General features: G+C 38.1%; 1 protein-coding gene across 3 annotated transcripts; it reads left to right on the top strand.

The window, feature by feature from the left end:
• Positions 1-36725: 36725 nt before the first annotated feature.
• Positions 36726-55678, top strand: EXO1 (exonuclease 1). Of its 3 annotated transcripts, none has more exons than XM_050894106.1 (13): positions 36726-36894; positions 39137-39256; positions 40159-40282; positions 41068-41205; positions 41425-41637; positions 43402-43589; positions 44448-44544; positions 45175-45391; positions 46450-46705; positions 47995-48478; positions 49006-49107; positions 53267-53460; positions 55342-55678. In XM_050894106.1, the coding sequence occupies exons 1-13, from the start codon at positions 36734-36736 to the stop codon at positions 55481-55483; spliced, it is 2436 nt and encodes an 811-aa protein (XP_050750063.1). In that variant the 5' UTR covers positions 36726-36733; the 3' UTR covers positions 55484-55678. The 3 variants fall into 3 exon arrangements, with proteins under 3 accessions (XP_050750063.1, XP_050750062.1, XP_050750064.1); XM_050894105.1 differs by having other exon boundaries at positions 46414-46705; XM_050894107.1 differs by lacking the exon at positions 49006-49107 and having other exon boundaries at positions 46414-46705.
• Positions 55679-72089: the final 16411 nt, after the last annotated feature.

Raw genomic sequence — 72089 nt, 5'->3', positions numbered from 1 at the left:
TACCACTTCACTAAGCTATTCTTTCATCCTCTAAATGACCTCATAAGTCTCAATTCTTTGGAAGAATTCAACAGAAGTCAGCTTTTGTCAGGTATCAGTTTTCCCATGTACTGTACCTTCTTTGATTTTTATCTCTGTGAGATAACTCTGTCTGGCAGCAGTCTTTTTCTTTATTTTAAAGCTGATACAATCCTCATGCTGTTAGATACTCTCAGCAAACAAAGAGAAAAGCAAGCTTATTGAAGTGTGCAGCCTCAAGTTTTATCTTAAAACAGACTAGAAGCTGGCATAGGTTGGTAGTGTTGGATGGAGAACAGAACTTTAGCCAAATATGCTCATTTTGAGAGAAAGGCATTGCACCTGTACATGACTTCAGAAGTGCTTGTCTTCCAATGGATATGCAAAGGCAATGGTAGCCAAAAGGACTCAGTGTGGTTTAAGTACTTACACAGCTTTAAGGTCTTAAGCAATTAGGCAGCTTTTTTGCTCTCCTGAATCATAAGGATGGTTTATGGTCTTATGTTGCTTTAAAACCTTCAAGTAGCTTATGCATTTACTACACCCCTAGATGTACCAGTGCCACTTAATTGAACATAAATTTGCTTTTTGACATTATAGCTTAATGATTAGTTTAAGAAATCCCACCTAAATGAAAAATGTGGTGATTACAATTCACAAATAGAATTTTTTATAAATCAAGAAAAGTTCTGATTAGGCTTAAGCAGGAGGATCCTACAATGACTTTGACTCATATAGGCTTAGGATGTTTTGTATGTACTGGGAAGGTAGCTGGATGAATTTGACTGTGATCATATACACACACACAATGTTCAAGAATGCTAGCAAGTTTGTAAAATTAAACACTGAAAAATTACAAAGTCATGGCCACATGTCCAAATTTAAGTGGGCTACCCCAGCTGCATACTTTCTATATGGGTTTTACATTATCCCAGTTATTCAGATACTCTTGTCAAAAACAGAGCAGCTGTGACATTGATGTAAGTTATGTGGCAAGAACCTCTCATTAGCACAGTCAGAACTTTTCTTGACTCAGAAACACAAACATTGAAGACCACATCCAAATTTTTTTCCACAGTATCCCATTTCTGAGAATTTTCTTAACAGATTGAAAATAAGTTTCTATAATTAATTGAAAACTATTTGCAGAGCAAAGCACTGTGTAAAATGAAAGGGAACAAGCCATTGGCATGCACTGAATTTTTCCCCTTCACTTCCTGAGGATGAACACCAGTGTCAATTTTGATTTACTATGGATTTAATTTGCTCAAAACTCCTGACAGGAGAGGTTAGCTGTGTAATATGCAAATATTGCTTAGTTACTTGGATAAATTTCTAAAACACCAACAACCCTTAATCTAATCAGTCTAATCAATTCAGGCACTATTTTATTATGCTTTATTACACTGGATGTTGTTGATTTCCAGATAGCAAACAGTATCTTCAAGAATGTCAGTGATGTCCAATAGTTTCTTTCACACAGGAAAATTAATTCCCTGCCCTCTACTACTGCTACTGTGAGGAGTGATATCAGTGCTGTTCCAGAGCACAAGAGCAGTTCTTTGAACCTACATAAGGTAGGTATAGTGGCTTCATGGATTCGGTAGCATTCAAAACAAATTTCTGTTTTCATTTTGATTTTGGTTTTAAAATCCTGTAGCTTACTAAAATCCCTCCATAAAACCATGCACAAAAGTAAATATCAAGAATTACAGAGAAATGAACTTTGTTCACCTAAGCTGAATGAGGTGGGGAATTAAGAATACATTCTGTCAGGCAGCTGGCTCTGTGATACATGGAATAGCTGTCTGTCAAAGTGTTGGTCACATGCTTATCACTAGCAATTCTGACCTTCAAGTGGGGGTATCGAAGAACTCAAAGGGGAAAGTAAAATAGACAAATCATGAAGTACTTGAATAAAAGTGGAACCACATCTACTTTGCAGTCACACTCGCTTGGATACATTCTTTCAAATGACAGTGTGATTTTTTTTTTTTTTAATTTACCATCCAGATGCCAGTGTCTCAATCTGTGTATTTTTGCTAAGGATAGCATTATGATTTTTGTGACACTTTTTGTCCTGTTATGCCAGAAGAACATGCCATATCTGCAGAGCAACAAATAGCAAGTAGGCAAAAAGAGGAAAATCCTGCTACCTCTCAGATCCTTACCAGCATGTTGTTTCAGCAGAGCATGGCACTTTCATAGATTCCGAAGTAGACACAGGCCGAACTGTCATCTGCAAACTAAAGTATACAATATCTTGTGCTATGTAGTCATTAGAATAACAAAATGGACAGTCATTTGCAGGTCTTAAAAAGATCCCCAAAAGCCCAACACATCAAGCCTTACAGATCAATAGGTAGGATGAGATTGAATTGGCTTGTCCTCTTCTAAGATACCTCAAACGCTCGTGGCTGCATAGTTTTTCCTGCCTTATTTGACTTGGCAATTTTTGAGGCCAGTATACTGATTCCTGTCAGCCTTGGGGATCCTCAGAAGCCTATATGGTAAGGCACAAATGAAGGACTGTGACAATTCTCATACTGAAGATGTAGATGTGAGTAAATGTTATTGCTATTTATGCACTTTGTTCATCTTTGCTCAAGGTAGTAACAAGACTATATGCATGTTCTGAATTAAACTCTCTAAGTAAGAGATCTAGGTTACATTTACATGACTGTAAGTGATCAACTTTGCTTGTCCTAAGAAATTAATGCCATTCAGCCAAATTTACCTTTAGCCTGCTCCTAATTTCCAATTAATTTCATTTGTGATTTGTTCATCTGTGATTTTGATTCTCTTCAGATGAAATGTTTCTTGTTTTCACTCAGTGCTGTCCCAGATTGAATGGAAATTCGGGGAATATTTGAATCCTTCCATTAAAAAAAAATGAAGTTCTTAAAATAATTTCAACTAGAGAACTGTTCTGTAGTTACACCCAAAGAAAGGTTCCATTTTCTAATTCTGTTACATTTTATTCCTTGCTTTTAGGAAAATGTAAAAAGTAATGAAATTAATACTCAAATAACAACAGGTATGGAAAGATCTTTTTCATTCTCTTTGTTGTTGATCCATGAGTTCTGCCCAGAGTACCATAGAAACTGTGTTTGTCAGTTTGTCTGGCAAACTGTGTTTAGAATAATTGGGATACCATTGGTATGTGGATGACACAACTCAACGTCTTCTGCTCCCTCCTGATTTGCAGCTATTTCCCAAAAGCCAGGCCAGGATGCAGGATATACAAGGGCTTAATTGCTGGTTTTTCTAAATAGACATGATGCTGAAAACCTTGCAGAATTTGGGAATGTCAACTATACACACTTCTCTTCACATAAATATTCGAGCAATGAATTATTGAAATGGTATAGCAAGAGCCAGCTTGAGTCAAGTATGAGTGAATGGCCTCACAAACAAAATCTTCAAAAGCAGATGAAATTTTAGAAGGGAAAATCTTCCCTATAGTATATATCCTTAAAACAACAGAAACAAGACAGAACCAAGCGCTTAAGAGTTAAAGCGGTGCAAATGGAGTCAGTGAATTTGCAAGAAGCAAATCCTCTAGATTCTTCTGAATCCTTTAGATATCCTCTGCTGGAAAGCAGACTTTCCCAATAACAAGAAATTTGATCATCTGAAATGTGGATTTAAGCTGAATTTATTTTGCAAAGAAAACATGCCCTGAAACCAGAATATCCCTAAGCCTTGTAGCTGCCCAATGAAACAGACACTCATGTTAGGTCCTGCCTCCACTGAATGACCATTTCACTGAGTACCTTCATGGGACGCCCCAGCACCTCCAGCTCTGGGGAAGTCACAGCAGGAACTCAAAAAAGGTTCTCTGTGACCACCACCTTGCATTTAGCAAAAGTTTTGAACTGGAGAAGTAAGTATAGAAATCTATGATTCCAAAATTATTGTCATTTAAACTTCCCTTCATTGCTGAATTTATAGTAATCTCTAGAAGCCTCATGCAGTGGCTGCAGAACTGCCTCTCAGCTGTCCTGATGACCACTGTCTTGCACTCCTCCTCCACTCTCACTGGTACTTGCAGTTTCTGTGCTCTAAATAAGGTTCCCCCGCATCATAGAGCAATAGTTCTGGCTGGTTTAGATAAGATCATGAAGATTGTTCTAATTTCTTTTCAGTTGTCTTTTATCCACATCTGTAATGTTTTCAGAGTAATGCCATCTTGACGATGGAGTTTATTTTCAAATTTACTTTTTTCTAGTGTTATGTAATTTCTGTGCACTCAAAAGCAATACTAAAAATCATTGAGAAAATGTATGATCATTTCTGTTCCAAAGCAGAAGATACAACTAGGTATAAGAATATCCAATACTTGAAGATGAATGTACAGTTATCCAAAGCTGTAGCAGGACACTCACCAATACTGGCTTCTGCTCATGAAAATGGCTGTATCTGCCTATGGAGTATTCAGGTAGCTATCTGAATGTCTTTGGGATGGGACTGGACCATTGAGAAGATAATTCCACTAATCTTTGGAAACATGCTTTTTAACTAGCAATTGCAGCAGCAGATATTTTATTGCATTTTTTGGTTAACAGTTTCTTCCACGGACATAAATTAGTTCTGCTTTAATAACTGTAGCAGGGAGCAATGGCAAGTGGAAAATGAAGAAACATGATTTGAAAAAATTATAACAAAAACTGACTGTAAAGTTATGTGAAAGTCTAGAAGTTGATTTTTCACCCACAACATTTACCTTCTAAGAAAGGATGATAGGCAAGGCAGAGTGTCCTACTCTCAGAAGAGGAGAAATATGTCTGGAACGTTGCATAAGCCAGCTAGCACTAGTAGGGTTACAAATCAGGAGAGAACAGTATCCTAACTCATAGTGTCTACAGCTCTAATCAGCTTGTAATGCCAGTCATGCAACAGAATGCCAATAGCTTAGTTGTCATATCACCTCAAATCTATAAGACTCTATTCCAGAAAACATGTTACTCTAAACAAGAGATACAAAGTAAATACAGCAAGAAGGGGGAGTACCATGATATGATTGGGTAATATTGGTCATTGTGGCAGACAGTGATCACAATACGTCAGCCATGTAAGGCTTTAACAGGAATCCCAGCAAAGGCAAGTCATAGGGAGAATTTTTCAGAAAGATGGTGAGTTAGCTTTGCAGATGTTTTATGCAAAAATAGAATATGATGGTAAATGTCCCCAAGTACAGCAGGTGTGGGCTTTGCTGGATTTTGTTGTCTTCACAGCTGATATATAAGTGTGCTTAGATTCCTGTAGGAATCTCCAAGTTCAGGTGATGGTGATGTCATCACTGGCATGACTGTCATCATCACTACATGGATGACACAGTCAAGAATCTTCCTATCAGCAAGACATTCTCCCTCACCTCCTCCCAAACTTGAAGAGGCAGTAAGGGGGAAAGTCTACTCATGCTTACTTGAAAAATATAACAAGTTGGTGAAGGAGACATCATGGGCCCATTTGCAGCAAGAAACAACATTTCAGTAGCAAATGAGATGCATACTGATGATATTCCACAGCAAATGAGAGGTAAGTGGTGAAGTAGGGGTAGGTACAGCTAGACTGAATTGCCTGAAGAGTGAAATAGCTTGTTCTTTTGATGTAGAAGAGACAGCAATCCAGAAGAATACACCCCAGCTATCTTGGTCATTCAGTAGATTAGGAAACTACCTTTTTAGCAGCTTTCTGAATAGATATGAGCTGAGTAATGCTGAATAGATCAAATCAATAGCACTCGACTTCTGACGCATTGATTATTATTTTTTTCATGTACATATTATAAAGAGAAATATGTGTTTGTTTGTTTATTTATTTTAGGGAAACTTAGTGAAAGAACTTTTGCCATTTTCAAAATATCCTTCAGTTCCTCTGACAGCACTATGTACAGACATCTCCACTAAAATGCTCTTGGCAGGCAGTAAGGGTGAGTAAACATGTTAGTCATTCTGTTCAGGACAGTCTGTAGGACCACAAAGTATCATGCTGTAAATGTGCCAGAAATGTGGAAATGAAGGTCCAAATGCTGCCAGACTTTCTCCATCAAAGCTGTAACTAAATAATTGAAAAATGTATTTTCTAGTATGAAAGGATGGTAGATTAAAGCTTAGTGTTAATAGCATTATCAGTAGAATTTTTTTCATAAAAGACATTACAATTTTCTTCATTCACAAGCCCTGCATATAATTTCCACCTGAATTACTGTATTAATACCAAGGGCAAAGACTACTGCTAAGAACAAGAAAAAATTCACATCCATGGTAATAAAACAAAATAAAAAACTGCAGCTGTGGCTGTACCAAGAGCCATGATTCGGACACTGATATGGAGTGCATAGTAATGGCTTCAGCAGTACGCTGCTATATAAGGAAAGAAAGCACTTGTGGTCTGTGCTAGCAGCTCATTGTTAGACTTTTAATTTCACACAAATCTGGATTTCATTTGGCAGAAAGTTGAAGAGTTTATCTGCTGTCTGATTCTCCTCCAAACCTTTAGAATCATCCTGGCAATTTTCTTCTTCCACATCTGTCATATGAGATTTTTGTCCTTTAATGTGTCAATTTTCTTCTAAAATACCTATTAGAACTGTTTCCTGCCAGCTTCCTGCTCTTATGCTGTCAGAAGTTGGATGGAGCAAGGTTTTTTTTCTATTTGTTTCAAAACTGAGCAGTAGCTTGACGTTGATGCTGAAACTGAAGTGAAGTTTCCACTCCCCATTTATTCAAATCAGTAAATGAGTTCAGGAAGGCAGCATGCACTGAACAGGATTTTAATTAGTTGTGGAAAAGTATCCACCCTGTTACTTATTCATCTGATACTTTCCCTTTGTCCTTTTGTGTTTGTGCCACTGTGTATTTGCTTTTCATGCTTTCCTCACCATTCTCTTTTATCTGCAGTGCTACTACCAATTTCTTGTTCCCATTACAGATTTTTCCTTGTTAGGAAAAGGTCAACTTCTCTGTCAGCCTCCTTGCTTGCTTGCAAATGTACAGTCCTAGAAACCAGATGTGACCAGTATGAAAGTTGGAATTACACAAAAGATTCCTCTGTCTAGTAGTAGAAACAAGAGATAAGAGGCAACTTCATCAGGGAAGAGGGAGCCTAGGCAGGAAACTGAGCAGTTGTGGGTCATAAGGAAAATGGTTCTTTGATTCTAGCTTCACATGAGTGCACTAAAAGGTTGTAAAACATTAAGCTTTCATTATGTATGCAATTAATCAAACTTTGTCCATTTTACCTGGATTGAAAAACAGTTTAATACCCAGGAAGCTCTCATACCTAGTTTGTGCAATAGGTAACTGTCTTGACAAGATGACTCCTTTTTTTTACTCATGTCATTTAAAGAAAAAACTTTACTTTCTTTCCATTTCAAACCTATCCAGTTAATGACACATTGCTCACAAACAGTATATATATTTCTTTGCATATTAATGAAGAGTCCATTATTTTCTACTCTGTGCTTAACAATGAGATAGTGACATTCACCTTAAAATAACTTTCACTGACCTGTAATCTCTGCTTCATTCTGCCCAGTGTTTACCAAGAGCATATGGTAGCAATGGGTGAACGTGTAGCACTAATGAAATTTATTGATGTTTTGCTTTTTCCTTTCTTAAACAGAGGGACATGTTATGCGCTGGAGCATTGCCTCATTCTTAGAAGATCCACAAAATAGTAAAAATGTAAGGAAAAATCTGACAGATTTTCTTAACTTGAACAGTATACCAAGATAAGACAAAGAGAAAAATGGATTCAGAGCTCTACGGGGACTAAACATGTTTCCTGCACATAAAGGTCATGTCTTTTGCTTGAAATAATAACTTGATGCTGTGAAAAACAAGAAAAACATAGTAAAATGCTGCTAGCATTATTCCATTGTGTTCAAAGAGGCTACGTTAAGAATGAATTTATCCATGTCCCCTGAGTGGTGTTTCTACCATATGCCATTTGCAGGCTGTTTCATGGAGGGATTACTTTTTCACCTCTTTTACTTTTCAGAAAGCCATGCTGATAAATCCACTAAACTAGCAACCATGGTGGCATACAGAACTGCCTGAAATGTGGTTATGTTGCTTTTTTCCCTCAGCAAATAAAGGAGGAGCTCTGCTGGAGGGCACACTCTACTGAAGTGGTTGACTTATTTCATGAAGAGAAGAAAAATGTGGTAGTGACAGCATCTATTGATGGTTCAGTCAGGTACAAAAATGACTAATACTTCTTACTGCTATGGCAAATGAGTTGAACCGTCTCCAAAGTTCCTATTCTTGCTGGCCTTGTATATAGGCTAGAACTTAAATAAAATACATTAGGTGCATTTTCTGTTCTGCACCTGAAAGAACTACATTTTTAATGTAACACTTCCAGTTTTCTCAGGAATTCAGACCTTTTGCAGACTGTCATTTTCTTTCAGCAAGGTGACCCTGAATGCATAGGTAATGGCCCCGTCATTTTAGAAATGACCTCCTGTTCTAATCCTATTTTAGCTTTCAATACTTTTTATATTGACATGCGTCCTAAGCATTGCATCTAACCAATGCTTATGCACTTAAACTATTGCAGTCTGAAGGTGCTTTATATACAACTGTAATTCCTTCTTGGCTAACAAGTACATTTGAAGGGTTTCTTTTGTTTTTTTGGGAGAATCAATGAGGAAATTTTGTGTAGATCCTGCTCTGGTGGCAGCACCTTACTGTAGGAGCAATTCAGGATATTGGTGCCTTTACTCCTCAGTTTTGTAATTATAAAGATGAACTGTTTGTTTGTTTTCCAATTTTTACAACATCCTTCTGAGATTTTTTTACTCTCAAGTTACTTACATTATAAACAGTGAACTTCAACCATTTAATTGATTTTTTTTTTTTTATGACTAGCATACTGAACTCTAGAACAGTGCTGCAGAACTTGATAATGTAGACAGATAATTTCTCACTTTTGTTCCACTTCTAAAAGTACCCATTTTTCCTTTCTGTCCTTTGGCACTGCTTCTACTATGTGTGTAGGCTGTGGCATGCCATGTACGGATACTATCTTGGTTACTTCGGACAACCCAGGAAGTTTGAATTATCAGATATCAGTCGGTTGATTTTGCCTTGTGATGTTAATAACTTTCCTACTATAATTAAAGAGGAAAGCAAGCATATGGAAAAGAAGAAGAAGTTTGAATATCCTCTCATGCTGGACAGGGACAAGTAAGATCTCACACATTTACATACATGTATGATTGGGGGAACAGTTCTGAAAATACACTTAAAAAGCACCTTTCACCTGAAGGTCAGAAAAAATATTAGTATTTCCTATGAGTTATTTAGAAAAATCCTTTTTAAAAATGTTTTTACACAGCATGGATAAATCTCTTAATTGTTATGACTAGGTGACAGTCACGATTAGGTGATGTTCAGGATTTGAACTCAGTAATAGTGATGACTAGATAATTGTCTCAGATTTTAGCCTAATTAGAGTCTGTATGTTATGTACACTGTTCAGGTTAGCAGCCTGTTTCCTTTCCAGTTCCATAAGCTGATATACTTCTGGGATAACCAAAAATTTATTTAAAAAGCTTAATGTGAATAGTTTCAACCCAAACCCAAATCCTTCTGGAAGAGTAAACCCAATTGAATCTTTCAGTTTAAAAAATGGTCTTCTTAAATTTGCTGGGATGTTATGGATACATTCGCATACCTCTGATCATGACGTTCTGACACTGGCATAAATGTTGTGTGTTCAATAGCAGTGTTGGACCTCTCTCCTTCTAGGTAGAGTTCTCAAGGGATGTAGGTTATTTACAAGTCAAGCCAGAGAGTCTTGGCCCTCTAGCTTAAGTCATATGTCTAGTCCTGGAGCTCCCTGGTTCATTAATTAGTGGGTTGACCAAATGAACATAAATACTGAAGCAGCAATCTTCAGAAGCAACATGCATAGTGCCTTTAGTAACAAAGCAGTCCAAATCTGGGAAAAATTACTTCAGGGCTTAAAAAGTCATGCATGCTTTAGTGGTAAGGTTTCATATACCATGTGCATTCTTAGGCTGCCTTTTAACCAAAGCCCTTTGGGACAATGGGAAACCTCTAAAGTGCTTTACTGTTACCCCACTTAGGTCGGTATCCTGCAAACACTTATTATTCCATAGAGTTCTCACTAATGTGAGTAGTCCCACTGAAGTCAGAACAGTAACTCATCTGTGTTTGAAGGACTAACCCCTATAGTCCTTTTGAACAGTCAGCAGCTAGTTTGAAACCTCTGGAATCAAAGATACTATAATTAAGCCAGCTAACCTTAAAGAAACTTTCCATAAATGACATGCCTGTGTCAAACTGTGACTACTTTTTGAGGACTCTTCAAAAATTTCAGTAAAGGAGACTGGCTGTCATACATTTAAAACACATTAATTGAACAGACCGGAAGCAAATGAGAAGCCTGCTTAACTGTGCAGAGAACTGGAAAAAAAAAGGCGGCCACACGCTGCGCAATAGAAAGTTTCAGTTTTATCATTCTATATAGTCTGTGTGCTGTCACCTCAAGAGTAACTTGATTCCTCTGGATTAATTGCGCCGAATAGTGTAATGGATAGCTAGCCAACTGTCATCCAAAAGGCTGTGTTACTTATTGGATGCTAAGCTTTGTTCTTTACAGGATACAGAAGCTTCTCTTGGGTCAAGTCAGTTATCTTCATGACACTACTACCATTTGCTTATTGGATAGCTGTCACTAAGATAATATTTTAGAATTTCAGTTAACAAATCAAGTTATAAATGCTATTAACAGATATTCCCCAAATGTGCATATACCTGAAAAGGTACAAACCCAGCTGAATAGCATAGGTGCTTACAGTTTAAACGAGCGGCTCAGGTGATCTATTGAAAAATGTCAGCTGGTGGATAGACCCATATAGAAGAATGGTCCCAGTTTCTCTCTGTAGTTTATAATTCCTTAGCTTGTGTGATCTGACTTAATTTTTCTGATTATAAATGAAACTGTGTTAATCTACACTAACAGACACTGTAGATCGTTTCTTCTTGTGATTAATTTCGGAAACCAGATATATAAGCAGAGGAAGCCTTCTTTGTTATGAAAGCGGCATACAGGAATTGTAGTCAGAACTGACAGAAATGCTGAAAAGCCATTATCAGACAGCAAGTTAGCACCCAGCTGTGGTAACTAGCGTTTTTTATATTAACATTTCCAGCCTTCTAAAGATGACAAGCCAGATTTACAAAGTGTTAGTGAAGCACTTCATGATAACTATGAAGGTCCTAACATAAATTATATTTTGAAGATATATGGAATAATTTATACTTCAAAATAATTTTATTTTGGAGCCAGCTAAGAACGTTGCATTCACATTGCCATTTTGATAGGAGCATCAAATTTTTTCTGTCTTGTGTGTACAGGTGGAAGTCACTGAGCAGATCACCTTCAGTTTTAAAAAAGTCTAAACATGTGGACATAATTCAGGACTTGAAGTTTTTCAAAGCTCTGGCTTCTCCAAAGGTAGCTAATATATATGACAAATTTGTTTCTGTTCTGTGCAACATATAGGAAATGCAATTGTATTTCTCATTTAGAAATTAGCCATAAAAAACCCTACATATCCTTCTCATTCAATGGACAAGCTAGAACAAAAATGCATAAGCAGAGGGATCAAAGAAACCTCTCTGGTTTTCATTCTCATTGTTTCACACTTCCAAATTCCAATTTGGAAGGTAGCACACACTGATTCACTTGTTTGTTTTAACAGCATTAAAAAACCCTAGAGTTTTCACATGCTCCAACAGAAATCCTAAATATCTTAAGTTTACTTGAAGGAAGTATGAAAATACTAGAACAACAGTGAATCCCTGGTTATACACAATAGTTCGTTCAGGGTTCCCATGAAATCAGAAACCAGGAGAGTTCTGAGTTAGTTTAGATATCATTATGAATACTTTCTACAACTCTAATTGAATAATGGTGGAGCTCCTCCATCTTTACCTGGCTTAGCCCTTAAAAGTCATGGGAACAGATAAAACTTCTCCTCTTGCAGTTGTAGTATAAAAGGAAAAAGATACAAATCCTATGGCCACTTGCCAAAAAAGCTTCCATTAACAGCTTTCTGGCCATTCTTCCCCAAAGGTTAGTGGTCAACAGCTAGTGAGGGGTATGAACTCTTAACATCCTCTCCTAAAATTTGTGGTACTGTGAGTCTACCTAGGTACCACAATCTGATATCCTAATGCGGCCAGCTAAGATCCAAACAGTAGTCAGTAAAAGACATTACTCCATGTGACCAGCTACTTCTCTCTGTGTACCTTGGGTGAAAAGATGACAAGGTGAGTGGAACACACCTCTCCACTGTTTATTGCCCCGTCTTGGCAGCCAGCTCTTCCTTTCTCACTTGTCCTTGCTGACTGGGACACCAAGGATGCAAGATCAACTCTCATCTTGTCTGGGTGCTTGGCTATTTGAAGCTAGCGGATTACTTGCTGCTAAGCAAAGGTAGTCAAGCATGCAGTTTTGAGGCATTCTGTCATTTCACCCCAAGGCAGCAACAAGTTGGTGAGCTCCCTTAATACACAGTTATACCAGTCACAGGTGCTGCAGAGTCTCCAGAGCAGCCTGTGTTTAAATCACAGGGAAACTGATGTAGCTGCTTTTGTGCCGTTACTACAAAGTAACGGCAGTTGACCATTGGTCCCGTGCTGTTCAACAGCTGCAGATACAGCACTGTGTAATAAGAGAGAACAGTGTTAGTGGGAAAAATATGTTGATACTGGGTATAAAACATGAAATTTACTGTAGCAAAGTGAGTGGTTGAGCACATTGTGGGACAAGTCAGTAGAGGTGGGCTCTGCTTTGGGTTCTACCTAGTCATTTGAAAAGAGGACTCACTGCAGGTCTCATAGCAGAAGATACTTGATACACGTTAGCACTGGAGTCCCCTTCTGATTGAGCTTTTGATGAGAAAAAGGTTTGATTTCCTATCATTTGCCTTAGAGCAGAACAAACCAGTGGACTTCAGTTTGCACTTCAGACTAGAGATGTGCTATTCAGTGGCTGTGCAAATACCTAGAGTATATGATTAGCTGACTGTAGTTCAGTTGTCCTGTCTTTCTGAAATGGGTAATGCCTAGTAATTAACGCACATGAGTAATGCCTAGAATTGACAGACAGACACTGGAAGAGATTCCTTTAGGAATGTTTTACATTGTTGAAGATGTGGTATCTCTTAAACTGTTACTACTGCAGCACACGCAGTAAGATATTAGTAAGACCATGAAAAAATGTAAGTAGAAAATCTCTGTATAATGTACTGTTTCAAATTAAATTCATGTTTTCAAATTTGATGGAAACAAGAGTTCTTTGCAGTATTTCAAGCTGTAGGTGCATTTTTTTTCCTTTTTGGAGGACCATAAATTGGCTTCCTAGGGAGAAATCACAGCTATATCATGTAAAGACAGTTTCATTTCCTGCCCTGTCCATAATTATAATACCCAGGTAAGTCTCAGGATTCATGTGAGCGTGAAAGAACTGTCAAGGTACCTGAGGTATTTTTGCAAATTCAAAGCTTTCAACAGTTAACAGCACAAATGTCTTGTTCATCTGCATCTTTCCCAACTGGCTGCTGAAGTGATTTGTGTGATTTGCAAAGCCCAACAGAAGGATAGCCAGACTGACAGCCCTGTGATGAAGCTGTCATCTGGGAGGGAGTTGTTACTCCATTACCCCTTGGCTAGACTTCCACTGTCCTCAGATAGCACGCATCCAGCAAACCTGACAAGTTCCCTGAAAATGATTCCTTTATTGAGCTTATCCAAGGTGTTAATAGGTGAGAGAACTAAGTAAGTGTTTAAAACTAGCTTTAACTTAGGTGATAAAAAGCATTTTGCTGTTAACTGTCTTGATTTTGTGTCCCTTGGGAAGCTGGAATTTTGCTGGTTATCCATTTTCTATAGCAGAAGAATGATCCTCTCCTAATTTAAAAAAAAGTTCAAGGCAGGCTTAACATGGTACAAAGAAAACCTGTGCATAAACCATAATCTCTCTACATAGTAATTATATACATTTCTTCAGATAACATGAATGTTACCATGCAATTCAATAACAGAAGTAATGTCTTCATTACCTTTTGTCTTCAACTAGTAATGCACTGACTTTGGCTTCCCTTGGTCAGATCCATAGACAACCTTTGGAAAGTTTTGAGTCAGGAAACAGAGAAGCTGGTGCAGTATTTGGGTCTCTTCCTATATATGAGGTAAGCACCAGTGTTTTCTACCTTTTGCGGTGGCATTCATACAGCAGAAGCCATTGGCACTAGTAAATTATTACAATCACATACTCTGACATTCTATTGTTAACTGTCTGCTTCTCAATTTAATTTTCTAACATGGTTTGCATTACTACCTATCCAACTCCGTTCTCCATTTGGTGGAAGCTTGGGAAGCCAGTTGAAGAGAGCGTGCCACAACGTGAGTATTCCAGACATTTACTTCTCCTGTTCAACCTCATGTCATTAACTTTTTGCTCAGACTCGACTCTTTTAGCCAACCCAAAACCTATTGATTCTTTTCTACGCAAAGCTGTGGCTATTGTAAGTTAATACTGTTTTATGGGTACTATTGATTTGATTTATTGCAAGCTGTCTAGCAAGGCTTTCTAATTTGTTCTATGGAGAAAGACCAGAATGTCCACAGCCTTGTCTATATCCTACCTATCATAGGATGGAAAGAATCACCCCTAGCAGAGGTGCTGATCTCTTTCTATAGAGGGTACCTAGAGAACTAGCTTGGATGAGACTCCTAACATCTAGATGGCTAATTAGGTGGGATGAATAGGGTACTCCGCATTCAAATATATATGACTTAATGCTTGTGCATGCAGCATTACAGCGTATCTCAGAAAACAGAAAACTTAGGAGCACAATGTTCAAACAGTTGGCACATATGCTATTCTTCTGACCATTAATGTACCTTGGAAATCTATGTTTCATTTTCTTCCAGAAGAAGAAAATAAAATACAGGCGGTCTTGTGCCTTGGCAAGTTAGGAGCAACTACACTGAAGCCAATGGCACTGCAATGGATTTACAATAAAATGAGAACAGACTTTTTCTGTGAGCTACATGCACAACAAATAATTTTTTGTCTGTGGTGTTACAAAATGCTATCATCAAAGTGGTCTGTTCACCTGAATATATTAATTAGTTCTTGAAATTTTGCAATTTATTTTTTAAAGGTCTTCAGTGGAACAAAGCTGAGATGTCCAGTCCCACTCGATACACAATGGAGACAGGTTTCAGTGGAGAATAGGGTCAAGACAAATAAACATAGGGTCCATCTTCAGGAAAGTGGATTAGCAGGTTCCTTATTTCAATTTTTTTATCTTTTTTTTCTATTATATTTAAATCCATTTCATTATTAAGTAGAACATATAGAAATCAAATCTTTACTTCTATTCCAGTCCTTCATGAGAGAAAAAATTCTAATAAAGCCAGTGTATGATTATAACAAGATACTCACAGAAAAGCCCATCTCACTCTACTTTCTGATGGTTAAGAAGGAAAAGCACCTTACTATGCTTAACTACTTAAAGATTCAGAGCCATAAAACTGCAAAAATTCTTCTTTTGCTAGCCATACAGACTTCTCTGAAGAACAAGAAATGTTATTCCAGAGGTACTGCTCTAACCTTTCTCTCGTGTTTCAGGAGCTTTGGTGTCCTTGGATACGCAACGAGTTGATGGGATGTTCCATAGGTAGCACACATATGCCACAGTATCCTAGTCAAATGTCTTCTTCCAGAAACGTTTAGATTTCCTTGTTAATCATGTGGAGATAAGACAGAAGGAAGATTGAGAACTAGGTTCAAATAATGAGAAACAGATCTATTTAAAGATACCTGGATTTAGGTCACACCATCATAGAACATGCCATCTTTAATTCTGCACTATTTTCAGCTGAGCTAACTTTATGTTAATTAAACATAATTACAGAAATGGAAAAAGCAAAAACCAAGCAAAGCTCCGTGCAATTGTTTTGTTAATGCTATGCGGACAAGTCTTCAGAATTATCATTCTAATACCTTTTAGTGCCAATATTTTTGTTTGTTCAGAAGATGCCTTGACCAGAACTATTAACAGAATGAAACGGCCATATTACCCAAAAAATTCATTTTCAGCAGCTCAGATTTCTTCTAGTTCATGCTACTTTGTTTTAGAAATGCACTAACGTGTCACGGTAGGGAAAATCTGTTTAGATAAGATTTTTTAAAATTAGTTTTTCTGATCAATTTACTGCCTGTCAGTTCAGGTTTATGGGCAAAATCCTGATCCCTTGTTGCACCAATTTAAATCCTAGCTATGCAAATTTAAACAGTAAAAACACTATAGGTCAACTCAGTTGACCCCAATTATTTTCATCATTTTTATTATATAGTACAAACCAAGCCTAGGGCATGGTAGATATGTTTAAAGGAAGGTCAATGTATGATTCAGGGTGTAATGAAGGTGAAAGTATAATAGCATTATTTTATCATTATTGTGATTCAATATGAACTCCTTACATATGAACTATTGTTCATATGAACAGTCCTTATGAACTGTTGTAAACCAGACCAAAATTTGTAAAAGTTACGCAGCATATTTTAGGGTGATCAGAAATCATACTGCTTTTCAGCAGTTGCCAGTGGCTGTTTACTTAATGAGAGGCCAGTAACAATGTCGTTCTGGTGGATTTTGCATTAATTGAAACTCTTAAACTATTCCCCTCTGGGATGTGCTAAAACCTACTTAACATCTTCCCTATTTTTATGATTGGATCCTGAACCCTTAATCTAAAACTGAATCTTTGGATAGCACTGGAAGAGAACTGGCAAATGTTGGAAACTGATCTCCTCACCAACATTTAAGAAACCAATACATAGGTTTGTCCCTTCTTCCGTGGCACAGTAATGTCAGAAAGCTTTGCTCTTATGCTTATTCTCTATTTTCATCTAAATAGGAAATCCAAATCTTTAACTAGCACAGGTAATAATAGTATCACATTGAACAGCATCTTTCATCCTGTGCTGCATAATGAGCTGCCCTTCTGCTTGGGAAAGCACATGGCAAAAGGTGAAGAGATCTTGGGTTTATGTAAAAATCATTCCTGTTGAAATCAGTGGATAGCCCATTCAACATCTAAGAATTCATTATGGCCCTGAGACAAAGATCTTAACCAGGACCAGTGTAGTATACATTATGTAAAAGAAAACAGTCTTGCCTGAGATCTCAGATTAGACACAGAATCATAGAATCATAGAATGGTTTGAGTTGGAAGGGACCTTAAATATCACCTAGTTCCAAGCCCCTTGCCATGGGCAGGGACACCTTCCACTAGACGAGGTTGCTCAAAGCCCCATCCAACCTGGCCTTGAACACTTCCAGGGATGGGGCATCCACAACTTCTCTGGGCAACCTGTTCCAGTGTCTCACCACCCTCAGAGTGAAGAATTTCTTCCTAATATCTAATCTAAATCTACCCTCTTTCGGTTTAAAACTGTTACCCCTCATCCTATCACTACAGTCCTTGATAAAGAGTCACTCCCCATCTTTCCTGTAGGCCCCCTTTAAGTACTGGAAGGCTGCTATAAGGTCTCCCTGGAGCCTTCTCTTCTCCAGGCTGAACAACCTCAACTCTCTCAGCCTGTCTTCATAGGAGAGGTGCTCCAGCCCTCTGATCATCTTCGTGGCCCTCCTCTGGACCCGCTTTAGAAGGTCCATGTCTTTCTTATGCTGGGGGCCCCAGAGCTGAACACAGTACTCCAGGTGGGGTCTCATGAGAGTGGAGTAGAGGGGCAGAATCACCTCCCTCGATCTGCTCACCACACTTCTTTTGATGCAGCCCAGGATGCGACTGGCTTTCTGGGCTGCGAGCGCACATTGCTGGCTCATACTCAGTTTTTCATCCACTAATACCCCCAAGTCCTTCCCTGCAGGGCTGCTTCCTTAGGGAAGATGCTGCAGGAATGTCAGTCATCAGGAATGGAAAAAATTGGTTTTACACTCTGACAGAAAGATGTATGAATTTTAGTGCCAAAGGAGACTGGCTGTATCATCCAGTCTAACCTTCTGGGTGGCACAAGGCAGAGAAACCATCATGAATATCTTCTGGGGCCAAATGCCTGTTTGTGTTACTATTTTGGTTTCCAGTTGAAGGGAGCATCCTAGGGTTCTTAATGTACATTTGTTGCTAGTTATTCTCCATGTCGAAACCACACATTTCCTCTCTGCTCCCAATTTGTCCAGTTTGGACTTCCATATATTGGATATTATGCTGCCTTTTTTCTGCCAGATTAAGCTTCATCAGCCATCAAAAATCCTTTCCAGAGATTATTATTCTTAATCAAAGAAGTCAGTGTCTGCTCTCCGTGATCCAGTCAACTTGTCTGAGCTGAGAATAAGGAGCAGGCTGGTCATTTTAGCTGAGGGGCAGCACACTGCAGCTTCAGGAGCCAGCTCAGGTCTGGAAGTAGTGTGTTACACTAACGTGGCCCTCGATCTGAACTAACAAGCCCTGTCAGCTCCAATAGGTTCTGCACAGGTCTGGCTCCAGTATCGCTGCAGATGCTCCCCAGGGCCACTGGTTCTGTTCCCCTAAAAAGCCCCTATGAAACAGAAACTGAGGGGAGTGTGATACAGAGAAATTACACCTCGCACTCTGTGAGCTGTTTTGAAGGCAGAAGCAAAACACAAATGGTGTTCTCCTTTACCCAGGTTCTATAGGCCTCCCAATTACTCTTGATAATTACAGTTAACTGTAATTTGAGCTTTGTGAGTCTCCCACTACAAGGCAGATTTCTGTAGCTTTTTTCTCTCTTTCCATCACAGTGGTTATCTTCTTTTTAAGTGTCTGCCTCAGAACTCCATTTTATACTCACAATCTTATAAACATCAGATACACAAGGAGTTAATATGCCCTGCTGTTTCTGCCTGTTAGTTCCTTGCTTATGCTTTCAAAGAGCATGTCCATCCTCTGAGCCAGAAGAGTGCACGCTGAGCTCATATTCAATTAATTATCTGTCATGAGTCTCTGAATCCTTCCTGGCATTTCAGCATTCCAGGACAGTGTCACGACATGACACACGTTGCAGAATACATATTCTATCATCCTTTGTCTGGCTAAAGGTACAAATCCTTGCCAAGTGTGTGACCTTAGTGAGTATTTAGGATAATCCATGTAACTAGTGCCATTATTACCCACTATTTTGGGGAAAATAGCAGGTTTTCTATATTACTGGTAATGAATGGTATTTGACCTGCTGGCCTTCTTGGACAGACTGTCTTCTGATGAGCTGAATATACAATGACTTGCAATGATTTACCTGTCTTCAGCTTTTTATAGGGCTATGATGGATTTTGGGGTAATACTGTTTTTTTTTTTAGCAAAATATCTTGTAGGAGTGTATTTTAAAATATGATGATCAACTGTACTGGGTCTGGCTGGGATGAACTTAATTTTCTTCATAGCAGCCTGTATGGTGCTGTGTTCTGGATTTGTGACTAAAACAGTGTTGATAACACACCAGTGTTTTGGCTATTGCTGAGCAATGCCTGCACGTCATCGAGGTGTTTTTTTCCCACCCCCAGCAAGTAGCCTGGGGGTGCACAAGAAGCTGGGAGGGGACACAGCCAGGACAGCTGAGCTAAAATGACCAGAGATATTCCATACCATATAATGTCCTGCTCAGCAATAAGATCTCATGGAATGGAGGAGGAAAGCACGATGTTCACGGTTTTGGTGTTTGTCTTCCCAAGTAACCATTATGCATGCTGAGGCCCTGCTTCCCAGGAAGTGGCTAAACATCTGCCTGCTGATGGGAAGTAGTGGATGAATTCCTTATTTTGCTTTGCTTGCACATGCAGCTTTGCTTCACCTATTAAACTGTCTTTAACTCGACCCATGAGTTTTCTGGCTTTTGCTCTTCCAAATCTCTCCCCAATCCCACTGGGAGAAGTAAGCAAGCAACTGGGCAGGCACTTAGTGTCTGCCAGGGTCAACCCACCACGTTAACCAACCTTGTGATTAAAACTAAAATCAAGCTTGTCTGACAAACCAAGTGGCACCAGATAAAGTGTAATCTGCCATTTACTATTTGTGTTCCCTTCATCTGCCCCATGATTTAGTCGTTAGCATATGAAAGGTAACACACCTGCAGTTCCCCGAGTCCTATTTGCCTTTGAAAGACAGCTACATCAGCTCTCTTCCAGTTACCTGAGAATTGCCTAGTCTTCAAAGATTATTAAAAATGAACAGTTCAGGTTCAGAGAGCTCCTTACCCATTTCTTTTGATGCTCATATGTGTTATGTTTTATAATTGTGTAAGATTTTCTCTTTGGTATTGTCCCTATTTATAGTTAGAACTAAAGTATTTTACTGTGGTTGCAAGATGCAGATATCCCACTTCAGTTTATTAACTATTTACTTCCTCAGAACTGACTGTTTACTCAGAACTGACTCTTTACTCATTCTTTTCTTTTTACCAAACCTTTAGCACTGCTAGGATTTCATAGGTTCTTAATTTTTGAATTTTAGTCTTTTCAGTCTTGCTGCCTGCTCCCTTTGGTTTTCCTTAGTAATTGCCCATGTTTTCCAAGAGCTGATTTGTACTCACGTCTATTCATGCCACTATATTCTCCACTGTGTAGAAGAGCCCATCCATAATGTAATACTATTCCCAGTAACAATCAAGTGTTTAATCCTATGCTGAATGAAATCAATAGACCAGCTCTCAGGAGGGAACCATGCTGTAAGAAAAACCTATCAAAAATGCATGATAAGTATGTATTATCTTTAGCAGCCTTCCATCCAGTTACTACTTTACTGTTGTACTATTTAAACTGTGATAAAATTACAGTGCTATAATGCTCTCACACTTTTTCGTAATTCATTAAATTAACAAAACCTGAAGTAGTTCAGACTGCGTGCCACTGCTCAGCATTACTGTTTACTTGAAGAGTTCCAACTCCTAGGGCTTTATAAACACCAAATGGAAACTGGTCCCGGCCCCAAACATTTTACTCAATATTATCCAATTGTCTTTCTTAAGTGTCACAAGAAAAGCAGAGACACTTCATTTCTTTGAACAGATAATCTACTAAGGCACTGCACTGCACAGAATTCATTAGAAGAATAGTTGTTTATTGTGTGCTAGAGAACAGAGGATGCTACTGGAAAGAAACTAAGCACAGAAAAGCATACCAGGCAAGTGATACTTCCAAATATACCCACTCATCTTCAAGCAGTCTTTTCAATGCTGGATCTAATACAAAGCTGTGTGTTAATGGACTTGTTGGTATTAGCTGTGGATTTTCTCTATGTTGATGTCTCTGCATTCCTTTGCAGGTTAGTTTCTTTCCACCAGCATCCACAATTACATTGCAGGCTTAAATGTTCCAGATGTATCAGTTGTTCTGTTGTTCCAGATCATTACTGTATTATGGAAAGGTATCTTAACAAGACAGCCTCTTTCAGCATGGCAGAAATTCATGGTTGTACTGGCTGCAGTAGTTGGTTTGCCAGAATTTCATTACAGCCCTTGCTAGTGCTTTACAAAATCTGGGACGTTCTTCAGCTACCCTCACCCACTGGGGTAGCTCAAGCTGAATGGCATCAACGGTGCCAGAACTACGGGAACCAAAAGTCTTTGTTATGTATCCGCCACTATAATAGCTCCCATTATTTGGGCTAGGATTGGATGGAGAAGGCACACAAACATAACTGTTATTTTGTTCTTCAATATATTTACCCAAACTTCTGTTCCCTGCAACCAAAGTCTCAGAAGACACATTGACTAGCTGACTGGCCAGATGGCTAATTGAGGAACACGATGCAGAAAAGACACCTGAGTTAAGGGAAGTTTTTGAAATTGTGTAACCTAGTTCTATCCACCGTTCAGGATGTGCTTGTCCATGGATATCCAGAATCAGGCCCCCTGTCATCTGCGATTTTGCAGTGGTCAAAAATCCCATATACTCCTCCCAGGCCTGTTCTGCTTGGGGAATTCCAAAGGAGGCTTCCTCCTTTTCCCTGTTAGCATCCATCTTGAACCTCTGTAGGTGGTTTATAATAATATGTGGGAAGAAGCCGTCAGTAATTTTGTTGATTTCTTCAGCAAGAGCCTGAGCCACCTCTATAGTGTACCTGTCTTGGTTGGTAGACACTTTGCATTTCTTACAATTTTGAATACTTCCAGGAGGACACTCATGAGAGAAAATACAAGAGGATGTCTTTGCATCCCAACAGGCAGCCTCTCGATCAGGGATGTCTTCGGGTTCCATTGACCCACCATGTGGGACAGAGACAATCAGGTTCATGTTGCCCACTTGATATTCCGTGAAATGATTATGACCAAATATAACCTCTTTGGTGCCAGTGGCTTCCAAAAGCAAATATAAAATGGAAAGGAGGAACAGATACATATTCTTCATTTGCTGCTGGAAGACTCCACAATATGGAATATATCAGTACCTACATAAAAGCAAAAGACAGATTTTAGATTACTTACAGCTGGGAACACGAGAGACTCTTCAGCTGCTGCTGGAATAATTAGTTACTGATTAACCTATTTTAATTTTATTCCATGTAGCACAAACAAGAAGAGTACTTATATGAGAAACAAAAATGAACAGGGCACTTAGTGTAGCTAGATGTAACTGATGCGGTGTTTCCAAAAGGGAGGATTCTCCCAGAATAACAGGGCAAGAGAAATGGTAGGTTACTGGGCCTCCTTCATTCCCCCAGAAAGCACAAACACTATTTGATCATCCTGTCTGATCCCAGAGAATCATTAGATCCCAGCAAAATATTTGAAATAATTTTTTTCCCATCAAAGCCTCCCCTTTTTTCACCTCTGAAATGTAAGAAAATTCCAACAAAATTTGATAGAACATCTGTATCTCATTGACCTGTGTGAAATATCTTTCCATTATCCACATGGTTACAGAAACTAGAGGCTATGTCAGCTCAGACCAGCACTGGGCTTGTCTAAAATAAGCAGACTGATAAAAATTGAGTGCTACCAAGCTCTCTCTAGCTATGCTCCAGGCTGAGTTAATTTGATAGCATTACAGATAGGTACCAGTAAGTGCATTAAGGAGTGACTCTATTCTCTTTAGTTTTCAAGTCTCCATTCTCTTCAAGGGAGCTAAGATATTGTTAAGCCCTCACTAACTCTGCCATTTTTTGGAAAGCTGGAATTCAGCAAGATGCTGACAGTGCTTTCTGGTTTGAAGGCATTACATCTCTAGAAAGATCAGAGTCTTGAGTGTAACTGTGTTGGACAGATGTAAAATGAGTGAGTAAAGTCAGTGAAGAGCAGAATAAAAAAGGATACTTTTCACTTCCATGAATAAAGAAACCCCGCAATATAGGCCAGATGAGGAGTATGTAAACGGATGCATTTGCAGATGAGGTAGGCTGCCCTGTTGTCTGTCCTGCCCCTATCATTACATCATCTGCAGAAACACAGGTAAGAGGAGCAGACAAGGGAGCAAGTAAGAAAGAAGATCTGCAAGAATCTGCCCACAACATCTGGCCTGAGAGCGTGTATGAGAGCAGCCAGTACAACTGAGAGGGCAGGGTGCAGCATGGAAGCACCCTCCCATCAGCCACCTACTCTAAAAAAAGAGAGGGCAATTTCACCCAAAAAATGCAGCAAAATAATCTTTTCCCACTATGAGGGAATCCTGCTGGCTTTTTAGAGACAACCTCCACTACCCACTGAGCCGGTCCACGCTGAGGAGCCTGTACACGAAAAGCAAACATCTATCTTCCTCTCTTCTTTCCGGGCTGAAAGTCCCGTAAAAGTCTGTGAGCTGGAATCAGATCCCTCAGAATCTAATCTACAGTTTTCCTGAAGAGCCTGATTAACAGCTTTTTTAGTTTCTTTTTAACCTTTCAGTTAAAAGGTCCTTTTACTTGAGCTACTGGCTTAAAACAAGCTTTTATCCAAGTCCTTGTATAGTTCACGCTTCCCTAGATTTCCCTGAGACACAGACCTTCACCTGCTAGTTCACTGTTTGCATTACCAGAAATGTTGGGGAAAGGAATATTTTCAAGCATTATTCAAAACCCCTTTTCTCAGCAAAATGGACTGCACATGCAGAGTGTGTAAGCCTAGGAATAACTTACCTCAGGTGCAGTGGGGCCGAGCACCAAGTTAAATAAATCAACAGCAACAACTCCCAGGTGCTGCTCACCTGCCTCGGAAGGACTCGGGTTTCCTTTGCCTCAGGCTCTCACCTTAAATACAGTGACACAGCTGTTCCTTTCCCACCGCCTGCCAAACTGTTTGTTGTCATCTGTGGCAGTTTGCTTGTCTTTTTGCAATTTCTTGTTAATGATTGAATCAAGCTGTCAACACTACTAGATTGTGCCTTAAAGATATATGGAGAGAGCTCTGTATAATCCCCAAACTGGAAGAAAGTCGCCTTGGCACAGCTCAGGCTCTGGGCAGGCTTGGAGAGTCTGGAGGAACTCAATGACTCCAGACTGGTTTACAGAGTTTCTGGACAACTTACAGGGGATGCAGAGGAAAAATCTTAAGTCACAGTAACACAGGCTAGAACGGCTATTCTGGACTTCATCATAGCAAAACACACACCTTTTCAAAGGATTTTAACTCAAAGGGATGGTGTTCAGAGCAGCACAGAAGCACCTGCAGCTAGGAGGAATATGCTAGAAAATTTACCTGTCTTCTTCAGCACAAGGGTGAGGTCCACGTGCATAAGGAACAAAATAACTGTAACAGGCTCCAAGTTCTCTGTTGATCATAGGTAAACTTACATTATTGTGAGGTTAAAAAAAAAAATCCACAATATTTGAAACTGGTAGTTATCACTGCAGGACTAGTTTGAAGATTTACCTGTAAAGAAAGGGAGAGAGAGTTGTTCTGCCTTTGCACCTTCAAAAGCGAAAATGAACTGACCGTTGCACTTGGCTTACAGCTGGGGCTCCCTCTGTCCCAGAGGTCTCTAGAGGCCAGGCTGAGCCATGCAGCTAAGTGGCACAGAGGCTTCATCTGCACCCGGATGTATCATTTCGCAACGAAGGATCACAAAAAGGGAAAAAAATATGCACTGGTATACTAAAAGCTTAGCATGCTTTTGTTCTCTACACTGACATATGTTTCTAGAGATCAAAAAAACTTGCCACAAGCAGCACAGCCACGCCAAAGGTAAGCTCAGAATAGTTAATATAATCAGTACAGGCGGCAAAGCTGGTAATGCAGAGGGTTTTGAGGTTTAATGGCAAAAACGAGTGCCCTAATTCTGGTTTTAGTTTTTGGGGTCTTCTGGGGGAAGTGTAGGAATTTTTCTGAGACTTCACTGGAGGAAAGGTGATAGGACACATCTGTTTGTGTGCACATTCATCTACGCATTTGAAGCCATCCATTATCTCTTCCTGGCTGAGAAAATACATTCTCTCCACTCAGAATCACTCCAAGATATGCCTGGCAGAGAAAAGGACTGAAACAACTGGAAATGGCAAACTGAAAAGACCTCTGAGTTGAAAAATAAAGACAAAAGGACAGATTGGCAGGGTGGGGATGGGGGTGTCCTTTGGAATACAGGAAGGAGGTGAAGCATCTCAACATGAAGAATGGAGGAAATACGGCCATTGCTAATAAGGCGGCACAGAGGCAAGAAAGAAAGGTAGAGAAAGATGGGGCAGACTACTGGGTTTTTTTCACAGTGAATCAACCAAGTAGAGTTAAATGCAAGAGTCAAACACTATTCACGGTCTTCCACGATGCTTGTTCAGCTTTGCATCCATGACCCAGCATGGTATGATCTCTTTTCCTGGTGTTCTCACTTTGGTACTGATGTGCAGCAGCTCACAGCTAGATGTTGCTGACTGATAGGATCCCATTCTGCTTCTCATTATATATCACTTCACATTATTTTTAGTAAGGAGTGCAGAACAACAGGTACCCAACTCAGTGTCTGTTGGCTGTGATAACTGGATGTACTGTCTGTCCTTTTCAGTATTTTCTTAAAGATCAAATAGGCAATGCATGGGTATATTAATCACTGTAAACTGATTCAGCTGATTTGAAAAATGCACATCTTTTCTACGTCTTCTTTCAGGCTTCTCATTGTAGAGTAAATCATGAACCAGGCTCCTATTAAGCTTCTGCAGATAGTTATGCAAAATATTAAAAATAATCACTCCTATGTGTTTTTTTGTAAATGGAAATTCCTTCTAAAAATTAAAACATTTCCACATACACCCAACAAACAAATTGCTGGGACCTTACATGTAGACACAGGGGTTAGCATTCTACTACCTCTAGAAACATACTGAACCTGCAGGATTTTATGAGTGTTAGAGGTAATATTCCTGCATGCATGTATCCACTTGTTAACATGCAGTTGTAGCTGCAAACTGTTGCTGCAAATACACATACCTGGATCTTTGCATATGAACTGAGGAAAATGCTTTTTGATGATTCATATGTGGTGAATTTTGAAAAAAGAAGCAAAAATTGCCACTAGGTCTTGAGCTACTTGGTCTTGCTTTGACAAAAGTCTCACAGAATTCAGTGGGGTTTTGCTTGGATTTGGGATTGTACTACAAATAACACTCCTCCTTGGCTTAATTCTCCTATACATCCATACCTTAGCACTGACAAACCCCTGATGAGTAACAAGACTGTCAAGGGAAATTTCACAGCATTAGTGCATTATACAAATGTTGTGTCCATATACTCTTAACCACAAGAAGACATTGTTTCTTATGGGTACTCAAAATGAATGCAGTCAGCACTAGGCAATTAGAGAAACATTTAAAGTTTCAGAGAGACAGCCAGTGACTGTTATGTCTGTGGCTCATACATCCTCATATTGACAATGTGTACAAGAAAAGATTTCTATGAAGGTAAATAGCAATTTGCAATATAACTCTTTTATGCTTCTTCTGTATTGTAAAGACCAAGGAAGACTGCATTTTTCCTTGTTTTCAGTACATCCATAACAGAGCACAAGCTATCGAGACAAGGCACTGTAGTGGGCTTGTGTGAGGGTGAGGCTGCTGACAAAGATAGGAATAGATTAGCTTGAGATGGCTGAAGCAGTGACTGCCTCAGGCATTTGCTTTTCTGCCTTCCTGGAAATTGTTCTCTGAAGGAGCACAACGTGGCTGGTGAATCAGCTGCTAGTTAATAACAAGAACTAAAATAGATGTGTTACATACCCCTTAGCACTCTGGAAGGTAGACTGGTTACTGAATAATTGTGGTGATCCATACTATTGATTTGGAGCTTCCATGGCTTGTTTCATTCTGTTACAGCTGGTCATCTGCTTTAACTTCTTTGACATAATTTATGATCCCTGTCTAGGCTACCTGAGTTTTGGTAAGCTACAGATTAGTAAGAAAGGAGGAACACACTCAGTATACACTGTCAGATAAATACAGCTAATAAAGCTGAGCTTCACAGAGACTTTCAATAACTGAGAGCAATTAACTCTGTTAGCTAGTATCATTCTTATGCATCAAGAGTGAATGTTGCTCAGCATATTTCTCATAGAACCACTTATGAATCCAGATAATACAAATCTTTTACCAAACCTACATCCTGTCACTAGTATCTCTGTTTATACATGGGTACGACTAATCCCTAAGTGGAAAATTTATGAATTTTGTGGAGCCTGTGCAAAAGCAGCAAACTGCTAAACATGGCAAGTTAAATAGTAAGTGCAGGAGCAGACTCCCAGGTCTGTAGCTCAAAAGCCTCTTTGTAGCCCTAGAGGGAGAGATGAAATGTATTACCAGAAACATCTGAAAACAGTCTTTATGATTATTGAAAATAAACTCTTTAGGTGCAAGACAGAAGTATGTGATTATTCCACAACCTCTTTTCTTGTCACCATTTATATCTTATTTCCTCCAAAGAGAAAACCATTAGGTAAAGTGTAACTAGTCACAGTGCCATTATTCCACTTGGAATCTGCTCAGGCTAATGCTTCCACCTTAAAAAAAAAAACTGTTACCTGGATAGGAGAACAACATTCTCTTAATTCAGGCTATGTATCAGTTGATTAATAAGCAGGTGGAAGGATTGCCACTTACTGAGCCACCCGTGCTGCATCCAAGCACACCTGAGTTTCCATTAGAGGTCTCCAAGGCTGTTCTTTACTGGGCACAGTTTGATTTAATCACAGGTTGCAGCTGGTAGACAGAAAGTACCACTGGAGGGAAAAATGCACTTATGTAACAGGCAAGTAGGGACAGGAGAAAAGGAGTTCTGTTAGCAACAGAGTTAATGAAGCCTCATTTCCTGCCCCCCTCCCTCGATCTTCCTGATTTGCAGCTGAGGGAAAACTTTTCCTTTAGTAGGGGACAGACAACAATCTACTTCCAAAAAGCAGGTTTTCCAGGTCTAGGTATATTCCCTGCCCACAAGTCAACTTCACATCTAGAGGAGACCAAAGAGTGCCCCAGGCTCACCCCTTTCTGTAGCTTTCATGCAAAGGAAAGCCTGCACTGATCATGATTTGTAAGTCATGATCCATATGTCTGCATGATCAGGGCAGCAAGACCCTAGGGCACTCCATGGCATGGACCAAAGGTTAAGCTCTGTACGCTACCACAGAGTAACACTGGGCACAAGTATGAACTGGGAGAGGAGTGGCTGGACAGCAGCGCTGCAAAAGGGATGTGGGGGTGCTGGTCGATAGCAGGCTCAGTATGAGTCAGCAGTGTGCCCTGGCAGCCAAGAGGGCAAACTGCATCCTGGGGTGCATCAATCACAGTGTAACCAGCCGGTCAAAAGAGGTGATTATCCTGCTGTATTCAGCGTTGGTGTGGCCTCACCTGGAGTACTGTGTGCAGTTCTGGGCCCCACAATTTAAGAGGTATGTTAAGATCCTTGAGTGCGTCCAGAGGAAGGCAACAAAGCTGGTGAAAGGGCTGGAAGGAATGTACTATGAGGAACAGCTAAGGACTTTGAGACCGTCTAGTTTGGAGAAAAGGAGGCTGAGGGGCAACCTCATTGCTCTCTACAGCTTCCTGAGGAGGGCAAGTGGAGAGGGAGGTGCTGATCTCTTCTCCCTGGTATCCAGTGATCGGACACGTGGGAATGGTTCAAAGCTGCATCAGGGAGGTTTAGACTGGACATTAGGAAGCATTTCTTTACTGAGAGGGTGGTCAAACACAGGGACAGGCTTCCTAGAGAGGTGGTTGATGCCCCAAGCCTATCAGTGTTTAAGAGGCATTTGGACAATGCCCTTAATAACATGCTTTAACTTTTGGTTAGCCCTGAATTGGTCAGGCAGTTGGACTAGATGATTGTTGTAGGTCCCTTCCAACTGAAATAGTCTATTCTATTCTATTTCTCTCCACATTTTCATGAATTGGACAGAGTATCTTCAAGAATTCTAGCCCTTTGTCAAACTACATGAAAATAACTCTATGGCTTCAACATTTATTGCAAGTACACATTCAGGCAAGAGGCATGAGCATGTAAGCCTTCTTTGCTTAGAAGAACAGGCTGAAAAAAGGCAAGTCCCAAATACATTATATGTTAAGAAACAAGTGGAGACTAAAGTAGAAAAGGGTGTGCCCGGAGCCAGGAGAGCCAGCCGTGACCCCCCCACTGTCCCTGCCCCCTTGGGTGCAGTGACTCTGTGCATCCCACTGTGTTGGAGGCTCCTGTGGACTCACTGGGATGGGAGGAGACCCTGTATTTTAGGGTAGGGAGCACAGCTGGAGGAGTCAAGAGAGGAGCCTCCTACCTGCTCCCTCCCTTCAGCCATTACTAATTTGGAAGCAGGCGCTCTAATGAAATTCCAAAAGAGGCTGATTAGTGCTGGGGAAAAAAATCCAAACACACCATCCTCCTGCAAAATGGGTTGGAGAGCACTTTATTTTCAATACCTTTCAAATGTCCTTGTTCTGCTTTCTGTTTTCAATCTCACCTAATGTCCTGTAGTGAAAACTAATACTGAAGCAAGCAGAAGGGATGGGGACTGGAGCAGGACATGAGCTTTCTTCCCCTCTTCTGGCAAAATGGCCAAAAGCAGAGGAATGTTAGACACACAGATGAGAGAGCACTTTCTGGGACCGCATTACTGCTATGCTATTTCTCAGTGACTAGCAACTAAAAGGGTTGTCACTTCTTACTAAGGAGAAGTCTCCAGAATGAGTCTGTGCATGGCACTACAGCAATTTAAACATTTTGTTTAAATTTTCCACTTTTTCAGAATTTTTGGAATATGAACAAGTGGACAGCTTTCCTCCTAGACACAGATACATGCCTTTGTTTTCATGCTGAACATCAGTAGGAGACTGCCCGTGGGTGTTCCTTCTTATAGCTGAGAATTACTGCTTGAGCACTCAAAGCAAACTCGGAGAACTCACAGCAAAGGAGCAGAAGACCAAATCAAAATGTGGGCAACACATCGTGATGGCAGAGAGCAGGTTTCCACTGGCATTAGGATGGGAGGGGATCACGCAAATTATGCCTCCATCCATTTCCATGGGATTACTCATGAGCAGCTTGTTTTTGCTATTCACTGGCAACACGTGGATTAGTGGTCCTTTGCCTTCAATGGAAAAACCCAGGACACAAAGAGAAGGTCAGATGATCTTGGCACCTCCAGCCAAGCATGCTATTGACAGACATCCGTTTCAAATATTAGTTAGCTGGAATTGAGCTCAATGAGCTTCACAAGGTATTATCTGGCAAAGCTGTGTTCCCTCCACTACCACATTCTCATGAAGAAGCTGATGGGCACAGACCTTACCAAAGCCGTAAAGTTTGCACAGGAAGGGAATGCCAGAATCACCCTCACAGATCTCTTCCCTGGAAAATGAATCCAAGAGCTGTGTTCACCCAGCAGTGTACAGATAGGAACGGTGACCAGCCTAATGAGGTTACCTGGGATTCTGATGCAGTGAGATACCACTCATATAAATCATGCTCTTGGCCTGGCCTGACTGAAGCAGATAGCAGTTGCAGTATTAACTAGATAATCCAGGTTTTTAATGACTTTACTAACTTCATTGATACAATATTTTCCTGGTAAATGAGGAGCTTTTAAAAACATTTCCTCTACTACTAAATATAGTTTTAAGGATGTCTTCCTCTAGACTTGTCTCAAATGTGTACAAGTGTGTACATGACTTTGCTTGTGCTATTAAGGCCTGGCTTCTTAGCTAAGCTAAAAAAAAGTGTGAAAATATGCTGTCCATAAATGGAAATTTCAATAAAAGGCAGATAAAGGGTGCAGTAAATGTAATACTGCTACCTATTAGAAATCAAATTTCGAACAAATTGATAAAATGGTCCAACTAACTGCCAGCCAGACTTTCTGAAATAAAAGTGATGAAATTATTAAGCAGTGACGGCAATATACCAGCAATAACGAATTCACTGAAATTTTGGAAAAACTAGTACAAACCAGACACATGATCTACTAATGTCACCATAGCTGATGCTCTGATTGTGAGCTTCACCAAAGTGCCAGCTCTCATTCTGAGTATTTTAATCTACCCCATGAAGACAATTCCAACAGTGCCAGACAATGTAGAGAAGGAAGTTTACTAAAAATCTGTAAGATGTCCTTGTCCATTGTAGTGCATAGTGAGGACAAGATTAATTTTGCCTTACCTTGGCTGTGTAAAGGTTAGTTGTCTACATCAGACCTAGTGATCCCATTTCCTCTTTATAGTCAGTGTTCAGAAAGAAGCAGTTCTAGAGGTACTTCAGCGCACTTATCTTGAGCACCTGTCCTAAATTTCCACTAGGGGTCAACAGGGCTATACTCTGTATAGCTCTTCTTTTTTATTACATGATACAAAACAATTGTGCAGGAAACAAAATGTTTCTGCTACACTTTCTATTTGCAGGTCTATTTGAAATGTATTCTGCCAGTCACTATTACAAAACTGCCCAAGGAAATGAAAAACATACAACAGGGATTTGGCATAGTAATTTCTAGTCTTAGCAAATTCTCCAGATACACGAGCTACTTGTGAAAGGAAAGGATTGTATATATATAAGTCTTGTAACTAACCACAACGCAGTGCTACTTCCCAGTTTCATCTGGTATCTATGGGAAATAAAACTGCAATACTACAGTATTCTTTAAAGGAATAACTCACCAAAGTATTATCATCTGACTACTTCCTTCCAAGAGACGCTGTTGAGCTTAAAGACCAGTATCTTTAGCCAGTTTAAATCAAGATAGCTCTACTGAAACCAACAAAGCCTTTGACTCATTGTATAAAACTTCTATTATTTTACAGAAGTTATGAGAGGTAATGAAGGTGGGTCATAGATAATCAGGCTGAAGATATTTGTAACAAACTGAATGTTAATGCATATCACGCTAACTCTTTAGCTCCAAGGCATCCGCCCTTTCAGATTAAGGAATTGAAGAGGAAAATCTGAGCTGGGCAAGAATTCTGTAGCTCTGGCTTCCTTCAATGCAAGTTCCTTGTCTCCAGTGCTTCTGACTCTGAGGTTCACCTTATGACTATTTTTAATGTAATCTACAGAAAATAGTCAAAAGTAGATTAAATTGAATTGCACGTGACAGTTTGAATGATATATATATTATACTGTCTACCCTGATTATTATTCTTCCGATGAACACAGCAGTTTGAGGGAAAAAGAAATGTCAGAATTGATATAAGAACATATTCGTAAGAGAAGCGATCCTAATCCAACAGAATTCTAATTGCAATTGAATTTAAAACTTCTGGAGCATGTCAAACATAGACAGAATCATGGAGTGAAAAAAGAATCAGGAATTTAATCAATACTTTCAGCTTTAAAACATCTTACGCTGTCACCGTGGCCAAATTATTTCTATGCATTTCTCAGTGCACACACAATATCCTTAAGAAGTTATAATTCAGATGTGCTCTTTTCAAAATGCATTGAATTTAAGCCTTGCTGTCCACTGTCTGGAAACACTGCTTTTCTGCCCTGCTGACTGAGTCATCCGTGTAACAGAGTCAAAATATCGAAAGAACTATACAGACTTCAAAACGGCAAGCAGAAAAATAAACTGTTACCTGGTAGATATCAGCCTAGATATATTTCTCACTGCAAATTTTGTTTTAATTTAAGCAAGCATACCTTTATGTTAACTAACAAGAAAAAGAAGCTTTATTACGTATCTCAAACTCAAAACTCATCAATTGTTGATCATTTTACTCCAGACAATCTATTTTTCACTTCTAACTTGAAATCTTTGCAGTGGAACTGCAGTACTAACATCTCAGATGGCTTGTGTTGTGGCTAACGTGACTGGCGCTGGCCCCGATGTGGGAAATGTAACTGTGTGCTTTGACCAGCCCACTGCTAGAGGGCTGTTTTCTTCATTTCCGTATCTGGCTGGGCCTTCTGGAGTGAGAGCAGGATCTCATCAGGACACATCAGACACGTCACACAAGGATAAGCCCATCTGATAGTTCTTACCTGTGTAGGAAACAGAGAGGAAAAGAGAAAAAAGCTCTTCAAGGTACTCTAAAGTGAATTTATGCTATTGCATTTATACTAGTTATTGCATTTATGCAGTATTTATTTATTCATGCTAGTTATAGTATTTATGCTATTCCATGAGGCCTGGAGGGACATGTACAATCATGTTGCTCAGGAATGGAAAACTTCATACAAAGAAATAAGTCATTTCCTGTTTGTAATTACAAACATACCAGATATTCAAACTCTGAAATTTCAAGCAAAGTACTACATTTGATTCCTCTTCATCTCTATCACTTTTCCTCCATTCCAAGACAGTATCATGATTTCTCAAACTCTCTTCATAGAGACAGACATGTCCCCTAATCAGGATTCAATCACCAGCTTCACAGATCTCCACTAAGAGCAGCTTAATAAAGCAGTTAAACATCATGCTTTCTTTTTCGATTTCAGAAAATCAGTAAATGAAAACACCTACTCCAGGTAATTTTTATTCTAGTGTGTTGGCAAGACTTGTGGTCCAGTGATCTCTCTATTTGCAGCTGGAAATGTGCACACACCCTTGTATTTGTCCCAGTCTTATCTGAGCACTAGCTCAACAACTGAAGCAGACATGCAGGTTTTTGTAAGTGCAGAGAAAATTTGCATAATTCAGTATCGCATGCATAGTCTCTCTTCTGTTCTAATTCTCTTCCCATTCTTTAATAAGTTTCTAGACTGCATTTGTTCTCTTTAGCAATATATGAAGACATATTTCCTGAGGACAAGAAACATCAGGAGTAAGATCAGTCTGAGACTGTTCTAGGTTCCAGCATGTGTGTTGCCAGTAGGAAGAAATTAAGGTTGGCACTGTAGAGTCCCTTGTCATCCTAGTCTGTGGGATGTGCAGACTACATGTTGGCTAACAAACTATGCTTTACTGTGTTTAATGTGTCAAATAGGCAGAATGAGATAGTGCAACAGATGGTTAAATAGGAACTCAATCGCATGTATGAGATGTCCCAAAACATTAACTAGATCTGTGAAACAAAAATGTTATTTGTATGACTTTCTGTGTGTAGTTGTACTATTCTTGTAAAACTCCCTTGTGCACCACTTCAAATTTCAGTATGTGATATGGATGTTCAGGGTTTTTTCAAATGAAAGCTGTTACAGTAGTACGTAAATATAGATTTAAAACTCTAACTTTGACCATCAATTCCTACATTAAACCCAGGGTTTCACTGCTATAACATCTGTCCCTCACCTCTTCCTTTGCAGTCAGTGACCTGCTTCCACTCTCTCCCTCCCCACTCACTGGGTTAGCTACAGGACTCAGTCCTTTGTCCTGCCAAAATTCTGTAATGCCTTTTGATTCCAGTATACTTAATGTTTATAATTTTCATGTTCATTGTTGTTACCCATGTGTTGTCTTCAACTGCACGTCATGGATCCTTTGCTGTAGCTGAACTGATCTGGAGCAATCATTGTGAAGAATATTGTCAGAAATGGATTGTTCGGTATGACTGTCATCTCAAAATGACTCATTCCAAATACAGGTTACAGCAATCGTACAAACTGATGGTTACTGTATTCAAGTTCCTTCTTCATATCTCTACTTAGACTAGTAACTTTTACTTACTGGTGTTTAGCTTCTTTACATATAAATATTGTAAGAAAGCAACAGACACAAACACATTCTTACTCTTATGGTGGTTTCTCTGCTGGTTTTGTTGGTTTTTTTTTAGTTTATAACTACCTGAAAAACTTTTCTATATACCAAGGTACAGATGTGACAAGACAGCAAGGATAAAAAGAAAGAACTGAAAATAAACTCTAAATACTGTGATGACACAATCTTTCTGGGATGTTGACCATAATTTTCTCCACTGGAGACTTAGTGGTTATAGAAAATTTGCAGTAGGAAGTATTGCCAACACTAAGCTTTCAAACACACACGTGTTAGTCGCAACGTAAGGAAGCAATGTTTTCTCATTTTCTACACTTTACCGAGAGACAGCAGAACTGAATTTGGCACGGGACGTACTGACTCGATACTACAGCAGTGAATCGATTTCAGTGTATTAAATGTATTTTAATAGTTTTTGCAGATGCTTGAATTAACTGCACTTCCTTTGCTGGCAGAAAATGCCACGGTTTACCCTTTGATGTCCCGCCCCCTCAGAACCCCTTTCCCCAGCATTAGCGGCTGTCCTACACACACTCTGTCCTTACATCCTCACCTTTCAAGCTCGGTTACAAATGAAAGAGAAGGTTCCGGAAAACTCCCGGTACCCAACACGAGAGCTTTTCCGAAATGACCAGGATCTCAGAGCCAGTTTGGCCGGGAGCCGAACGCCCACCGCTCTCCTCTCCCGCAGCCACGCCGACCCCCAAGGCCGCGCCGGCCGGCCGCCTCGCGGGGGAGGAACTCGCGCACTACCGCCCTCCCCGCCCTCCCTCTCCCGCGCGGAGCATACTGGGACTTGTAGTCCCCCGCCGGGGCGGGGCCAGTGTGCTGAGCGCGCGCTGCTTGAAAGCCCTGAGCGGCTGCCGCGCGCCACGGCCGAGCAGAGCGGAGCGGAGCGGAGCAGAGCGGGCGGGGGCCGGCGCGCGGGGCCGGCGCGCGCGCCTCCCCTTCCTCCCCAGCCAGGTACTGGCGCGCGGCGCTCCGCGGCGGTTGGTGATCGTGTTCCCCCCGGCCCCTCTCTCTCAGCCCCCTCCCCGGGCAGTGGCGGCCCGGCCCGGCCAGAGGTAGAGGAGCCGGCGGCGCCATGGGGGAGGCGGCCCCGATCTGGGAGAGCTGCCTTAGACCCTCTCGCCCCCGGACAGGTACAGTTCCCGGTGTCGGTACGGCGTGCCGCTGGGTGGGAGGCTGTGAGTGACGGCGCGGGGGGCGTCGCTGAGGCCCCCCCGGCCCTGACCTGACCGAGGCGGGGGAAGGGGGCCGTGTCTGGCGCCCCTTGTCCGCTCTCCCGACCCCGCTGTCTGTCGGGGAGCGTGCGCGGGGCCTGCTGCCCCCCCAGCTGCCTTGGGGGCCCGCCGGCGGCGTGGAGCCCTGTCCCCGCGGGCTGCACGCACCGCTGGCTTAAAGATTTTGCATCTCTTCGGACGGCGGAAAGAAGCATCGGCTGCGCAGGGTGCATGGTGCCACTCGCAGGAGCTTCTTGTGTCTCTGGTCCAGCCCAGCACCCTGTCTGCAACCTGACCTGACGTTCCTTGTGCAAAGATCGAGGCTCAACCTTGTGCTCACGCTTTTCATTTTCCCGACTGCAGTTTAAGCAACATCATGGGGATTCAGGGCCTACTCCAATTTATCAAGGAGGCTGCTGAGTCTACCCACGTGAAGAAATACAAAGGGCAGACGGTAGCTGTGGACACCTACTGTTGGCTGCACAAAGGCGCTTATGCTTGTGCTGAAAAGCTGGCCCGAGGAGAGCCAACAGATCTGTGAGTCTTTGTTACATTTCGGTCTCGGCCCTCTTACAAGTTAAAGTTTTGTTAGCATGACATTTCTTGAGCTAAAAACTAAGTTAAAGCAGTTTCACTTCTTACTGTTGCTTCTGAATTCTCAGTCCCAGTTGTACTTTTTGGAATTAGAAATGTTGGCTATAAGTAAATAGCTTTCCAACTGTGCAAAATAAATATTGAAGTATATATTGGGTGAAAAAAACTCTAAAATATTTTCTGTTGAAACACCAATGGTTAGATGAGTTAGTTTTTTTCCAGCATGACTCGCTCTCAACTATAATCTAACCTCTCTGATGAGATTCTGTAGATGCAATTCATGTGTTTCAAATTTAGTATTATTTTCAGGAACCTTATTTGTACGAAGTGATAGTTTGTAAATACTGCTGTGACAAAAGTTGTAATGATACTGAGGAATTCTGATAAATGTGTTGTGCTCCGAATAAGGTGTAAGTTTTTTTGCTTAACATACTATATTTTTAGTAAGAGTAGCTTTTCTAATGTAACATGGATTTTTCACTTGCGCAGTTGTATTTCTAAGGAAGGAAACGAACAGAAATTGTGGTCGTATTTCAAGTTCAGCTTTGGAGCTTAGATCAGATTTGCATAAGTTCTTGCCCATCTCTGGAAAACTGGGTTAAACTCTTGTTTTAGATTGAATATAGTTTTAAATAAATATTAATCTTCATCTTTTCAAAAATAAAGCTACACTGATTAGTCTAGATCAAACTTCACTTATGAAACTTTGATTAAATGTTTGATTGGGGCAAGGAAGAGTTGGTGGTTTGCAAATGGCTTCAAATCTTTAACTCCTGCTTCTGTTGATATGAAGAACTGTAGAGTTTCGTCCAACCCTGCTGCCTGACTTAGTAGTAGAAGGTAGTGAAGATCCCTCAGAGTCCTGAGAACAGGATACACTTCAGTTGAGAAAGAAATTGACTGACAGGAGAAACATTAATAGTCATAGGAAACTTTGGAATGGTTGAATTTAACTACATGAATATTTTATGACCAAATTTTGTTTCTATGCACATATGATTACTGATCTTAGACTGGCACTTTAACTATAGTGTAGAGAATCCTTTCACACTTTAAAATTCATCTGAATTGAGGTATGATATAGCTGCAATCCTATTCGCTCCTGTCTTTCAAAAATCAGTTATTTTTTTTGTTTATGTTTTGTAGCTCTAAATCCAGTTTCTTTAGTGCTCATATCCTTAGATTCTAAGTGCTCCTAAGTCCCACTCTCCCTCCCCTCCCTGCCTCCTGCTGGAAAGGTTGCTCTTGCTGTTTTAAACAGTGTCCTTAAAAGAAAAAGAAAAAACAAACTTGAATTTTTTTTTTTTTCATTGAGTGTCATTGTAATGCACTTAGTGTTTACAGCAGCAGTTAGATTTTAGTTCTGTGCTGCTGGTGAAATGATCTCATACAGATCTGTAGAAATAACAGGTAAGGAGATGAGAGGTCCGAGGGAATACATAAAGTCTGGAATTCCCTACAAATATTCTACTAAGGGATGGGCTTGGAAGACAGTGGAGGATTGCCTCCTGGTCCATATACTGTCTTCACTGTTAGTACAGTTTGGGGAACTCTCCTGTCTTTTGGAATATTTTCAGTACTGTGCCTGTATTTTTAGTATGGGAAGATATTTTTGCATGTCTGTCCATGGCGTGTATCCACCATCTGGAGAGAAGAGTGGATAGTTCCACAAAGAGAGGTTTAATACCCCATCACTCTTCCAACTCTACAAAAGTGCATTTAGTCTGCCTTTCGCAAGGCTTCGGGGAAAGATAATGTACTGTGTTCCTCTGCCTCCTGTTTCCCTGGCCATTATGAATTGCGTTGCTGAAACTAAAAAGGTGGTCCATGTTTTAACTTGTAAAGTTTTTGGCAGTGTTGAAACCTAATGTAGCAAAATCAAACTGAATTGTACTCGAGTTCTTATTTCATTTTGTGTAGGAGTAGGAAGCAGTCAGTCCAGTTCTGAGTTGGGAGGTGGAGCATTTCTCTTGTAAAAAACAAAAAAACCCAAAAAAACCTACCAGCATTCAAGTGTTCTTACTCTTTGTGGTGCTGGGGAAATACATGGCCCATTAAGATCCTTGAACAATAGTTAGTCCTAAACTTACAGTTCTCCTTTCCTGCAAATAGAAAGTATGCAATAGACTTGTGCTTAACAATAAAGTTTCTCTTTCTTTTCTTACTTTTGTTATTGTTGATACAGTTATGTAGCTTTCTGTATGAAACTTGTTGATATGCTCCTCTCATTTGGAATTAAACCAATTTTGGTATTTGATGGATGCACCCTACCTTCTAAGAAGGAAGTGGAAAAGGCCCGACGAGAGTAAGTACTGAACTGTATTGATTTGCAAGCAAAGCAGTATGTTTAACACTGCAATTAATTTTCAAAGTTGAAAAACCTCACACTTCAGCTAGGTAGTAATCTTTGGTAAGCTTTCCTGCAATGTAGTGTTATTTCATTTAATTTACATTTTAAAATCATACAAACCTCTTCTTAGAGGTTTTATTCCAAAAATAGAAATGTACTTCATAAATGAAAGCACTTTTATAGAGGAAGGAAGTAAACCTCTGAGCATTAGTTCCTGTAATGTATTAAAGGCTTTTAGTTTACCCACCCTCGTGATATCTGGACAAAAATATTTCTTCCCAATATAATTTTATTTCAAAATAACACCAACTTCCTCATCTTTCTCTACAAATAATCAGATAAACTTGTTTCAGGTCCCTATGTAATGGGACTTCTCACTGAAGCGGTGAGAATTTTTCACTAGTGGTTTTTATTTATAAATTCCCATGGAACACATGCTTCCTTCAGCATGGAGGGAATAATTTCCGATATTTGAAATTAAGTAAATGATGCCTTCTGTCCTCTAAACCAATAATTATCTAATGTCAGATTACTCCCAAATTCTATTAAATCTATTTTATTGGAACCTGAGAGTGGGTGCATCTCTTCTTTTACACTACTGATTTCAGTTCCTGAGTTGTCACTGTTTTCTGAGAAAACATTATAAATTTCAACACGTCAATCTAATCGTCCTTGTCAATGCAATGACTTAGTTATTCTTATGTTTTAAGAAATTACGCAGTAGAACAGATTTGGAGGTGTTCATCTGCAAAACAATTTTTTTCCCCCTTTTCCTACCTATGTCTTAGTCCTTTCCGCTACTTGTTCTTTTAAGTGAAAAAATCTGAGATTGGTGGATATTTTTGTTTATCTTTCAGGAAGCGTCAAGCCAGTCTTCTGAAGGGGAAACAATTGTTGCAGGAAGGGAAACTGTCAGAAGCTAGGGAATGTTTTGGGCGCAGTGTAAATGTTACCCATCTTATGGCTCATGAAGTTATTAAAGTAAGTTTTCAATGCTGTTGATACTGACAGTTTTAAAAAAATTTACGCAGTAGGTAGCATGTCTTACTCTGCTTTTGTATGGCTACGTCACTACCTCTTCTCTTTAGACAAGAAGAATATTCCCCCTTCTTAGCCTCTAATTGTCCTGCATACACTGGGTTATGTTAGGCACGGTTAGCAAACTTTAACTTCACTTCAAGTTTATTATGCCCATTTGTATAAATAATGATGATGTGTCAATTGAAATACATCTCTTCTTACTGCTCTGAACTGACTTTGATAACACCAACAGTTTTACTTTTGCCGCACAAAAACTAAACACAATTCTTTTTTTTTATTTTTTTCCCCTCGGCTAGTTCCTGAGAATAGACTACAGAAAAAAATCTGTCTGCTTAAAAACCTTTCCAGTAGCTTTTTGCTATCCTTCCACTGCAGTCATAGGATCTTTATCAAAATAGTATTACATTTGTTCTAGTGCTTTTTTCCTTTGTCCAGAATATAACTTGCATGAGTTTGAAGCTGTCACCTGTGGTCAGATACAGTGAGCATAGTGTTACAGGCCAACACAGGAAAGGTTGTTTTTATAAACTAGTCTATATAGGTCTAAACTGCTTGAAACTTGAGTTTTGAATATGAAATATCAGGCTTTAATGGGGGGATGGGTGTGTGATTAAAAAGATGATGGTTTCAGTTTTTTAAGGTAGAGGTTCTTACACTTTCAGATGTCTTAAGGTAATTACTGAAAATTGATGCAAAGTACTTGTATGCTTCTTATTTATGTACAGGCTGCACGAGCCCGGGGAGTTGACTGTATTGTTGCTCCTTATGAAGCTGATGCTCAGTTGGCTTATCTTAATAAGACTGGCATGGTTCAAGCTATAATTACAGAAGACTCTGATCTTTTAGCTTTTGGATGTAAAAAGGTATGGAAGAAAATACTAATGGCCTTTACCTCTCGCTGGTATCTTAAAAGCAGAGTTTGAAGTTGCCAAATGTGTTTGATGTATGGATTTACTCTTCTACAGTAAATGGGGGAAACAGAAGAGATGAGAATAGCATTCAGCCTCTGTTGTTTCCACTAAGTGCAACAAACTAGCTTATATGGGTGAAAATTATTGTTTTCACTTCCTCTTAATTTCCAGGTGTTTCTGAAAATTGACAAGTTTGGAAATGGACTAGAGATAGATCAAGCTCGACTAGGAAACTGCAAGCAGCTTGGAAATGTATTTACAGAAGAGAAATTCCGCTACATGTGTATTCTTTCTGGTTGTGACTACCTCTCGTCAATTCATGGAATTGGGTTAGCTAAAGCGTGCAAGTTACTAAAATTAGCTAACAATCCAGATATTATAAAGGTAAACTTGGTTTCACTTTGTGTGTTGGCTTTTTGGGAGCCTATATCAGTACATATGAAATTAACACTGAGTTGAATATATGAAGGGTCCTTGACGTCCTCCATTTTGGTGAGAATGCTAAATGAAGTATTTTTTACCTGTGCTTTAGAAAGATGCTGAGCTAAACTTACTCAAGTGTTGAAGCTATTGTATATTTAATGAAATACACCGAAGTAAACTTAAATAAAGAATTGTTCTAATCCTTCAAGGGCATATTCTATTTGAGGAAGGACTTAATTTTTTGTAAGACTTTGGATTTTTTTCCCCTCATTACCTGTTCTTTCTTCTGGTTTTTGCAGATTAGTTATTAGAACTGCTAATTGAACTCTTTTGCATAAGTACACTTTTATCTGTGTGGGGGAGGGGCAGGGATTGGGAATCTTATTTGAGTCCCTTTTTGCATTTAATTACATACATATGGATACAGACATTAATATATTAAAAACATTACGAAAGAAAAGTTTGGTATGGTGCAAAACAAAAGATAGGGTAGGTTTGTTTTTTTTCTTATCCAATGTATGAAATGAAAACAAATCTAGTATTAGGAAATGCATAGGCTAAGAGTGGGGGTAACTTCTAGATAGATAGTAAGGGAGAAGAGAGGTTTTTAAGAGCTAATAAGAAAAATACCTTATGTGGCTGTCCTGAAGGCAGGTAAATCTAATCCAGAAAAGCGTTTAAATATGCAGTCTAGTTAACTTAATGTATTATCATCTTAAGTTACTTGTATGCTTTAGTGTTTTTTTTCCTCTCACATGCTGTATGTATGCAAAGAACTATGATTTTTAATTAAACATCATTAAAATGTTTTGTATTATGTAAAGCAGGCATCAAAGCAACTGGTTTGGTTGGCTTTTGTGGCAATAAAAAGGGAACTTTAAACTTTTCTCATATGAATCATGATTTCCTTTAAGGTATCTCTTGAGCAAAATATCAGGATTTAATAATTTGAAAAACTTTTCATTTAGGAATTTGTCATGTTATTCATCACTGCTATTTTCCAACAGTGTTGGAAAGTCATGAGTGAGGCAAGAGATACAAAGTAGTCCAACAGTGCCTGTTCAAACTCTTACTTCTTGATGAGATGGGTAAATTTGCCTGTATTTAGGATGCATGGCCAAAACACAGCTGAGGAGGAGAAACTCTTGCCTCTAGCACTGTGATAAACTTGATCTTCACAAGAACATAATGTGCCTTCTGTGAAACTGGAAAACGTGGAGGTCAATGAATTATTAAGAACTTCTTTGAGAGTGGTGCAGTAACAATATATACGAGGAGCTACCAGATCAGTATGTAGTCTTTTGTGATGAGTAATGGAGGGGCGGGAGAAATCTGATTAGTTTTGCTTTTTTCTATCCTAAAAACACCCACGTATTGCTTATGTGTTCTGATAATATGAATGAGAAAATTTGATGTGCATTAGTTTTAACATATGTACCTTAAGGAGATGCTCTGTATTTCTATTCAGATTCTGTATTTATTGATTGGACAAGAAGTATTTATAAAGAGTTGAATTGTATTATTTATGTGATTGTAAGCAACTTGAGTGGGAAAATAATGTACAAAACTTCTTTTTTTCCTTCTCCTGTTTAAGCTGAATGGGCTTGTTGTAACGGGACACGCATTCTACATTTAATTACAAGCAGATACTTAACTGAAATGTATTTAACCTTTTGTGTAACCTGTTTAAATGAAACAGTTAAGCAATTTTTTTTTTTTTGACAGGTTATTAAGAAAATGGGGCAGTACTTGAAGATGAATATAACAGTACCAGAAGAATACATACGGGGTTTTACACGAGCCAATAATACATTCCTTTATCAGTTAGTTTTTGATCCTGTCAACAGAAAATTAGTTCCTCTGAATGCATATGGGGATGATATTGATCCAGAAACACTAATTTATGCAGGACGGTATCCTTTGTGTTGAAACAGCAGAGTGGGGAAATAAGCGTGAGCAGATGTGGTGTCTTATACTTTTCATTGCATCTGTGGTGTACTTATATTTTTCATTGCATCTCTGCTGTTGACTAAAGCCTGGCTTTTCTGCAATCTTAGAAAGTTGGTTTTTATTCTTCTTTTCTCTTTTGCTCTGATTTTAATTAATAAAAAAAAGTGCAAGGGGTAACTGAGTGACCTATCATTGACATATCTTTTTAGACAGAAGTTAATGATCTTTTTTTTCTTTTTAGAAAACAACTCGTTAAATACAGGTTATGTTTAAACTGTTTGAGTCACTTTACGACTGTCTTTAATTTCTGCCTGTGTTAGGTGTGCTATAATCTCTGCCAGTTTAATTCTCTCAATCCGTGTTCAACTCATTCCCTAATCTAAGCATTTCCTGTTTTACCAGATATCTTTTCCGATAGAACAAGCAGCATTTTGCTGCAGTTCTGCAGCATAAATTTCAGCATGGATGATTAGGAAAATGAAGAGAGAGAGGGGACTGTTGAAGTAGTTACTAGCTTTGTATGTTCTTCAAGCCACCTAATCTCTGGCATTTCCAGAAATTAGTAAGGAGAAAGATGGTAACTTTCCTGCTGATGATCGAAGGTTTTCCCTTTGACTTTTGTGATTTGCCAGGCACTGCAGGTCTATTGCAATTGCTGTTGCATCAGATTGAGCCATGAGTAGTAGCAGTAATGCTTTTGGTTAACTTTCTGGCAATGCTTTTTAGCGCAAAAATGGGAAACAGCTAGTCTAACTTTCATGCTACGGTTCTTGAAATTTAATGTAATATTCAGATATTTTCCTTTCATATGATGGGAACAGACATTTTGGTGATGGTACTGCTTTTCAAATTGCCATTGGCAACATTGATATCGACACAATGGAACAAATTGATAATTATAACCCTGATGTTGCACAGGTAACATCTTTGTTCTGATGTTATATATTGAGATTTCTATGTGGGTCTGAACATTCATGGAAAAATATGATTGAATGCTATCTGCAACTGACTTGGCAGTGAAAGCTATTCTGCTGTTACAGAAACTGTATGCTCCCACACACCTATTTCTCATTCTTTGAACAGGTAAAATCTTACTTTTCATGGCATTTGACTTTAATATTTGTTTTACTTTCAGACTTTTTTTGATAACTCCTTAGTACTATTGACAGAAGTAACTGATTTAAAAAGAAAATTCTCAAAGAGATTTGGATTTCTTCCAAGTATATAACTCTGAGGAAAGTATTTTCCCAAATTAGTTTTTCTGAATAGAAATAAAATTTAAATTTTTAATTTTGTCTGAGATGAGCAGTTAGTCACTTGCGCCGTACTGGAATGAAGAAGTCATGGCAGAACAAAAGAAAAAGAATTTGTATGAAAAGTGTGAGAAATGTGGGAACAAAAAAGAAAATGTTTGTGTAGAGTATGTCACTAGATGTGCAAATGTCAAAATATCCTTGTATACTAAATTAGGAAATCATATGTAGAAGGTAAAATTATAAGCCTATGTCTTTTTTTGTTGTTGTTGTTGTTTTGTTATTTTTTTTGTAGCCTGTGCAGCAGAGAAGTTGTGGCTGGAATGACAAACATGCTAATCATGTAAATAGCATTTGGAGCAGAGACTACAAGCTTGGCCCTAATGCAGATACTGTTCCTCATAAAATGCATTTAGTAGAGAAACCAACAACAAAAGGCATGGAGAAGATAATTAGTATTAAAGGGCTAAAACTTCCGGGCAAAGACCTCTTGGCAAAAAGGCCAAGGAATGGTATGTTTTTATTAAAATAAGTATATAAATAACAGTAGAAGACTGTGGGGAAAGAAAGGATTTTATCTTGGACTTGATGGCATGAGATTTTAGAGGCCTAACTTTTATCGTCTGTACTCTGTTTTCAACAAGCTGCAAGACTAACAAGCCATAATATTAAAGCCTACGTAATGATTAAGGGTGGCAGCAAACTTTCAGCAGCACTTGATTTTAACTTTAATTTGCTATAAAACTTCGTTGTTTTCAAATTTAAGTTGTCATGTTTAATACCATCTGTTCTATTTTTAGATATTTTGGTTTTAATTTCCGTCTTATAATGGCTTGTGAAGAAATGAAAATAGGCTATTTTCCCTAGAGTTGATATTTGGCCAGACGGAAAATTTAAAGAATGTTTTCTGTGCTCTTCTAACACTGTGCTGCCTGTATCCCCTGTATAGGTATTCTTTACTCCAACTTTCTCACTTTCTTTAGTAAATCTGTGCTGTCTTGTGTTCTACACACCTAAGTTATATGTGCTGAAATAAACTGTGGGCTTGTAATAGAAGGGGCACTTCTTTGTTCCCATTGTGCTTTGTCTGATATGTTAAGTATTTTCTCTTTCTCTGCTTCCTTTGCTTTCTGATTATGCTATTAGGGCTCCTTTTTTGCCTTTTGTTACTCCTGATATATATTCCTACTCCCTGGTTTATCAAAATTTGTAGTTAGTTTAGCAACCTGCCTTTAAGTCAAATCTAGTTTTGCTTTCAAAGTTTAAAAAAAAAAAAAAAAAAAAAAAAAAGCAAAAAAAACCACACCACCACACCACCCCCCAAAACAAACATCATGTTTCATTTCAGCTATTCTGCCTTCACTCCATCTACCTTTTCATAGAAAGTTACTTTTAAGGCTATGTACTAGAAAACAACCGTGTTAGACTTCTAAACTGTAATGTCAAGAATGTTCCTACCAAACCTTACTAATATTTTTAAGCCTGTGAGAATAAATATGTAATGCTCAATTCTCTCATAACTGGTTAATTCTAGAACATGCTTCTACAGTGATGCTTAAATTGTCTTTAGATTTAGAAGAAATCTCAGATGGAGATCTGTTGAACCAATATTCATTTTCAAAAGCAAAAAAATTCAAGAAGGAGAGTGATCATGATGGTCAAGCACAAAAGAGTGTCTCGGCAATACAAAGCCTTGATTCTTCAGGGACTTCTGTCACTCAAGAAAGCTCTAACTCCCTGCCCAGAGTTAGAAATAAATTTGCTTCCTTTCTACAAAGGAAAAACAAAGAGAAGGATGCTGTAATTGTTCCAGGAACAAGAAGCAGGTATGCTTGCATCACATGTTTTAATAAGTAGCAAAATACTATTTGCTGTCCTGGTTGCTGAAATAACCTGAATACTGGAAATGAGAACAATGCTACCTCAGACTTTTTTATGCAACTGTATTAAAGCACCTGTAGTCCTGAGCTGAGATGGAAACCCCTTTGTGCTAGGCATGCTGTCTATGTGTGAGACAGATAAATAATGTCAATTTTTACTGCAGAAATGAAGACTATGAGACTATTTAATACAGTCTAGCCTCTGGGTATCAGAATTAATTAGGAATTGGCCGTATTGCTTTTCCAGGTAAAGGTCATATGACACATCTCAAAAAAAAAAAAAAAAAACAAACAAAAAACCCAAACTAAACCAAAACCCAAAAAAGCTGCTTTCTGCCAAATATGTACGCAGTTAGTGACTATATTGACTTATGTTGACAGGGTTTTTTGTTTGTTTCAGTAAGGCCAAACCTGGTCATACTGTATGACAAATACCTATTCTTATCCTGTCCCATTCAGCTGATGCTCCTGATCTCTGCACCAGCACTTTGAGAAGAGGGACTTTGGGTTTGTCAGGTTTTTTTAATTGGCTGTGTTATGGGTTTTTTCATTGCATTTGGCCACGGCTACTTGAAATGGTTTTACAAAGCATTATCACAATTATGTCTCTTATTGTGTAATTTTTATCTTAAATAATTTGAATATTTTTCAGCAGTGTAATTTTACAGAACAGTGTTAATACCGATGTTCTTTAGCTTTAACGCACACCTTCCTGAGCTGAAAGTTTTGTTATGTTGCATCAAAAATTAAGAGTTGTCAGTGATGGTAGGTTCTTCTCTAAAGCAATGCTCAGTTTCTTAAAAAGCTCTGACTTGTACTTACTCTTAGGAGCTGCTGCTATAGCATGGAAAAGAACTAGATAGGTTCTAGTTTCCTTGATAAGAGGTGCTGAAGTGTTTCACTGCTGTTTAGGTTTATGATAATTAATGAATATATTCTTAAATTTTGTAGGATTCCTAGATTCTTCTCTTTTTCAGATGAAGAACATTATTAGTATTTCAGTCAATGAATGACATGTTTACAGATGCTTTTTTTTTTCCACTTTTTTTAACTGTTGTTTGTTAAATGCCTCCCTGAGGGACTAAGACTTTGCCCATTGTCAAAATAATTTGTGTCTGCAAGTGCACTTCAGAAATAAAATTGATGGATAGAGGCAACTATTTGATTTTTGGAGATGACATACTCATTTGCAATAACTTTCTTCTCCCTTGCCTTCATTTTTTTTACTTTTTTAGGTTTTTCTGCAATGATGCAATTATGTTTGATGGTAGAGCAAAGAAGGATGACAGTGATCTAACTCAAGATGCTGAGCGGGATTGCCAGAAACAGGAAGTAAAACATGTAGCAGAAGATGTTTCTCAGTTTTCAGAAACTGAAAAATCAACAAGGACTATCTTTACACCTCCTGGAGAAACGCAGAAAAATTGCTTCCGGTGGTTTAGCAGCCTCGTAAATAATTCAGGAAATCCTGGTCCATCTCATACTGTATTTTCACAGCACTTTCACCAACAGAGAAGCAACTGTGTGGTATCCCAGGAAGATCAGATTAATGGGGTACAAACAGAGAGTGGGGCAGTGTGTGGCGAATTGGAGGAAGAGTTCTCCCCCTTAACAGAACTGGAACAGTCATCACAGTCTCAAAGGTCTTGTGAGCCATCAGAATGCAGTTTGGAGTCTTCAGAAATACCACAAGTGTCTAACAACAGTTCAGATGCAGAAGTAAGAAAACTAGACATTGTTTTCAGCATTTGCTTTCACTTTAAATTATAAAATAAATTAGGCAGCAAAGTCTTCTCTTCAAAATGATACCCTGCAGATTACGTAGCTTGTGCTAACGCAACTTGTCAATGCTTAACATAGTTGTGTAGAATGGATTGATTTACTAGCTTACATCAAGTCTGTTCTTTGGTTTTAGTTTGTCTTCAGTCTTTCCACTGCTATCACTACAGTGGGTCTTAAAAAAAAACCTGGTAGGCTAGCTTTTGTTCTCTGCTTTTGTTAGTCCCTGAAGAAGTCCTTTCAGAAAGCATATGTATGTCACCATAGTCTTGCTTGCTGAAAATAAGCCCAGGTTTTTGTATAAGTTCTTAGAATTGCTGAAAACATTATACCTTATAAAGTATATATGTGTAGATATAAAAATATACATTGTGGGGAAAAAAAAAAAACCCACACAAACAAACAAAAAAAACCCCAACCACCCCACCAACCTGTTTTAAAACCAAATGAATTTTCTCTTGATGAAGGAATCTGACTCCAATTCAAAACTGGCTGATGATCAATGTACTCGGTCTCCAGTATTTTCTGCTGTTCAAACTGACAGAAAAAATACGATCATAAAGACCAAGGTAAAAATTCTTCTAACTTTACTATGAGCTCTACTAAACTCTGAAAATCAGGTTTTGCTTTCTACTAGTTCATTCTAGAACTCTTAATGAAAGAATCTTAAGCAGTGCTCATGTTGGCAAGAGAAAACTATATTGTTCATCTATATCAGAGCTGAAATGAACTATAACCAGGCCACCTATGATTGATATCACAGTTGCAACTTGTTTGGGGATTTTAAACACTTCGGTATAACATAAGAAGTAGTATTTTTTTGCCTTAGCTTGGCTAAATTTTCCTCAGGCATGCTAAATACACAGGTTTTATGGTGCAAATTGCAGTCATGTTCATAATCCAGATACAGTCACAAGATACAACCTCATTTCATTGCTTGTCTTGATAAATCTGCTAGTTTAGCAGTCTCCTTCCTCTTTGACTAGAAAAAGCGTGTTTAAATTCCAAAACGTGGAAAGGTTCTAGTCAACCTTTCTTGTTTAATTGTTTTACTTAAAAGACTTTTTAGACACTAATGAATCAGTATGGAAGGACAGTCAATTTTCCTTCAGAGCCTGCATTTCAGTTATTTTTCCTAGTGGTTGGGCACCTGTAATTTGACTTCTATGTGGTTTCTTAGATGTCTAAGAATAAACTTATGTCCCTTGTCTTTGTGACATTTCTAAGAGCTTTACCCATTTGTCTAGTTCACAAAACTTCTAAGACCTTAACAGCTAGAAGTGCTTTAACTCCTTAGGCATTGTCATTAGAATTGGCCAAAAGATTCATAACTCAAAGGAAGATTCTTTCATCCTTTCATGTACACCCATACTAACTTCTTTCTCTTAGGCAGACTAAAAATCACAAGCTTTCTCTGCTAAACAAGAATATTGTGTGTGTTTTGTTATAATAGTGACATCTTGTGGTTATTGTTAGTCACTGCTGTGTTAAGCTGGAATTTACATCTTTATTCTGGAACACCTGATTACAAAAACTGATGCTTTTTCATTAGATTAACATTTTTGCCCACTTCTCCTCAACAAGACTGACCAATGAAATGAAATCACCCTGGGATTCAGAACTTTATTACTTTGTTTTTAAGAATGTATTTAATATATTTTGCTTAATGTTTTGCTCACCTTAAAGGTATATTGGGAGAATTAATATACTAAATATTGGGGAATACAGTATGGAAGTACTGAGGTAATATAAGCACCATATATAAAAAAATTTTCAGGATGCTTGGAGCTCTTCAGACAACAGAAATCTGTGGAAAGTCCATGAGGACAGTAGGGTTAGTTTAAAGCCAAGCGGCTAGTAGGAGGATTTCCTCCACTTATTTCCTTGGCCATGCATTCCCTCTGCTTCCTTTATGTGCTGGTAATAATACTTATAATGAGTTGGACCAGAAAACTGAACTGGCTGAAAACTAACTTGACAACAACAACCAAAATGTGAATCATATTGGAACTCAGGCCCACCCAGACTCTCAGGCTCGTGTGAGTCGTAGCACCAGTGAGACCATTGGAACAAGTAGCCAGAATTAAAGAGGGGGGAGGTAGAGATAAGGAGCACCACTTTTGGGTCAGTTTTTCTTAGGATTGCTTGCTGCAAGCATAAAACAAGGGAAATCTTTGCTGGTGTTAAGTACAGTAAAAGATACCGAAGGGAATAATGAGTTCCAGATTTAGGGAAGAAGCAGTCAATCACTTAAAACATAAATTTTTCTGATTTTGGTAAGCTGAATAACATAGCTGATCTGTAGAGAAATTTAATAATTGGGGAGGCAATCTGGGGAAGTTATCAACTCTTATCATGGTTCCAATCCAAAATATGAAGTGCCTAGCTAGTCAATTCTGGTATCAAAACTAATAGAAGCTTTTCTCTAACAGATGCCTATAAGATAGTGAGCTCTCTAGGACCTTGTAGTTTTTTCTGTGATAGTATTCCAGCTGTAGTTTTTACTGCTAATTATTTTCCACAATTGCTATGAGCTCAGCAAAGAGGCTAATATTGACAAAAGAAAAGAGAGCAATCTACTCTGGTTTTAAGTTTCTTAGTGGGTGTTTGACATGCAGCTTTGCCTACTTTTGGGTTAGTTAAATTAAGTTATAACTCTGATGTAATTCAGTACCACGAAGAAATGTGGGATTATGGGTGACTTCACATGTGTTGCAAAATGGCTGAGGTGACAGATAAACAGCAAAATACTATAAAGCAGGGAGTTTTAGGATTTTATTTTTATGCTTCCTAGTATTCTTGTTCAATTTTTAGCCTACATTTTAAACTTTTTTTTTTTCCAAATTTTATTTGGGATTCCAAGATCTGTTTAGTCTATTCAGGTAGAAACAATGTCATTTCAATAAAAAACTATATAACAAGTGTGGTGGGGGGATGACAAAATGCAATGTCATTTTGGAAAGAACTGAGGTATGAGTTCTCTTTGAAGAAAAGGCTGCCAACATCTTTTATTTTAAGGAAAAAAAGTGTTAGGTGATCAGTAGCAAATACTTGGATGAGGAAGAGGTATTTGTATTAGTTAAGTGAAGCATGTGAAGTAGGCAGAGCTATACCATCTTCTAAAGATGATGCGGCAAAACAGAAAAGATGATTCATTTAGAGCAAAATGCTTTATTCTTAACATTATCCAAATGGGAAATATGAGCATTATTTATAACCTAGGTGTCCTAAACTAATCTTATGTAGCCAACTGTAAAATAAGAACTTCTTACAACTGTAGACAGTCACCATCTCTTCTGCAGGTATTGTATTTTGATAATTATGTTTTGGTCCTCATAATGACAGGCAAAAGCTAAAATAGCAGGCTAGAAGCAAGTGATCACTTAGAAGCTGGTAATTGTGAGTAGTTCATATTCTACAACGAAGTGACAGAATGGCTCAAACAGTAAAATGTTCTAGTGCTTCCAAATGGCTACTTCCCAAAAAATTGGGAAAATCAATAAGAGTATGTAAGACACAAGAAAATTATGGAAAACATGAATAAGCCATTTGTGGCCTTTTGCCAGTTGTGAAGTTATTTGGCAGAGAAAGTTTTAACTTTGTCTAAAAGTACATTACGTTTATTTAATTATTGTGCTGTGATTATGCACATATAGTACAAATGGGAAGAGAGTGATTAAATAGGTAGCAATAGGTATAACTTTTAATTTATGAAGTGTGGTAAGCTACTCAGAAAAAAAATCCTGCAGACTGGGCGTTAGTGTGTTCCTCCTGTTGTTAAAATAAATTCATTACTTTTTGTGCATGAAGTTCGAGAAGGCAAAAATGATCAACAATGTTATATCAGTATTAGAAAGCGTGATAGCAGCAGTCTGAGTAGCTATCAGCCAGTTAGCCTGATATTGACCCCAGAAGAATAACAGGAATATAAGAGATTGTGAAATGTAAAAATGACACTGACATAATTATAGGAATTAGGCAATGTCAAAATGAGTTTCATGTACTTGTAAAAATGGAAAAACAGATTCAGTGCTTGGAAACTGATAAGTGAATTGAAAATGAGGCACTTTTTTTTTTTTTTTTTTTTTTAAATAATAGGGATGGTGAATAGCTAGAATAAATTATATAATGAAGCCATGTATTTTTCTTTTAATTGATGTGTTCAGACTTAAGACTGGTTGCATTTGAGAGAGATATTCTGGCCAAACACAGCTGTTTTGAGTTCCAGGTACAGAAACTGGATAAGAAGGTCCAACTAGAGGTCTAATTATCCTTGGGGTAATCATACTGATATCTGTGCTCTGCTTAGATTTCATGAAAAATGGAGTCATAGGTATCACAGAGAGTGATACCAGAGAGTAGCTTCTCTTAAAATTCTGAAAGCTGACATTGAAGAGTCTTTGTTGTGCTCTCATGTAAACAGATGAGAAAATAAATATTCAATCATCAACTCTAAAAATTGTATTGAAATGTAATGTGTATTTGCAACCTCTTAGAATACAAAGACCTATGGAAACTGGTTTGCCTTCTTACAGCTGCGTTTTGTCTAATGTGTTTGAGATGCCACTCTTTAGATTATAGACGCTATCTAAATTACCTTGTTGTGGCAATTCAGATTGCGTTATCTCGACACAATGTAAAGCACTTTATTTTTGATTATAAGCTTTGCAGCATAATATCTGTTGCTTACAAGTTGTCATTTTAACCATTTGTGCTGTAATCTCACAGGTTCCTGGTTTACATAAATCCAGTTGTATAGGGTCGCGTATTGTAACAAAGCTCAAGCCATTGATACCAGCTAAAGTAAGCGGATTAAGCAGGAAACTGTCACCTGTGCAGAAGAGAAATCACTGTGATGCTGAAAATAAGCTGGGACTGCAAGCCACCATTAGTGAACTCCGGAAAAACTTCCAATTTAAAAGGTGAGTTGCTTTAAGCCTTTGCTTAGCACCCTGTATACTTTTTTTAAAGAAACAATTTTCAAAGTAGACTTTACATGTCTCTTCTGCACAATTCAATAAAGATAATAGCTTAAGATAGATATTTTCTACATACAATTTTTAGTTTCCTAAGCTTGATATAACCATGAAGTATGATTTGTGGTAAATATGCTCTTCTAATTACTTTTTTCTTTCTAACCGGAAAAAACTCTCAGCTAAAATTCATTTATTGAAGTAGTGCATTTAGTTTAACATAATTTATATGAAAATTATTACCGTTGTTTGACATCAAATACCAAAAGGCATTTCTTAGTCTAAATGCAAAAGCTGCACAGAAGTTGCCAAACTTAATTGAATACAAGGTTGTTTCTATTTAAGTTTATGTGCCTCTCACATTTTGAGATGGCTGATTGTCAGAACTGTTCTGCTTTCAAGGTGATGGTGAATTGATGGAATATTTGTGTTAGCTGAAGTCTCTGGTTACAAGAGACGTTTTTGCACATCATAAAATGCTACTGTTTTCCCTTGTGCAGATGACCTGGCTAACTTGAAGTTTCTGCAAGTATCTTCAAGGTTTAAACTTGAAGGACAATAATTATTTAAAAAAAAAAAAAAAACAAACCAAAAATAAGTGTAGGTATTCTAATTTACACTATTTCCATGGCCTCAGGTAAAAACTCCTGATGGCAAAGCTTTCCCAGCTCCAAGTAGCAATCTCAACTTTGAATAAATAAGTCTTATTTAAATAAAATTATTATTCTCATTAACCTGAAACCAAATGTGAGTAGGACAAAAGTATTCTCTTTGCACTGAGTAGTAAATGTGAGACTGGTGAGCATATGTTAAGTCAGATGAATATATTTTAATAAGTTTGGGCCTTACAGTAGGCTATAATAAACATACAAATGATTTCTGTTTAAAAAATACTACTTGCAGTATTAAAATTTTTAGAAATCATACTCTTTATTATCCTCTTGATGGGGGTTAAGAATGACCGTTTCAAAGAGGAAGTGAAAGTGTTTGCGTATGTATTGCTTGACCTCTAATTGGGCATGTCTGACCATGGTTGTTCACAGGGAGAAAATTCATATATTTTGATTTATCAGAATACAGGCAGATAGAACAGAGTGAGCCTAGATGGCACTCCGTTCCTTTTCTCTGCTGATGGTTGCAAGACTTGGCTCCCAACATCCACATTTTATCCATCCAGTTTTGGTTGGTCTGTAACTTCTGCGTATATACTGGGGATATATATTTTTGTATATGTTACTTACTTCTGTGTAAATGAAGTACTTGTTTATTAGCTTTTAAAGGATTCTTTTCTTAATTTATTTCACAAAAAGGTTTTTCTCACTGCCAGGACTTACTTAGCTCTGAGTATTCTGTTTATTGTTTTTTCAGATTTTAAAATGTTTCTAAGTTAGCCTTATGTCTTAAGGATTATATTGTCTGATGGCAAATAAATCATGTGGAACACTGATCTGTTCTGTCCTAATGTCAAGACTCACGCGATATATATGACACTACAGTTATTCAGAAGACTTAAATGTTAAGGAAGTATGTACAACCTGGAGTAGAATGGTGTACATACAGTCTTTCAGATATAAAGCTAATAGCTATCGTTCTGTCGCAGGATAACTGGAACAATTGAAATCACTTTCAGTGAAGCTGTTCAGTTGTAGTGAAATTGAAATTAAAACTTTCCATTACAAATTTTTATTTTGCGCTTATTCATAGAGGAGTGGGTAGTTAGGTGAAGGGTCTTGCTTTGTTTTAACCCATATGTTCTTACAGGCCTGTGGTTAAAAACATATAATATCATAACATTCTTGGGTTTTGTTTTGTCTTTGTTTTTTTGTGCAGAGAGTACGAAAAACTTCCTTCTTGTAAAAAGCCAGATCCGTTGTCTCCAATCAAAGATAATATACAGCTCACTCCAGAAACAGAAGAAGAAATCTTTAGTCATTTGGAACGTAGTCATGTTCAGAGAGCTATATTCCAATGAACTGTATGCTGTGCACAACAGGACGCATTTTTAATCATTGTCAAAATTTACCTTCTGGATATTTCATCAATATAGAAAAGATACTTTGAAAACCAACTATATATGTTAGTCTGAGCAGTGATTTGTCATCTTTTTTATAAAAGCGTGAATTTAAAGGTACAGTTCTATACTAACTGGAATAAAATCCTTCAGATGCCTGTGTTCTCTTATTCAAAGTCCCATGCTAAACTTTTGTCCAAACCTTTTTCAGCTGCCCCTGGGCATTTTATGTAGGTCATATATGCAATAGAAGTTTCTACAACAGCTATGGCTTTGCCTTTGCACAACAGCAGCAGAACAAGTTTGTGTCTTAATTTTTAATAGTTGATCATTTTTTTTGCCTCTTCCTTCTTTCCTCTTGAGCTAATCTGGCTCCAAGACAGGAATAAAACTGCTGTTCAGTGTTCATAACAGCCTTCACTATACTTCCAGCACTCTGATAACTATTTCTTTTCCCTATAAGGTAAGATCTGCTCTCTCAACAGTTAGCTTTCTGTTTGATACAGTCATGTTATTGGTGGGAATAACTTGGGGACTGCAGAAAGGAATATCACAAATATTTGGTCCCCAAATTCTCACATTAATAGAATGATCTCTGAAGAAATATAGTGTGTTCCTCTGTTTTAGCTGCTCTTTCCACATTTGTAGTCTTATGCAACAACAGACACACAAAATATGAGCCCTCAGAGCTAAGGGTCACAAAAGAGTATTGTCCTCACAACAAACCAAGTTTCAGTCTTCAGCCAATCAACTAAAGGGCAAGAATCCAGGAGACTAGGGTACTTGCTTTGGATGACTGAATTATCATGAAATAATATGATGGGATTTCAGATTTCTACCTTTAAAATCAGGATATGAGTCAATGTAAAGATATGTCTAAATTTTTTTCCTTTTTTTAGCAAAGGATAGTATCTCTTTCTGCAGCAGATGAAGGTACAAAAGGATATCTTAACCTGTGAAATGTGTCCTTTCCATTTCTGAGATGAATACTTCCCCTCCATCTTTGAGATTTTTGCAAAAATTTAAAGTTTGAAATTGACCTATGAGAGGTAGGTGTGTGTTTTCTTAATTGCAATGTACTTTTTTCTCTTTAAGAGAATTTGCATCTATGAAACTAAGATGACCGGCTGCATTAAATTACAAAGAAGGTGCTTACAAGAGTCGGTTATGTGTACATTTGTGGGAGCAGTCCTCTTATTTCCACAGTTGTGTTGAAGGTATGGGATATAAGGAATTGAAGCAATGATGCTCTAGGGCAGGCTTCCTCTCATATGTGCACCACTAGAAAATCCCCACTCCTGAAAAGCAGGGTTTTTAACATTGATCTTCAATGAGAATTTTTATCTCTGGTATGATGTGACAAATCAAGGCCAGGGATAACTGTTTCTGTGTTTCCAGTCGTAGAACTATTGCCTAAATGATTTTTTGTGTGTTGCTACAAATATATTAATAATGACAGAATGAATTTTTTAAGGGAAAACATAAAAATAACTTGTTTTCCTCCATTGCTTATTTATCAGTGTGGGAGTTCCAAGGTTACTTTGTACAGTCCATCCTTGCCTGTGGCGTGCCTCTTCAGTCAAAGGGCCACTTGTTCCTGCTTTAGTGGATCATCAGAAGAGACAAACTACTCGTGTTTGTATTTTGAAGGACAGGTAATTTTAAGGGAGTATAGGACATCTTACATGCAAGCTACATGTGTGAAAGCAGTACTGCCTCTAATTCTGTTGCCTGCAAATACTGCCTTACCTGTTCTTGTAGTTCATGTATTGAAAATACCATCACTTGTTTTACTCTAGCTTCTTTGAAGAGTTAATCAGAGGAAATAAAGCAAATGTTATACATACATCCATATTGACACTATTTTGTCACAAATGGGTGCCCTGGTTTTCTGCCTGTATAGTCCGGCATGGACAGGAGGGTAAAAATATAATTGACGATGCCTTAAAAGGCATAGGGCATGTAATAACTTGCTGGAGTGCTATTTCAATGGTAAGTATTAGGGGAATTATTAATGTAAAAGTGCTTCTTGATTGTATTACATTGTATGGTCTTACAGTAGATTTATTAAAAATAATGCAGTATAGTTTCTGGTTTGTGCTTTGGAGGTCTTGGGTTCTGACTTCACATTATAGGGGATCCTTTTCAGAAAGCAGCTAATAGAGTAGAAGCCTCTATTACATTACATGTAAGCATATAATAGCATGCAAGTTTTATAGTTAAGTGTGGAGTTCTTGGGTTGGTGTTTGTTTTATGAAAGATATGATAACATATATGCAAATGAATTTGTGCAAGACTTTGTTCCTGAGTTAAAATTTACTCTGGGTAGGATAATATTCCATAGTAAAAATTATTCAGTATCAAAATAGGAGAAATTGTTACAGGTTATGATGGGGTAGGGGGCAGGGGAGATAAAATAAAACATGCCCCAATGAAAAGAAAAAATAAGAAAGAAAAAAAAAACTTGGAGAGAAGAAGGGGAGAGTTTGGTTGTTTTAAAAAGCAGGCATTTGAAAATTGGAGGATATGAGGGTGGTTGGAAAACAAGAAATGAGTAGGAAGAAATGAAAGCAGATGGCAACTTGGAGGCATATGTCTTTGTGTTGTTTGCTTTTTAATATAATATTCTTTTTTTTTTTTTAGTTTCTGTAACTAATATTTTCTAATTCTGTAACTCTAATTCTCTAATGAAGCAGGACTTCAAAGTATTCTTACAAAGTGGATGGCATTGCTATATCCTACTAAAAGGGTGAATCTGGCCCAGAAAAACTAAATTTACTAATGGTAGTCTAATTGAGCTTCACTTTTCAAAGTGCTGACTAGCCATTCCTTCAGCAGAATGGTTATATGAACTGCAAACATTCAGTATCACAGAGAATTAACGTGAGTCTGTGATCATCCAAATCAAGTAATGGTTTTGAAACTGTAGGTAAGTGACTTGTCCAAATTCAACTGAGTCTTTCTGCTTAAATCCTTTTGTTCTAATTACAACAGTTGGTATTAACCACGTGTTCCCTCTCACACAGATCAATACAGTAGTTAGAGTCATTTTTTTATAGGACTGAAGAATATTGAAAGACCATAGGGCTTTGCAAACAGATTGTAAAAACAGTCATTACATTTAAATAATAGTATTTTAATAGAATTTGCAATACTGTGACATTTTTCGTATATTATTGACATACTGTTACTTTATGAAGTACTAGAAGCTCACGGTATTCAGATTTCATGTATCAATTAGTGTCTGTTAATTTTGTTGGTAACAAGGTTACAGTTCTGAGGTGGTGAAGCTAAGAGACAATTCTTTGCTCTTACTACTTGCATCAAAGAATAACTACTGGCTGATTATTTCAACAACGTCTTGGTCTAGGAATGATACGGTACCAAATTAAAATTATCAACATAGGAGGGAAGAAAAAGGGGGAATCCCTTTCTGAACACTAGAGGTCATTTTATACTGATAACAGGCCTGAATCTGGCTGCAGCAACCCAGGATTTGGTTGTAACAGTCAAGAAATGAATATATCTGTTGCTCCTATGACTTGCTCGTGTTATTACATACCTTTGAGTTTGGCAGTAAAATGACAGGGTGTCTGAATATTTATGCCAGCTGGGTAGGTAATGCAGAAACCAAGCAATGTAGTTTCAAGAGCAGAGTTAGGAAGAGCTTTAAGCTGATAGCAAGAGGACAGGAGAGAGAAAGTGTGGGGAGGGAAAGGCAAGACTAAAAACAATTCCTGAATTAGTTAGCTCAAAAGTGCTATACGGTTATAGTTATAGGATGAGCTACTGTTGAATTACTATTTCTTGATGGAGTACATAGATTTAAGTACCCTTAAAGAACAGCCATCACAAATACAGGCTTCAAGCCGCTCTGTTGTAAAATACTGATGACATATCTTAAGAATTATGGATGGCAAAACCAAATCATATCAAGAATATTAGAAAGGGCTCTAGATGATGAGGCACTGATGAGGCCTTTATCTACTTTTTTGGTGGTATTTGGTTAAGTCACACCAGCTTCCATATCCACAGGATAGCCCATATGGCATAGAGCCTTTTGAATACATAGAATAGAGTGGGCAGGGAATACAAGACAGAGAGACTATGACTCTACAGAGACTATGTGTCTGCACTGTGCCAGAAATAGAATGAATTCTGCACACAAGAAAAAAATTGTACTGGATGATGAAAACTTAAAGGTGACAGGGAAGAGGTGAGGAAAAATGGTATAACAGAATTTAGTATAAAAAAGGAAAAACAGCAGGGACAGTTAATAACAAAACAACCATTCTAGGGAACAGGATTGAGGGGAGGGGGTGTTGAAAATCAGAAGAGGTAGAGAATACTTGGAGCAGGAGGTAACTATGCTGGAGAAATGTGCATGTATATCTGTGCATGTCTCTATAGACATTTAAAACTTGTCTCCTTCAAGCTCAGGTAGAAAAGTAACTTCAGAAGTATTCAGAGGTTTAAGATGATTCTTTTTGGCTGATGTGGTAATATTTGCTTTGAATGATAGACTTGAGAAAGGGTTGCCTCTCCTGATGTGTTTGCACAGTGAAGTATTAAGTATAGGGGGGATTCCTCTGGTACTATTGCAGGAGAGGTATTAAGTAGGTATTTTTCTTAATATTACAAATCCTATATAACAGTTTTTTCAATTCAAGAATATTCTGGTAGAGACTGAGGAGTTCCATGCTTAAGGCATGTGTTTAGAACTGTTTACATCCTCTTTGTGTCTGCAGAATGCATATTCTAGGCATGGAGTGAATTTTGTCAGATTTTACAAGAACATAAGTTAAATTAATTTGAGGTACGATTAATGACTTCTGTAAGAAGCAGATTGGGACACCTCTACTGTGCCGTGTATAGCTTATGTAATACAATAAAATATACCATTCCATCTGTTTAAAATCTGATGCTTTATGTATATGCAGCATCTAAATTACTTCTGTTAGATTTTTTGATCATCTGTGATCACTTCTTAAAACTAAATTTTCACCTTCACTTTAGACTGAAGAATAATGTTCTGTGGTGAATGACATGAGTTACTGCCCCATTTGGAGTAGGACTTTCTTCCTTGTTTTCATTGCTGAGTTCAACTTATGCATCCCAAAATGCACCATCTGAGAGTACTGTTGATCTCCAGTTCTTCTCTGTGGAAAGTGGGACTACACATTTTCTTCCTTCATATAGGAGACAGTAGGAAACATTAGGTCAGTAGGATAAAAATGCTTGTCAGGGAGACTTGCCTTGTGTGAAGGATTAGTTTCTGTTCCAATAGCTTTCATTTTCCCCAGACTCCTGTGCTCCAGGCAAAATCTTACTTTTAACAGATGTAAAATTCTGGATTTGGAACATGGTATATACCTGTGTGAGGTCCTGTTTTGGGAAGGATTCTTTAATGGCTTCTAAGTAACTGTGTTTAGTGTTACAAATGTACATATGACCTGGAGCAAGTAAATGTTTGAAGTACATAGAGAGTGTACCAATAAGACAGAGAAGACTGAGTTTGGGAAGATTAGAAGTTTTATTCTTTGCATTACTTTAAAAACAATAGGAGTTAATATGAACTACTTTACAGCCTGTGTCAAACAGGAATTTAGGATTTTGTTTAGCTTGTTTCAAGTCCAGTATCTCAGGGAGCACCAGAGTTTGTTTTTTAGGAAACATCCAGTTTAAGTACTTGCAGTGAAGGAGAAATCATTGCAACACTTGTAATAGCACAAGCACTCAAATGATGGATTTGCTTTTTAGTTTTTTAAGTCTGGCTTGTCTTTCATCCATTGGCTTGTTTTATTTTTGTCTGCTGTATTAAAGGAGTTCAGTTCAACAATATTTATCTGTTAGTTACCTCATTTTAGAAAAAGAAATCAAAGGAGTGACTGAGTGTATTTCTTCTAAGCTCATACTAATTGGATTTCATTATATTATTGATTTCTCTGAAATTATTATCTTTCCTCATTAATTATTTCTATTAGTACTCAGCAGGACTCAATATTAAACTCTGAGTGTGAGATCTTCTGGAAATATAGTAGAGTTTACCACTTTGAAGGCAAATGAATTTTATTTTTGGCAGTTCTTTACAGCTGGAAGTGGATCAGAAGCTCTTGTCTGGCTACCTCACTCACTGCCAGAAGGTGTCAGTACCTCTGTAGTAGCAAGGGAAAGAAACATGGCTTAGATCTTACAATATTGGGGGGGGGGGGGGGGGCGGGGAGGGTGTTTGTTTGTTTTGGTTGGTATTTGCGTCTTTAAAATAAACTACGTATCTTGGTAGTAACAAAAAAACCCCAAACCTGTGCAGCTTGCCCCTTGCTCCCACTGTAAACATATTTATGGCAATTCAGAGCTGGTTATGAATGAGATTAATGAATCAATTAATTTTACACAGACTACTAAAGTTTTTGGCTGTCAACAGCAGAGAAAAGTCTCCTACTTTCTCATTTTTAAACTAAACTTTCAAACAGTAAAAAAAAAAATATTTTGTTACCACATTCTTACTAATTAGCACTCTCCAAACAATAATTTTAAAATGCTGTCAAGGGAGAGGAAAACAGAGTTGGATTGCACTTGAAAATGCATGTAATGTGTTATTTTGTTTAACAGAGCTTTTAAACTTAAGGCTAATCAGACTGCTTCCTAGAAACTTAAAAATCCAGATGACATATTTTTAATTCCTGCAGTGCTTGCAGTTAACTGTTACAGCATTATGGTAGTTGTTTTTTTTTTTTTTTTAAGGTACAATTACCCTTCCTGCTCCCTCTATTTGAAAAGCCATCTTGTTTAATCTTGGTTTTGGAGAAGGAGGTATGCAAAAGCTTTTTTTCTTATACTCTGAAGTTAGAGAATTGCAAGTAGTAAACAGAAAATAAACTACATCTTAACAGTATTTCATAGTTAGTTAACCAAGTTATCAAGAATAGCATTGGCTAGGGCATTTTTCAAATGTTTACTCCAGATGTTTACTGCTTCTCTTCAAGCTGGATAAATTGGTACAGTTTTGTATACCAGCATACTTAAGTCGCTCAGGTGTCTGTAGAAGTCCATTGGAATTTCTGCTTTGCTGCCATCACCTAAGTCACCTTGAGCAAACTTCTTAATTTCCCACACCTTGCTTTGCAGGTTGTGTAATGAGAATAAGAAATGTTCCAGTCCTAGTCTCTCAGGATAAGTCTGCAGAGGTTTGAAGAGTGTTTGTGTCTAGAGACAAAGGATTTGAGGCATATTCCAAATCCTAGCCTGATTACTTAGTTACTTGTTTGTAACCCTTTATAATATGGAGCCTAAATTTGTTATCCAAAAGTGACCCAGTTGTGAACTGTAATGAAGTGTTAGTCTGGTAGGTAAGTTATCCTTTTTATACTACAAGCAATTGAGTTAAAGGGATGCAAAAAATGGAATTGAGATTGTCCTTGTCCACATGATTCTTTTGATTTATCTAGCTCAAAGAAAAGCTGCAAGGTTTAGGATAAATACCTATGAAATTTACTAAAATACAATCATGCAACTGGGACAGTATGAGTTCAAGACTAATGCAAAGAAAAATTAAAAATTATACATTTAGTGGCATAATTATATGCTGCTGTGAGTTATGTTAAAGTTTACTAAGAGAATTAATACATCTAAATTCATATAGGATACAGTGGAACACACAAGGCAACTTGTTGTGGTCACTTAATGGAGAGGCCCACATTTCAGGAGGTCCTGTTATGGTTCACCACAAATCTCAGGACAAGGATGATTCACTTCTCACTATTTTTTTTCATTCTCATCACTCATGAGTTGAGAGCCCACTTGTAGTAAACTGATTATTCTTTTCTTTAAAAGAAAGATGGCTGATATACGGAGTCTTCTGATACCATTGTACTTTTACAATAGTTAAGGACTTGCTTAAATTCTTGTTTAGACTAATGGCAGTATTTCCTACATAACTAGTATTATGTTGGCACAAAGCCAAGTGGTAGACAGTGGAGATTCTGCTCTATTGTACTTGGACCACCAATTCTCCTGTTCACTTCTGCATGCAAGTGCTCAAACATAAGGAATTTGGAATACTTGCTACTCAGAAAGCCAAGAACTGGCATCTTAAGGAGGTTCAGCATCTTCTAGTATTGATTCCCTACAATTCATTCAATTGGAGATTGCATATACATTTATTGTGTAATAATCATTTAATTAGTGATTGTGATTCTTTGTAGTCAAGGGAAAAAAAAGATAGTTATATCATATTTATATTTATACTTATCAGACAAAGAGGGAACTCTTCTCAACCTGAGTAAATACACTTGCTGTGTGTAGAGTTGTAGTGCCTTGATTTGGGAAGATTCTGGGAATCAAGAATGCAGTACTGACTTCTTAATTTAGTTAATTGGCATTGTTGTCACACCTGGAACTGCTGAAACAGTTGTTGCTATATAGGAGCTAGTAATACTGGCTAAAAATAATGTTAAGTTTTAGTACAGAAGGTAATGTTACTGAAAATCCAGACCATAGCTGTCCTGTTCATTATTCGCTTGTTTAGAATTTGTGACAAAACTGGGAAAAATGCCTGTTGCAGAAACCATTCATGTGACTCAAATAGAAATAGTTTTAAGTAGAATAGTTGGCAAATGTGCTTTCAGCAGATAATTGTTCATTCAAGGCATTCAGTGAATGCATGTGAACATGAATGTTTTGAGGTCAATTGGCAGCCATGTTTATATCATTAGCATCACTTTTTTTTAACAATTAGCTAATTTGGCTAAACTAAATACAATTTTAGTTAGTTGGCCTCTCAACTTTTTTCTCCAATCAAGACCATTTAAAATTAGTTAATACTAACTTTAGTATATTAAAACTGTTTTTATTAGCAAATACAATGACTTTAATGTTCACCTGGATTACAATGGACATTTTTAAAAACATTTTAGCTAGAACTAAATAATGTAAGTATTGATTTATAAATCATTTCTAGCGTAAATATAGAGAACAGTGACTTCTGAGATTATGCTTGCTAAGTATAAGAAACCATTGAACATTTTTTGGTTTGTTTTTTTTTTTTTACAACGTAATCAGTATTAAAAAAAAAAAATTTAAAAAACCCCTCTTCTCCTGATCTGGAGTTGCTGAGCAAAGTAGAGATGGTTAATGGTCTAAAAAGCTGATCAAAACTAAGCTGGATTGTCCTGTGTCTAATATTATATGTATGTTCAGAGACTTAAAAGAATAAGCTAATATTTATATTGGCTTAAAAATCTAGTTCTTGGAGGTCAGTCACAGTGAGAACATCCATCTTCTCACTAAACTATAAAAATGATACAATTTTGGAGGCTTCCGTGGTTTGTCTTATTTTTCTTGGTTTCCTGTGTCTGGCATGCACATTTTGCCAGTGCCAAAGTCCTGAAATGATATCACCCATAACTTACCACTGGAAGATGTGTGCTGACAGGAAGCTGAACTCCGTTGTCTTCTCTGTTACTGCTTTCTGACAGACTTCTTGCAGATCTGAGAGCAGAACTTGGTCTTGGTGGGATGGTTGCAGCTTCCGTTTTTAATATAGAAAGAGAGGCTTATATTAAACTGGAATGTAAAAAGCAGAGGACATTTTCAGTCTTTTTCAGAAATGTGCCAGTAAGGGAACGTTCCAGGTTCATGGATTCTTGGATTGCAGTTAAGTACACTTATATCCACTAGTGTACATTGCAACTAAGTAACATTTATATTAATTTCAGTATAGTAACAGATAAAACCAGGGTATGGTTAGAAAAAAAAAGATTTAGAATCATATCTTCTACCTTTCAGGGACTATCAGAGCTGCCTGCCACCAGGGTGTGTTGAGAGGGGAAGTACAATTTGATTGTCTTACCCTCCTCCCCCCCCCGCAATTTTCTTCTGGAAATCTGCTGTTACAGCCAAGGAGCACCCCTTGTCAAAAGCAGCAGGAGTTAAATGATACAAAGCTATAAATGGAACAACCAAGGTTTCTATTTGTGAGAGACAGTACTTTTTGGCACTAGGTCTAAGCTGTTTCAGGTTCAAAATACAATTGACTGTATTTTGAGCAAATTAATTGCATTTCAGAACGCATTGTGTTGGATGTTGATTGCTAATTGAACTTACCCATTCTAATGCTGAAGTAGTCTCTTTATTTTCTGTGTTCTAGGATAAATGAACTGCAGTCTCTGCCTTTTCCATTCCTATAAATTTAGTGTAGAGCAACATCAGGATGAGAAAAGAATTTGAATGAAACAGAGCATGTGTGACCTTTCTTCCATGGCGAAGGTGGGTGGCCAAGAGACCGAGTAAGTTTGCAGGCAGGTGCTGCTGCTGGAATTGCAGGGGAAATGAATGCGACCCCAGATTAACAAACTCTAAGTTAGGAATCATTGTAATTGTCCCTGTCAGTGCTGCATGACTAGACAGGGGCTTCTACTGTGTGAATCCTACTAATGTGCTCTACCACAACCAGCTATCTTCAAGGAAAAGATTTAAACCGTATGGAATTTGAATTACACAAATCTGTAATGTCTAAAGATAGTTAATTTGTGACATAGACAAACTAGTGTTTAAAAACTTGTGCTCAGGTTTGGGGAGAGGGTGCAATCATGTTTGGCTGATATGTACAGAATGCAAATCAAGGAGTGACTAGAGCTAAGCTGTGGTGTACTCTGGTTCATTCACAGTTTTGGTCTGAATTTGCTGATGCTACATTACTGAATGCACACTATTGCACATATAATTTCAAGTGTGTGTTATATAACAGAAAATAGTTAAATGAAAAAAAAAAAAATTAACCTAAGTACACATTAGAACTCCATGCCTGCAAATGGATTTGTGAGGACAGAGGAGGCTGGCTTAATGGCAACCCTGTGTGGCCAGCCATGTCTGTTGAGGACTAATGCCCCATATTCATCATGCTACTCGGGTGCATAAAGGATAGCAACAAAGTAGGGAATAAACTATTACTTATGTCCATTGGCATAAAATAAAAAGCAATGGTTTTAAGCTGCAACAAGAAGAATTTGCATTAGGCAATAGAAAAAGATGTTTGAGAATCCGCAAGCTTTCTCAGTGAGCATCCTCCAGAAATTGTTAGCTGCTATAGTCCTGTATCTCCGACATATTCTAAGTGACTTCCAGTGATTGCCTCTAGCTCTATGGTATGCAACTGTGCAAGTCTGAGGTATTTAAAATACAAATAAGGAAATAGATGTGAATGAAAACTTTTATTGTTAACTCTTCTGTTCTTGAAATGTTGCATGTCACATTTAACACAGAATAGTTAACAATATTTATTGCTGTTGCTCAAATATTATCCAGAGGTCAAAGATCTATTACACTTGCTACTGGGCAAACATGAAACAAATTCAGCATGTTGGGCTGGTGTTCTTAAACACCTATGTCAATTCACAGAAGTCAGTGAGTCTCGAGTAAAATGGAACTTTCTCAGGCATCTAGTCTCAGTGCTTCTTATAGCTGTATGCCTTTGCATGGGAAAATAAAAGTGAGGCTGCAGGTCAAATCTTGTTCTTTGCTATAGCAGAGGAAAGCTAGAATAAGTATATCTGAAATTATTATTCCACTTTTATACCAGCACTACTAAGCAAGTCTACAACTTGAAAGGAGTGAATGAAAACAGAAATTAATAGCTGTAGAGTTCAATAGGCAATGGTTTTTTGCGCTGAAGACAAACAATGACGTCAGTGAACTAATAACTTCAAGGTTGGGTAAATAAGATTAGAATAATAATCTATACCCTAGGAAATTACAGAAATCTTCAGTGGACTGTATTGAAGACATACCAAACAATTATTCATTTCAGGGAAATTGCTACTGCAGACGATTGTAACTTTTCCAGAAAATTCACAAAATTCCTTCTCTCCACTTGTCACTGCTGGCTTAAAAAGCAGATAAGAAGGAAAAGAATTTTTGATGTTTTAGTATATAAATAAATTAAAATGGGGGCTAGGGGAAAGAAAGGAAGCCTTCCATGTTATTTTTGCTGAGGAAATACCAGAATGGCAGCCAAATCATTAAAAAAATATATCTATTCTTGTCTTAAAACTTTGACCACTAGAACTTATCTGTTACCCAAAGCTTTTATGTGTTTTAAACCATTGTTTAACAAAAGAAACAGAGTATGCAAAAGTTGCACTGGTACAAATATGGTGGTATTTATCTGTGGTTTTTATTGATTCAGCTAAGCATTGCCAGTGGGTGTGCTTTTTTTTTTTCCTTCTTTAAAACCAATTGAAATTTGGCTTAAAAATACTGACCAGAACATAGGAGCATAATATTATTGCACCCCTGAAGCTAATAATGTCTCGAGATCAAAATGGGTATAATCCACTTTAACATGAAGATAACTGACAAAGTCTCTTGGTCTTCCTCTATTGTCAGACAGAAATTTGTCCAACAATAAACAAAAAAAAATATTTGCTTTGGAATTAATATAAGAATGTTTTTCTGAAAGAGCTCATGAAAGACAAGGAGACACATGATAGTTAAGTCACTTGCTCATGCCATGCAAGAAGTCTGTGGAAGAATAAGGAGTAAGTTATCTATGATTAGGACATTTTTATTGCTGTTCTACATCCTTCCTACCTTCTCTCACACCAGGAAATAATCCTCAAGTTTTGGTAGTAAATAACATCCTCTTTGTAAGGCAACACAGTGAAGTAATAGTGTGTGTGTGTGTGGGGGGGGGGTATCAATTATTAGAATAAATATTTACCCTACATTAGTCTCTATAGAGCATTAACTAAGACTATTTTGGTAGACCAATTATAAATAGTAAACAACAAATTGCCAGCTATAAAATTGTCGTGGTTTAACCCCAGTCAGCAACTAAGCACCACGCAGCCGCTTCCCCCTTCCCCCTCCCAGTGGGGTGAGGAGGAGGAAAGAGGGGAAAAAAAAAAGTAAAACTCGTGGGTTGAGATAAGAACAGTTTAATAACTAAGGTAAAATATAATACTAACAATAGTAATAATGAAATATAATAATAGTAATGAAAAGGAATATAACAAAAAAGGAGGGGGAGGAAGGGAAAAAAACAAACAAAAAAAAAAACACCAGTGATGCACAATGCAGTTGCTCACAACCCGCTGACCGATGCCCAGTTAGTTCCCGAGCCACGATCCACGCCGCCCGGCCAACTCCCCCCTGTTTATATACTGGGCATGATGTTCCATGGTATGGAATATCCCTTTGGCTAGTTCAGGTCAGCTGCCCCGGCTCTGCTCCCTCCCAGCTTCTTGCACACCTGCTTGCTGGCAGAGCATGGGAAACTGAAAAGTCCTTGGCTGAAGATAAGCGCTACTTAGCAACAACTAAAACATCAGCGTGTTATCAACATCATTCTCACACTAAATCCAAAACACAGCACTGTACCAGCTACTAAAAAGAAAGTTAACTCTGTCCCAGCCGAAACCAGGACAAAAATCTTAGAGCTAATGGTGAAATCCAAGTTAACAATAATGCAATTGACTGTAATGAAGCAGTGTTTCAGCTTAAAGGTAGATAAAGGTAACAAGGCTTTATACTTTGTAACGGTGTCCGTATCTCGGAAGGTATCAGTGCTCTGATATTCCTTGTAGCAAAGCTCTTCTCAAGTTCAACTCGCTACCCTTGTCTAGAAAGCTAGGTAATATTTGTTGCTATTTTAATAAAACACAAAATAGGACAGTTGCCATCCATCTCTGAAAACCGTGTGTGCCTGCTAGAGGATCTGTAAATAGGGAGCATTTTGTACAGTAAGTCAGAGCTAACTCCTGGTTTACTGGCATGCCCTGTAATAAAGTAAAACAAATGTTTACAACTTTCTGGCCTTAAGACTCTGATCGCAAAACTATACCTGAACCCAGCTTTCACAAGGAAAGATTCTCTCCAAACATACATTTTCAGTTTAATAAATAAAGAAGGTCCCTACACTTACCAAGTATTACCAAATTTAAGCAAAATTAAAGTGATTCTGGAGCAGAAATGTTCTATGCAAGAAGTGTAAAGTAATTCTTCCACTCTCCTTGACACTGGAGACTGTCAAGGATTACTATTTTGGGCACCATACTTCAAGAAAAATGTAGACGCACTGGAGACAATCCAGAAAGGAGTAAAAAGAATGAGCAACAGTCTAGAGGGAGCATGAGGGAGGGTGGAAGGAATTGGCATTGTTTAGTCTAGAGAAGAGAAGACTAAGGAAAGATGGGATGTCAGCCCATAACCATGAACAATGTTTCTGCAAAGAAGAAAATATAAACTATAGATGGGAAAAGAAGTAATGAAAAAACTGCAGCAGGGGAGATTCAATATCATTGCTAAAACTAGCTTTCCTTGAACAGATTCATGAAGGGCTTAGTAAAGTTTTCTGGCTAAATTTCATTTTTTGTTCAAAAATTAAATGCCAATATCTGGCAAAGATGTGAAGCACAAGTAAACTCTGTATACAAATTGTAACTCCTAGGCCCATTCTGAAAACTTAACAATAAACTTTCTAGCATCTCGAAGATTTTGTATTAAACAAATGTCTGCAGTATGTCATGCCCACTTGGGATCACAGGATGCTAGTTGCTGAATGCAACGGTGTTGAAGCTGAACATAGTGTCGACATTATAAGTAGCAGCAGTCTATTTTCATTTGGGTTTTCATTTCATTTTTCAGACCAACAAGAAAATCTCAAAGGGTGGTAATGGGTCAATCCCAATTTTTCATTGAATTTTTTCTTTGTGTGGGCTACTGAACAGAAGCATGAGTCTTGCTCACATAGTTGTTAATTCTGTGTGAGATCTGGGCCTCTTTCTATTCCTAGTCCATTAATATTTCTAGAATTGAAATGTGGCTTTAGAGACTTTCAAACCAGTTGTTCTGACGACTCCTATGCTTAATGAGGAAACTGATTTTTCCTTTTTATATCAATATCTTCTTTAAGTAATTTTGAATGTTTTGAAGCTGAGTTTTCAGCCCTATCTTCCTGCTCCATTCCTACTCCTTTCTAGAGATCTAAATAATAAATTCACTGAAAAGTACGTACTGTAGCTATAAACAAGCTATAAGCAATCCAGGAGATTTCGTGTAGATATGCACGTTAAAAGTGCATAAAGATTAAAGGACATTTTAGACTTATATCCTTCTGAACTGAAACTTAGAACTTTACACTTCCTTGTGGAGAGGAGTTCATAGTATTTGTATTACTCACATTTACTTTGTGCTTCTAGAGACCAGATATCTAGGAAGAGACCATTTATCAGTGATTCACAAATACTCTTAGTCAGAAAAGATGAACAAGCTGGGCTTCCCTCCTCAGAGTGCTACTAGAAATCATCAGACATGGCAGGTAGATGAAGTTTTACCCCATCACCATTGTATTTTACCTAATGTGTTATATTGTGCCATACCTTCTTATCTCCTTAAGGATGCAAGTTTTCTGGAGTATTTACCTGCTTGACAGAATACAGTAACTGTGGCACATACAATTGTAGCAAGAGTAACTTCTGAGTTGCAGTCAGTTCTAGCTTTTATAGTTTTCAGTAACAGGCCTCAAAGCACAGAGGTCAGCAGTACTGTCCTCATTTTTAAAAAAACCAGAAACTGTAAGATTAGGGGCTGGGAAGACTGGCCACTGTTCTCTTGTTAATCAGTGACAGAGTCAAAAATAACACTTAGGTACCTTGAATCCCAATCCTGCACTGTAAAAAGGAGGCAGAATTCCTGAAAGCGCCTTGAAAATTATATCAGCAATGAAACCTGGCTATAGGACTGTTGATGGGACCCTCTGCAATGGGTCACAGATGGTCAGAAAGGAGTGGTATAAACATATAAGCCCCAAAACTTCAATTCATAAGGATGAATATAAACTTACCATTACTCACCTTTTAGGAGGTCTAGGAACACCATTGCCCCTCTTGATGTATTTTAGGTTCTGCACCAGAAAAGCTAAAAAGAAGTGGATCGAATAATAGAGATGTGTAAAAGGAAGCAGGAGGGCTGTCCAACAAATTAGAACTCACCCCAGCCCTAATTCCAGGAACAAACATTCATCTCATTACCCCTGTCTCCTGGCCCTGAAAGTTCTGCTTGCAAATAACTTTGGGTGATAAAACAATATTCTTGGAAAACAGTTGCATTTCAGCAGGAGACCAAAGATGCGTGTTTATTCTGTACAATACTAAGTGAATGGACGATGCACAAGAATGCATCAGTCAGTGAGTTATATGTCTAAGCCTCCATTGTCTGGAGTATAACTTACTTTTACAAAACTGCTTCTGCACTTGAGATGCGTACCTAATGCTATCCTAATATGGCTGTGGTTGAGATCGTCTGAACATTCCTCAGCTGCGCCTGCAGGAGAATGAGCGCAAAAATGTTAGATCTCCCACATTTATATCTGTTGTGAAATGCTGGCACGCTCTAGCAATCAGCATTAATACTTGATTTGGTTTTGTGGGTTTCTTATTTAAATGCCACTTATTTAAGTTTGGAAAACTTCGGTCTCCCATATGTGATATGGATTTCAGATGTGAATGTGTATATGTCTGTATGTGTGTTGGACATGAAGAGGTTGAAATAGCCTTAGGAGCCTTCTATA

This window comes from Gymnogyps californianus, chromosome 3, assembly GCF_018139145.2.
Source record: "Gymnogyps californianus isolate 813 chromosome 3, ASM1813914v2, whole genome shotgun sequence".
Classification (NCBI taxonomy): domain Eukaryota; kingdom Metazoa; phylum Chordata; class Aves; order Accipitriformes; family Cathartidae; genus Gymnogyps; species Gymnogyps californianus.
Note: the sequence above shows the minus strand (reverse complement) of the source record. Positions and strands in the feature narration are given on the sequence as shown.

Bases quoted from the DNA above. Each gene is read 5' to 3' on its own strand.
- EXO1 (XM_050894105.1), top strand. From the start codon at position 36,734: ATGGGGATTCAGGGCCTACTCCAATTTATCAAGGAGGCTGCTGAGTCT. The intron at 41,206-41,424 runs GTATGGAAGAAA...CTTAATTTCCAG, and splicing joins TAGCTTTTGGATGTAAAAAG to GTGTTTCTGAAAATTGACAA. The intron at 45,392-46,413 runs GTATGTTTTTAT...GGTTAATTCTAG, and splicing joins GGCAAAAAGGCCAAGGAATG to AACATGCTTCTACAGTGATG.